The 70,705-nt window shown below is 45.6% G+C and overlaps 4 protein-coding genes and 1 long non-coding RNA gene across 6 annotated transcripts in view; 3 read left to right on the top strand and 2 right to left on the bottom strand.

The window, feature by feature from the left end:
• Positions 1–10,516, top strand: part of LOC113625124 (membrane-spanning 4-domains subfamily A member 12-like) — a 13,456-nt gene extending 2,940 nt beyond the window's left edge. Inside the window, 7 exon segments of the mRNA XM_027115644.1 lie at positions 4,475–4,537; positions 4,539–4,613; positions 5,236–5,292; positions 6,915–7,029; positions 7,180–7,193; positions 10,120–10,230; positions 10,415–10,516. Coding sequence (XP_026971445.1) covers positions 4,475–4,537; positions 4,539–4,613; positions 5,236–5,292; positions 6,915–7,029; positions 7,180–7,193; positions 10,120–10,230; positions 10,415–10,516 — 537 coding nt within the window.
• A 13,178-nt stretch (positions 10,517–23,694) lies between these two features.
• On the top strand, positions 23,695–33,928 carry MS4A13 (membrane spanning 4-domains A13). Its single transcript, XM_027115643.1, has 3 exons — positions 23,695–23,751; positions 25,667–25,807; positions 33,800–33,928. The coding sequence occupies exons 1-3, from the start codon at positions 23,695–23,697 to the stop codon at positions 33,926–33,928; spliced, it is 327 nt and encodes a 108-aa protein (XP_026971444.1).
• A 16,337-nt stretch (positions 33,929–50,265) lies between these two features.
• Positions 50,266–51,759, bottom strand: LOC113624678 (uncharacterized). Its single transcript, XR_003434432.1, has 2 exons — positions 51,536–51,759; positions 50,266–50,625 (listed from the first exon to the last, which is right to left on the bottom strand). It is a non-coding gene; the product is annotated as an uncharacterized LOC113624678 (long non-coding RNA).
• Positions 51,760–51,972: 213 nt separating this feature from the next.
• Positions 51,973–59,953, top strand: CCDC86 (coiled-coil domain containing 86). Its single transcript, XM_027114591.1, has 4 exons — positions 51,973–52,840; positions 57,004–57,133; positions 58,864–58,938; positions 59,102–59,953. Exons 1-4 carry the CDS (start codon positions 52,083–52,085, stop codon positions 59,219–59,221), a joined length of 1,083 nt encoding a protein of 360 aa, XP_026970392.1. The 5' UTR covers positions 51,973–52,082; the 3' UTR covers positions 59,222–59,953.
• Positions 59,819–65,360, bottom strand: PTGDR2 (prostaglandin D2 receptor 2). Of its 2 annotated transcripts, XR_003434431.1 has the most exons (3): positions 65,264–65,360; positions 60,973–62,580; positions 59,819–60,497 (listed from the first exon to the last, which is right to left on the bottom strand). XR_003434431.1 is itself a non-coding variant. In XM_027114590.1 (2 exons), exon 2 carries the CDS (start codon positions 62,570–62,572, stop codon positions 61,352–61,354), a length of 1,221 nt encoding a protein of 406 aa, XP_026970391.1. In that variant the 5' UTR covers positions 62,573–62,580; positions 63,154–63,380; the 3' UTR covers positions 59,819–61,351. The 2 variants fall into 2 exon arrangements, 1 of the variants encoding a protein (XP_026970391.1); XM_027114590.1 differs by lacking the exon at positions 65,264–65,360 and adding an exon at positions 63,154–63,380 and having other exon boundaries at positions 59,819–62,580.
• Positions 65,361–70,705: the final 5,345 nt, after the last annotated feature.

Raw genomic sequence — 70,705 nt, 5'->3', positions numbered from 1 at the left:
AACTTCTCTAGGCAGGAAACACAAGAGAAGTAAAAGACCTACAATAACAAACCCAAAACAATTAAGAAAATGGTCATAGGAACATACATATCGATAATTACCTTAAATGTAAATGCATTAAATGCTCCAACCAAAAGACACAGACTGGCTGAATGGATACAAAAACAAGACCTGTATATATGCTGTCTACAAGACACCCACTTCAGACCTAGGGACACATACAGACTGAAAGTGAGGGGATGGAAAAAGATATTCCATGCAAATGGAAATCAAAGCTGGAGTTAGCAATACTCATATCAGACAAAATAGACTTTAAAATAAAGATTATTACAAGAGACAAAGAAGGACACTACATAATGATCAAGGGATCAATCCAAGAAGAAGATATAACAATTGTAAATATTTATGCACCCAACATAGGAGCACCACAATACATAAGGCGAATGCTAACAGCCATATAAGAGGAAATCGACAGTAACACAATCATAGTAGGGGACTTTAACACCCCAGTTTCACCAAAGGACAGATCATCCAAAATGAAAATAAAAAAGAAAGCAAAAGCTTTAAATGATACATTAAAAAACATGGACTTAATTGACATTTATAGGACATTCCATCCAAAAACAACAGAATACACTTTCTTCTCAAGTGCTCATGGAATATTCTCCAGGATAGATCATATCTTGACTCACAAATCAAGCCTTGGTAAATTAAAAAATATTGAAATCATATCAAGTATCTTTTCCAACCACATTGCTATGAGACTAGATATCAATTACAGGAAAAAATCTGTAAAAAATACAAACACATGGAGGCCAAACAATACACTGCTAGGTAACCAAGTGATCACTGAGGAAATCAAAGAGGAAATCAAAAAATACCTAGAGACAAATGACAAAGAAAACACAACAATCCAAAACCTATGGGATGCAGCAAAAGCATTTCTAAGAGGGAAGTTTATAGCAATACAATCCTACCTCAAGAAACAAGAAACATCTCAAATAAACAACCTAACCTTGCACCTAAAGCAATCAGAGAAAGAAGAAGAACAACAACAACAAAAAGTTAGCAGAAGGAAAGAAATCATAAAGATCAGATCAGAAGTAAATGAAAAAGAAATGAAGGAAACAATACCAAAGATCAATAAAACTAAAAGCTGGTTCTTTGAGAACATAAACAAAGGTGATAAACCATTAGCCAGACTCATCAAGAAAAGAGGGAGAAGACTCAAATCAACAGAATTAGAAAAGAAAAAGGAGAACTAACAACTGACACTGCAGAAATAAAAGGATCATGAGAGATTACTACAAGCAACTCTATGCCAATAAAATGGACAACCTCGAAGAAATGAACAAATTCTTAGAAAAGCACAACCTCCTGAGACTGAACCAGGAAGAAGTAGAAAATATAAACAGACCAATCACAAGCACTGAAATTGACACTGTGATTAAAAATCTTCCAAAAAACAAAAGCCCAGGACCCAATGGCTTTACAGGCGAATTCTATCAAAAATGTAAAGAAAAGCTAACACCTGTCCTTCTCAAACTCTTCCAAAATATAGCAGAGGGAGGAACACTCCCAAACTCATTCTACAAAGCCACCATCACCATGATATCAAAACCAGACAAAGATGCCACAAAGAAGGAAAACTACAGGCCAATATCATTGATGAACAAAAATGCAAAAATCCTCAACAAAATACTAGCAAACAGAATCCAACAGCACATTAAAAGGATCATTTACCCTGATCAAGTGGGGTTCATCCCAGGAATGCAAGGATTCTTCAATATATGCAAATCAATCAATGTGAGAAACCATATTAACAAATTGAAGGAAAAAAAACATATGATCATCTCAATAGATGCAGAAAAAGCTTGTGACAAAATTCAACACCCATTTATGATAAAAACCCTCCAGAACGTAGGCATAGAGGGAACTTAGCTCAACATAATAAAGGCCATATCTGACAAACCAACAGCCAACATCGTTCTCAATGGTGAATGGTGAAAAACTGAAACCATTTCCTCTAAGATCAGGAACAAGACAAGGTTGTCCACTCTCACCATTATTATTCAACATAGTTTTGGAAGTCCTAGCCACGGCAATCAGAGAAGAAAAAGAAATAAAAGGAATACAAATTGGAAAAGAAGAAGTAAAGCTGTCACTGTCTGCAGATGACACGATACTATGCATAGAGAATCCTAAAGATGCTACCAGAAAACTACTAGAGCTAATCAATGGATTTGGTAAAACAGCAGGTTACAAAATTAATGCACAGAAATCTCTTGCATTCCTATACACTAATGATGAAAAATCTGAAAGAGAAATTAAGGAAACATTCCCATTTACCATTGCAACAAAAAGAATAAAATACCTAGGAATAAACCTACCTAGGGGGACAAAAGACCTGTATGCAGAAAACTATAAGACACAGATGAAAGAAATTAAGGATGATACAAACAGATGGAGAGATATACCATATTGATACAAACAGATGGAGAGATATACCATATTCTTGGATTGGAAGAATCAACATTGTGAAAATGACTATACTACCCAAAGCAATTTACAGATTCAATGCAATCCCTATCAAACTACCAATGGCATTTTTCACAGAACTAGAACAAAAAACTTCACAATTTGTATGGAAACACAAAGGACCCCGAAAAGCCAAAGCAATCTTGAGAAAGAAAAACAAAGCTGGAGGAATCAGGTTCCCTGACTTCAGACTATACTACAAAGCTACAGTAATCAAGACAGTATGGTACTGGCACAGAAACAGAAATATAGATCAGTGGAACAGGATAGAAAGCCCAGAGATAAACCCATGCACATATGGTCACCTTATCTTTGATACAGAAGGCAAGAATATAAAACGGAGAAAAGAGAGCCTCTTCAATAAGTGGTGCTGGGAAAACTGGACAGCTACATGTAAAAGAATGAAATTAGAACACTCCCTAACACCATACACAAAAATAAATTCAAAATGAATTACAGACCTAAATGTAAGGCCAGACACTATAAAACTCTTAGAGGAAAACATAGGCAGAACACTCTTTGACATAAATCACAGCAAGATCTTTTTTGACCCACCTCCTAGAGTAATGGAAATAAAAACAAAAATAAACAAATGAGACCTAATGAAACTTAAAACCTTTCGCACAGCAAAGGAAAACATAAACAAGATGAAAAGACAACCCTTAGAATGGGAGAAAATATTTTGCAAATGAAGCAACTGACACAGGACTAATCTCCAAAATTTACAAGCAGCTCATGCACCTCAATATCAAAAAAACAAACAACCCAATCCAAAAAGGGGCAGAAGACCTAAATACACATTTCTCCAAAGAAGACATACAGATTGCCAACAAACACATGTAAGGATGCTCAACATCACTAATCATTATAGAAATGCAAATCAAAACTACAATGAGGTATCACCTCACACTAGTCAGAATGGCCATCATCAAAAAATCTACAAACAATAAGTGCTGGAGAGGTGGGAATGTAAATTGATACAGCCACTATGGAGAACAGTATGGAGGTTCCTTAAAAAACTAAAACTAGAACTACCATACGACCCAGCAATCCCACTACTGGGCATATACCCTGAGAAAACCATAATTCAAAAAGAGTCATGTACCACAGTGTTCATTGCAGTTCTATTTACAATAGCCTGGAGATGTAAGCAATCTAAGTGTCCTTTGACAGATGAATGGATAAAGATATGTGGCACATATATACAATGGAATATTAACCAGCCGTAAAAGGAAACGAAATTGAGTTATTTGTAGTAGGTGGATGGACTTAGAGTCTGTCATACAGAGTGAAGTAATTCAGAAAGAGAAAAACAAATACCGTATGCTAACACATACATATGGAATCTAAAAAAAAAAAAAAAAAAAAAACGTTTTGAAGAACCAAGGGGCAGGACAGGAATAAAGATGCAGACGTAGATAATGGACTTGAGGACACGGGGAGGCGGAAGGGTAAGCTGGGACGAAGTGAGAGAGTGGCATGGACATATATACACTAATAAATGTAAAACAGATAGCTAGTGGGAAGCAGCCGCATAGCACAGGGAGATCAGCCCGGTGCTTTTTGACCACATAGAGGGGTGGGATAGGGAGGGTGGGAGGGAGGGAGACACAAGAGGGAAAAGATACGGGAACATATGTATATGTATAGCTGATTTACTTTGTTACGAAGCAGAAACTAACACACCATTGTAAAGCAATTATACTCCCATAAAGATGTGAAGAAGAAAAAGAAAAAAACAAGGCTTTACGCTGAGGCCCTGGCCCTAGCGTATGTCAAAATCTTAATGGCCCACCTCCTGTAGAGGTATAGCTAAATGACACCATGGATCTTGACACAGTTGACAATAAATAAGGAGCAGCAGCAATGATAGTGATGTTTCAGTGGTGCCTGAAGATGAAGAAGCAATTTTTAAATGTCTGTTTTCTTTTTTCAGGCAATCCAGATCATGACCGGACTGAGGCACATTGACTTCGGAATTATTGGGGGTTTAATGGCCTCTTATTTATAACCAAGAGTTGGGTTTTGCTTCCTTGTCTTTTATTGGCGGATATCCATTCTGGGGCGACCTCTCTGTGAGTAGCCTGCTGCAACAGCTGTCCTTCTCAGCTTATCAAGTATAGCTGTCCCCAGTCTATGTACAACTCATCTTTTAATAAGCCCTGCATCTGATCAGCTGGAGATTTTAGATACTAGATATTAATATTAGATATTAATTAGATAGAGAATTAAATAAAGAAGAGCTTTTGTTCTCCATTTTAACTTGCAGCCTAAACTCACACCCTAAAGTTTACGCTAATCAAGTAACCAGCAAACCAAAGTTTTATTTCCCTATTACATTTTAGATGGAAACGTATGTGCTGGGTGGAAAGTGGCAAAAAGAGGTGATCGGGAACATGATTAAAAATATGCAATTGATCATGAGAAGAGACTGAGCAGTGAGGTCGGAAGTCATCCGAACAAGGAAAACTTACAAGGGAATGAGGTCTTTTTGTGCGAGAAACTAAGGAGAAAAAAGAAAAGGATGTCAAAAGGACATAGAAACCTCGAGAGTTACTCCAAAAAATTGAGAAGTACGAGAGGAATTTTTGAGAGGGAAATATAAATAGGTCAACCTTTCATCATATAAAGAGAAGTATTTCCCAGGAAAAATCAAAGGACCCATCATTTCACAAATAAATTTGTTTCTTTCTACAGTTCATTATTACTGGAGCACTCTCTATTTCGGCATCCAAGCAGTTTTCCCCTTGTCTGGTAAGTTAGAATGTTTCTACTTTTTAATCCCTTTAAAGATTAACTTATTTGGGTAAGAAAACTGAGAAGCCAGATTCAGAACGTGAGAAGGGGAGCATTTTTTTCCCAGAAGTATCTGTGGGTTGCCTCCATGGTACGTATGCCCTCACATGGTCTACACAATTTACCACTCAGAAATGGCAGAGCTCAACATCCCGACTCTTTAATTCACAAGAGTGGAAATTAGTAAAGATGGGGTTGTTTACTTCCAAGGCTCCCTGGTTCAGTGGGGTCACACTGCACGGGGGACACTCCAAACAGAAACAAAGAAGCCAGGGGACACCCTCTTGCCACTTCAGTATCAAAGACTCTACTATGCATTTGCTATTTCTCAGTTCTGCCTTGCCTTGTATTGTTATTTTTTCTTTGTGCATGTCTCCTAGTCTTATTCAGATTTGACTTTTGTTTTATAGTTCTTCAGATCATCATGAAAAACACCTAGCTCAGTACCTAAGAAGAGTCCATAAATCCCTGAGACAGGCCTGTCATTCTTTCTGTCACAGCACTCCACCTTTTGCAATCTCCTGGTCCACTTTTGAAACAGGAGAAAGAAAATGGTTTGCCAAGAACTAGAGACAACTAGAACAGAAGTGGTTTCAAGATTATATTTAATCCAGCACAAGAGGGAAGAACTGGAAAATAGGAACACAGAGTCATGTTACTCATACTTTCCCAGACTAGACTACACTAGACTAAAAATAAAATAAAATAAATCAGTCTAATCTTGACTACTCTTGCTGTAATCCAAAAACAAAATAAAATATCCTCTCACTGCATGATTTAGAGATCCTTCCCTCTAACTATGCTTGTCCAAGCATAGAATCTGTCCATTTGGAGAAGAGAGCTAAAATTATACCTAAAGCGATTCTTCTAGGAGCCCTTTAGAGACCTTCAGAAGACTATCTAAGGCATGCTGAAGCAGCAGCACGTTCCAAAGAACTCCTAACAAGTCAGCTGAGGACTTGGTTTCACAATTATTCTGCTGAATTTCAAAGTCTTCTTGTAGAAACTGGGGAATGTTTTATACTCTGCCCATTTACCCCTACCCTCAAAAGCCTAGCAAGTTCCTCATTCTAAATCTATCTAGTCCTTAGAAAGACAAGGGTTTCATGAATTCCTAAATTTATCAGCACAGATTTTTTGTGTGTATAGACTTTTCCATCTATAAAACTGGATGCTATATAGTACTACCTCCTATAGTGGTTGTAAGAGTTCTACGAAATAATGCAGTTACATGATTTAATACAGTGACTGTCACAGAAAAAATGCTCATTATAAGTTTGTCATTTGATTGTTTTAAAAAGGGAATATAATGTTATTTTGCATGAGGCTTAGACAAATATAATAGATGAGCTTCTGCTTTGTACTATATACATTTTTCTACAGATCTTAGAAATACCCTACATTTAGGCGGCATATAGAATAGTTTTCATGGTAACTCTCCAGAAGGGAAGAGGAAAAAAATCATTTCAATTTTTTTTTCAAGATTTCAAAGATTAAGAACCGTGAGATTTAATTGCTTCTTATTTCATTTAATTTCACTCATCTTACATATGATTTATCTTTCCTGCCATCTCCCTCAGATAAAAGGCAGCCTAGGAATGAACATTGTTAATTCTGTCTCTGCCTTCATGGGGGTGATTCTGTTGCTGGTGGATGTGAGCATTAATGGGCTGCCTAATCAAGACTACTGGGGCAGTGGCTAAGTGTCCCATCACCTACCATGTGCCTCCTCTCTTTCCACTCACTTAGAGTGGATCTATATTTTATTTCTTATTACTGTACAGCAGCTCTAGTAGTAAATCCCTTTTTCTATTCCAGCCCTACTCCTGGTCATGGGATCTCTAGGACTAGAGAATAAAGTGGGAGAGTCACCTCTGTAGATGGACTAGGGCAGAAAGGGCACCCCTTAGTGGTCCATCTCATGGGTAGTCACATAGGGAAGACTCCTAAAGGGTATACAGAAACACTGGGAAAAAAAGCTCCCAGAAATAAAAGAGTAACTGAATTTGTACGCTGAATGAGAATAACCTATACTAGGAGAAAGAGATGCAAAATAAGTGACATACAGATATAGATACATAGATATCAATATTGATATTGATACATATTGAAATATATGTATCCTTGTTAAGGCATAAGGTATAGAAAAGGATTCTTTGAGGTTTTAGGCAGAAAAATCAAATTACTTACAAGCAGGAAAAAAAATCAGCTTGACTCGGTCTCTACTACAACAACATTCAGTGAGGGAAAATCATGGAGCAATATCTATAAAGTTTTGATGAAAAGAAAATGTGACTCAAGAATAACAAGTCCAGGGACTTCCCTGGTGGTGCAGTAGTTAAGAATCCGCCTGCCAGAAGACCTAAACAGACATTTCTCCAAAGAAGACATACAGACTGCCAACAAACACATGAAAGAACGCTCAACATCACCAATCATTAGAGAAATGCAAATCAAAACTACAATGAGATATCATCTCACACCAGTCAGAATGGCCATCATCAAAAACTCTAGAAACAATAAATGCTGGAGAGGGTGTGGAGAAAAAGGAACACTCTTGCACTGCTGGTGGGAATGTGAATTGGTTCAGCCACTATGGAGAACAGTATGGAGGTTCCTTAAGAAACTACAAATAGAACTACCATATGACCCAGCAATGCCACTACTGGGCATATACCCTGAGAAAACCAAAATTCAAAAAGAGTCATGTACCAAAATGTTCATTGCAGCTCTATTTACAATAGCCCGGAGATGGAAACAACCTAAGTGCCCATCATCGGATGAATGGATAAAGAAGATGTGGCACATATATACAATGGAATATTACTCAGCCTTAAAAAGAAACGAAATTGAGCTATTTGTAATGAGGTGGATAGACCTAGAGTCTGTCATACAGAGTGAAGTACGTCAGAAAGAAAAAGACAAATACTGTATGCTAACACATATATATGCTAAATTATGCTAACACATAATTTAAGAAAAAAAAAATGTCATGAAGAACCTAGGGGTAAGACAGGAATAAAGACGCAGACCTACTGGAGAACGGACTTGAGGATATGGGGAGGGGGAAGGGTGAGCTGTGACAGGGCGAGAGAGAGTCATGGACATATACACACTAACAAACGTAGTAAGGTAGATAGCTAGTGGGAAGCAGCCGCATGGCACAGGGATATTGGCTCGGTGCTTTGTGACAGCCTGGAGGGGTGGGATAGGGAGGGTGGGAGGGAGGGAGATGCAAGAGGGAAGACATACGGGAACATATGTATATGTATAACTGATTCACTTTGTTATAAAGCAGAAACTAACACACCATTGTAAAGCAATTATACCCCAATAAAGATATTAAAAAAAAAAAAAAAAGAATCCGCCTGCCAATGCAGGGGATACGGGTTCAAGCCCTAGTCCAGGAAGATCCCACATGCCACGGAGCAACTAAGCCCCGTGCGCCACAACTACTGAGGCTGCGCTCTAGAGCCTGCTAGCCACAACTGCTGAGCCCGCGAGCCACAACTACTGAAGTCCGCACGCCTAGAGCCTGTGCTCCACAACAAGAGAAGCCACTGCAATGAGAAGCCTATTCACTGCAACGAAGAGTAGCCCCCTACTCGCCACAGCTAGAGAAAGACTGCACGCAGCAACAATGACCCAACGCAGCCAAAAATAAATAAATAAAATTGTTTTTTAATTTTAAAAATAAAAAAATAACAAGTCCAATAAAATCCTTGTGATAGTATAAAAGCAACAAGAAGATACTCTCAGTAAAACAACAATAACACACATGGGCACTGCTGCTAAAAAAAAAAAAGAATAGTAATATTCAACCATACACGAGGTAGATTAAATCAATAATGTAGAAACGCAAGGAGAAGCTGTGTAAGGAGATTCGTGAAAAGCACAAAAACTGGAAGGTGAAGAGAGAAGATGAGAGGTAAGACAAGCATGCTAATCTCTCATTTTTCATAATAAACCATCATCTAATACTGCCTCAAACTGAAACCTGTAGGTTTAAAATGATGTCAACTTCTTCATGGATTTTGTAAACTTGACTTCTTTTTCTTCTTTTAAAATCAGGTAATACTTTTATTTCAAAATAGGAAGTAAAAACGATTCCATTATTAAAAAATGGTGTTTCCCTCTATTGCTCTCTCATTCCCTCCCTTGCTTGTTCTCCTTTTTTCTCTCTCTTGCTGTCTCTCCATGCAACCACTTTTCTTTTTTATTTTTTTCTATTTTTTTGTCTGCCCTACACGGCATGCCAGATCTTTGTTCCCCAGCCAGGAATCGAACCTGCGCCCCCTGCAGTGGAAGCGCGGAGTCCCAACCACTGGACCGCCAGGGAAGTCCCTGCATCCACTTTTCTATTTGCCTTTTGCCCATACATACAGTTCTAGAGTAACAGGTCTCAGATGTGAATTTAGCTCATTTCTGGGCAGTGGCATTTGGGATGATTGGTTGTGTTCTATGTTACTTGATTTATTTTTTTATTTTAATGAGCAAGTAAATTTTTATTAGGAAAAAAAGCCACTGCAAAGAAAAAAACTCTACTTCCTTTCTAATGTTTCTAAGTAAAACAGTCTACTGGCAAAAAGGGAAGTCTTCTGGCATTTTAAAGAAATTCCAAAGTTAGTTTACGTTCCCCTGAAATAAGCATGTGATGACAGAGAAATGATCCCAGAGCTAGGTGAGTACAAGCAATAGTACATTTGATGAATCAGAACTTTTTGAAGCCAGGGTGAAGCCCTCCTGATTCAGTCAACATTTCAGTGTGTTTATTCCGGATTTCAGCTTGCTGGGAAAGGAATTTCAGCCATGCTGACCATCTTCTCTCTTTAGGAGTTTTGCATAACTTGTGTCACAGCCCATTTTGCCAGCCAAGCAATCACCAACACCAATGGGGTGAGTTGGGCCTCTTCTCTGGAAGATAATCTGAGTATGTGCTGAAGGAATACAGACTTCAGTGTCAGCTAAGTCCCACTGCGGGCTTACCACAGCGCTCTTGGCCCTCTTCCCTGATGGGACCAGGGAGGTTACTGAACAGGATTATAGTAACAATATTGTTTGCTTGTTTCATTCTTTCCAGTCTGTCCTTGGTATTCCAATTGTGTATGCAAATAGTCCCTTGACAACAGGGTGGTCCTCAGTTCCTCCCAGAAATGATGGCCACCAAGCTCATACCACCTAATACCACCAGGTATTAAAAGAAAAAGGAGGCTCATGCAATCTCATGGGGTAAAACTACCCGCAGAAACTTCTTAAGAAGCGGCCTTGACTCTCCACGATGATTGCTGACCTTTAAAGACTGTGTTTCAGATTTGTTCTTAGTTTATCACGAATGATAACTGCATGGACCTCCCTGCCACTGTTTCTTCCTACATATGCCACTACCACTCACTGGCAAAGGCGAAGGGCCAGAGGACCGGAAATGACTGCAACTCTCTTGAAGTTAGAAAATGTCCTGTTAATGTTACCCTTTCCTCAATAAAATGTTACTAGGAACAGAAGCCTTTTTTGGTATTTTTTTATTCATTTGGTTTGTTATTGGTTGTTAAGTAGGAAATCTGACTAAATGCTGCAAAGCAGACTGATAAAATTTCTCTGATGATGATTTACAGGGTGTCCAGGTAGAAATGTTATATCCTACCACAGAAGGTATATGCCTATTATTAATATGATGCTATTTAAAGCCCTTACGGTAGTTTCATTCTGGAATATCTAAAAACGTATTCATTAATTCATTCATTTGCTCAAAATAGGTATTACTCTACTACTTTGTGACCAAACACTGTGCTATTCAATTACATAAAATTAAGATTTTAGGTACTTTTTATTTGGGGTAATAGAAAGTGGGATAGAGTGGGCTTTATTGAAATGCCAGTGTACGCATGTTTTTTTTTCAGGTACAAGTAACAAATGCTGGGTTTAAGTACAAAGATTTCACCCCAAAAATATAACTTAAACTGTATGAGAAAAACCAAAGTGCATCCTATATTTAGTCTCTTCATTCCTCAGAAGAATACAGGCTATTATTAGACCTCTAGGGTGTCTTCCAATTCTAAACTCTAAGGTTAATAATTCATCATGAAATACATGGGTTCAAGAATTATCTTTCCACTCTTGTACACTGTTGGTAGGAATGTACATTGGTGCAGCCACTGTGGAAAACAGTATAGAGGTTTCTCAAAGAACTAAAAATAGAACTACCATATGACCCAGCAATTCCACTCCTGGGTATATATCCAAAAAAAAACCCCAAAACACTAAATCGAAAAGATACATGCACCCCAATGTTCACAGCAGCATTATTTGCAATAGCCAAGACGTGGAAACAACCTAAGTGTCCATCAACAGATGAGTGGATAAAGAAGATATGGTGCAGATATACAGTGGAATACTATTCAGCCATAAAAAAGAACAGTATTTTGCCATTTGCAGCAACATGGCTGGACTTGGAGAGTATTATGCTAAGTGAAGTAAGTCAGTGAAAGATAAATACTGTATGATGTCACTTATATGTGGAATCTAAAAAATATAACAAAACTAGTAAATATAACCAAAATAAAGCAAACACAGATATAGAGAAAAAACTAGTGGCTACCAGTGGGGGGAGGGGGGTGTGCAATATAGGGGTGAGGGAGTGAGAGGTATAAACTATTGGGTGTAAGATAGGATCAAGGATGTATTGTGCAACATGAAGAATATAGCCAACAATTTTGTAATAACTGTAAATGGAAAATGACCTTTAAAAATGTATAAAAATTAAAACTTTAAAAAAATAATACTTAAGCCAGAAACCAAAAAAAAAAAGAAAAGAATTACCTTTCCAAAATCCATAAATGTATCTTAGACACATACATATCATTGATTCACACCAGGCCTACACAACATTTCAGGAAGCTCTTTTTCCCAGAGTGTGTTTTGCGTTTGTCACATCCCACTAAAAATCAATCAGTCACAATTGTCTCCTTCTCCCAAGGAGCTGGCCAAACCTATCCTGAATTTGGGTGATTGGGAGGGGGCGTGCAGGGAGTCCCTAGGCATCTATGTGCAGGAGTGATTTGAATCAGGGGAAAGATCTGGAGGAAGCTGTAAGTTCAGGTATGTGGAGCTTGAGCTGAAAGACCAGGATGTGAGGTCCAGTTCCCAGCCTGGCCTCTGTGATGGGTTTGATCCCCCTGAAGAAAGGCATATTCTCCTCATTTGTGCACGGACTATAACCAGGTTCCTGCTCTGTAAGGAGGACAGAAGAAAATGCAAGGCTGTCTGAACACCCCCAGGGCTCGGAGCTTGCGGGGAGCTGGGAGATAGCAGCTGGGGTCAAGCGGCCTTCTCCCAGAGAAGCAGCTGCAAAGCCCGAGAAGGCTAAGATGCAGAAGGAAACTGGGTGCCCCACACACGCGGCAGAGGCTCAGCAGAGGCCTGCGGTGCTAGAGAACAATGTGAAAATTCTGGGGACTCCCAGAAATACTTCGGAAGTGGGGATGGGCAGAGAGCTGAGGTGTGCCTGGGCAGGTAGGGGTGCAAGCCAGGCAAGTGTGGCCGTATCGCCAGTGATTCCTCATTCCCACAGGCTGAAGAGGTCTCAGACGGCAGCATTTCCCTAAAACCGGCTGTTTCTGCCTTTCTCCCTTCATTTCGTAATGAAAACAAACAAAGCCTCTCTCTCTCCAAACTATTCTCTACAATCTATCACGTAGAAATGTTGTTCCTCTCCTCAAGCCCACCTCTTCTCCACGCCTCAGTACCCTGACTTCACTCTAAAAATGGGTAGCTGTTTCCTCAATCCTACCAACTCAGCAGTACGCAGCCAGCTTCACTCAATCTCTCTCTCCACGTGTGGTCTTCACCCAGTTTAAGCCTCACTCACAATTTTATTTTTCACAACTCCTCTCACTCCCCCAAATATTTAGCAACACTTTAAAATATGGTATGGGTGGGCTTCCCTGGTGGCGCAGTGGTTGAGAGTCTGCCTGCCGATGCAGGGGACGCGGGTTCGTGCTCCAGTCTGGGAAGATCCCACATGCCGTGGAGCGGCTGGGCCCGTGAGCCATGGCCGCTGAGCCTGCGCGTCTGGAGCCTGTGCTCCGCAGCGGGAGAAGCCACAACAGTGAGAGGCCTGCGTACTGCAAAAAAATAAATAAATAAAATAAAATACGGTACGTGGATCGCTCAAGATGGTGGAGTAAGAGGACATGGAGGTCGCCTCCCACCATAAACGCATCAAAAATACATCTACACGGGCTTCCCGGGTGGCGCAGTGGTTAAGAAACTGCCTGCCAATGTAGAGGACACGGGTTCGAGCCCTGGCCTGGGAAGATCCCACACGCTGCGGAGCAACTAAGCCCGTGCGCCACAACTACTGAGCCTGCGCTCTAGAGCCTGCAAGCCATAACTACTGAGCCCACATGCCACAACTACCGAAGCCCATGCACCTAGAGCCTGTGCTCCGCAACAAGAGAAGCCACAACAATGAGAAGCCCGTGCACCACAACGAAGAGGAGCCCCCGCTCACTGCAACTAAAGAAAGCCCTTGCACAGCAACGAAGACCCAACGCAGCCAAAAATAAATAAATAAATAAATTTATTTAAAAAAAGATACATCTACACGTGAAAAGATGCTCAACATCACTAATCATCAGGGATATACAAATCAAACCCCCAACGAGATCTTTTTGATCTGTCAGAATGGCTGTGATCAAAAAGTCTACAAATAACAAATGTGGCTGAGGATGTGAAGAAAAGGGAACCCTTGTGCACTGTTGATGGGAATGTAAATTGGTGCAGACACTGTGGAAAACAGTATGGAGGTTTCTCAAAAAACTAAAAATAGAACTACCATATGATCCAGCAATTCCACTCCTGGGTATACATCTAGAAAAAAACAAAAACACTCATTTGAAAAGATATATGCACCCAATGTTCACAGCAACATTATTTACTATTGCCAAGATACGGAAACAACCGAAGTGTCCATCAACAAATGGATGGATAAAGAAGATGTTGTATATATACATACAATGGAATACTGCTCAGCCATAAAAAAGACTGAAATTTTGCAATTTGCAGCAACATGGATAGAGGTGGAGGGCATTATGTTACGTGAAATGTCAGACAAAGATAAATACTATATGATATCACTTATGTGTAGAATCTAAAGAATACAACAAACTAGTGAATATAACAAAAAAGAAGCAGACTCTCAGATATAGAGAACAAACTAGTGGTTACCAGTAGCATGGGGAGGAGGGGTTATATAGACGTAGAGGAATGGGAGATACAAACTACTGGGTGTAAGACAGGTTCAAGGATGTACTGTATAACACGGGGAATAAAGCCAATACTTTGTAATAACTGCAAATGGAAAGTAACCTTTAAAAATTGTATAAAAATTAAAAAAAATTTTTTTTGAAAATCTACATGTGGAACAATCCTCACTGAAAACTAACTGGAAACTGGCAGAAGGACCCTTGTACAACCTAGCCTGTAAGACAGGTACAATATGTAATCAGGTAAAGGAAGGGAAGTGATCAGGTCAGGATCTGGGACCCCAGGAGGCAACTCAGAGGAAAAGGGAGATTACATGGGTGGACACCCACCCTGGGGAGTGAGGGTGTGAGCCACTTACTGGGCACCACAGCCCAGAGGTCTGACGTGGGGAAGATGAGCCCCCTTGGCTGGTTGGAGAGCTTCTGGGACTAACAGGAAGGCTGTGGGAAGCCTGGACTCTGCTTGTGAGGAGCCCCAGAGCACTGGCTGGCCCCCGAGGACTGCTCTAGTGCATGTCCAGTGTCCCGCAACTGCCCCCCCCCAGGCAACCCAGCATGAGCGGAGTGAACACTCCAGTCATGCTTACTCCATGTCACAGCTCTGCACTGGACGAGGGCTGCCACTACCAAGGAGAGAGCTTGGTCAGGCACTCGGAGCCGGGGCTGCACCTGAGCAGGGCGAGGGCAACAACTTCTGGCACCTGCAGAGGTGGCATATCGGAGGCAGCTGAGACCTCTGTCTGTGGCCGACCCTCCACAGCCCATACCCTGTCACGAGCAGAGAGCCTGCGTGTCCCCCTCTTGCTTCAGCACCGCTCCACCGTGGGGCGAGGGTCCCAGTGCTGGGAGAGAGAAAGCACACACCTAAAGAGAACAGAGCCGACCCTGCGCTCAGAGCTTCTGCCCCAGCAACTTGGGATCTGACCCCCTCACAGGACATTGTCAGCCACTGAGTAGAGGGGAACCCCACCTCACACACGGCAATGGCTCTAGCCCCTCCATCTCCAGCGTGCCGAGGCTAAATCAGGAAGAAACAGACAATTTGAACAGACCAATCACTAGGAATGAAATTGAGTCTGTAATTTTAAAAACTCCCAGCAAACAAAAGTCTAAAGCCAGATGGCTTCAAAGGAGAATTCTACCAAACATATAAAAAAGTGATAATAAACTATCCTTCTTGAACTGTTCCAAAAAACTGAAGAGGGTACAACACTCCCAAATTCATTTTACAAGGCCACCATTACCGTGATACCAAAAACAAAGACACTATAAAAATAAAATTACAGGTCAATATCTTTGATGAATATAGATTTGAAAATGCTCAACAAAATATTAGCAAACTGACTCCAACAATACATAAAAAAGGATCATACACCATATTCAAGTGGGATGTATTCCAGGGACTCAAGGATTATGGTTCGATATTCGCAAATCAACCAATGCGATACACCACATTAACAAAAGGAAGGATTAAAAGCACCTGATCAAAAAAAGAAGAAAAAACATATGATCATCTCAATAGATGCAGAAAACAGCATTTGACAAAATTCAACACCCCGTCATGCTAACAACTCTCATCAAAGTGGATATAGAGAGAACGTATCTCAACATAATAAAGGCCGTTTATGACAAACCCACAGCTAACATCATACTCAACAGTGAAAAGCTGAAAGCCTTCCCTCTAAATTGAGGAACAAGACAAAGATGCCCACCCTCGCCACTTTATTCAACATAGTATCTGAAGTCCTAGCCACCCACAGCAATCAGACAAGAAAATGGAATAAAAGGCATCCAGGTTGGAAGCGAAGAGGTAGAACTGGCACTATTTGCAGATGACATGATACTATATATAGAAAACCCTAAAGTCTCCACCCAAAAACTATTAGAACAAATAAATGAATTCAGTGAAGTTTCAGGACACAAGAGTAATATACAGAAATCTGCTGCATTTCTTTACACTAACAATTAACTATCCTAAAGAAAAAGTAAAAAAAAAAAAAAAAATCTCGTTCAAAAAGAATAAAATACCTAGAAATAAACTTAACCAAGGAGGTAAAAGACCTATATTTTGAAAACTATGAAACACTGATGAAGGAAATTGAAGATGATACAAAGAAATGAAAAGATACCCCACCGTAGGGCTTCCCAGGTGGCACAGTGTTGAGAGTCCGCCTGCCGATGCAGGGGACACGGGTTCGTGCCCCGGTCCGGGAAGACCCCACATGACGCGGAGCGGCTGAGCCCGTGAGCCATGGCCGCTGAGCCTGCGCGTCCGGAGCTTGTGCTCCGCAACGGGAGAGGCCACAGCAGTGAGAGGCCCGTGTACCGCAAAAAAAAAAAAAAAAAGATATCCCGCCGTGTTCTTGGTTTGGAAGAATTAATATTGTTAAGATATGCATACCACCCACAGCAATCTACAGATTTAATGCAATCCCTATCAAAATACCTGTGACATTTTTCACAGAAATAGAACAAATAATCCTAAATTTTATATGGAACCATAAAAGTGCAGTATGTGCAGTGCAGTACATGCAGACTGGAGCTGAGAACCATCCCTAGACCTTGTGATTTTGCCAACAGAACTCTTCATGCATTCTCATGACCATCCTGGGCAGAGCTCTTCCTGAAGGAGGCCTAGAGAAAGCAAGCGAGGTGCAGATTCTGGAGCTAGACTGCTGGAGTTAGAATCACAGCTCTCCAATTTATAAGCTGTGAACATGAACAAGACCCTTAACCTCCCCAAGCCTCAGTATTCTCAGCTGTTAAAACAATGACTAACAGGGAGTTCCCTGGCGGCCTAGCGGTTAGGATTCAGGGCTTTCACTGCTATGGCCCAGGTTCAATCCCTGGTGGGGGAACGGAGATCCCGCAGGCCGCACGGTGCAGCCAAAAAATACATACATAAATTTTTTAAAATAATAATAATGATGACTAACCATGGTATGTACATCATAGGCATATTGGAAAGTTTAAGTAAGATAAGCCAATGTGTTAAAGTAATTAAACAAGGAGCCCATTAGACTGGGGTGGCTTTGATGCCTCAGTAGCCTACGTCAGCAAACCGAAACCTAGACCAGAGTAAACGTGCTCGAAAACGAAACTTAAGAACAGCTAAGCATAAACATGCAACTAGACTTTCCCAAATAAGGCAACCATTTAAACTACAGCCAATCAAATAATTCCCTTGCTTTCTTCTGTGTCTCCCCTATAAACACCTTTCCCCTAGCTCCTGTCGGCAGAGTGCTTCTATCCACTTTTGGTTTGGTGCTGTCAGCTTCGAATCAATGTTTGCTCAAACAAACTGTTCCCAATTTTAATGTATTTTAGCTTATCTTTAAACACCTGTTAGCCATGTACCATTGCCTGGACATAGTAAATGTGGGGGAAAAAAAGAAAACGAATTTTTAGACTACAGTTGACCTCTAAACAACACGGTCTGAACTGCATGGCTCCATTTATACACAGATTTGTTTTCCGATACATAAATACACAATCCGGCACTATACAGTCTGTGGTTGGTTAAATCCATGGATGCCAAACCATGGAAATGGGGGGCTGACTACAACGTTATAGGTGGATTTTTGACTGCGTGGGGGTCCCTCACCTTGTTCAAGGGTGGAATATATAAAAACTGAAATCTACTACATAGGTACATATGTGCGTGTATGTGTATACATACACATATATTTAATTTATATAAATATTTATACGTATTGCACTTCTACAATAAACTCAATTGCTTCAGTGCCCCAGCATTACAGAGATTTATTTCCATTTTTCTTACTAGAACAGTCTGATGTTTGCAGAGAGGAAGCATCTGTTTTCTCCTGAGTATAAGTAAAATGAAATTCCTTGTAGCCATTTGGACAAGATATTTTATCAGGGCTTACAGAGTCCTTGCAATGATCCCCAACAATGGTTTTAACAGCATTATATCAGGCATGGTGGTCTCACCACATTTCCTCATAATGTCTTTTGTATCCTGAGAACCAATTCAAGGCAAATTAACAACATAATCTGCATGGAGAAAAACTTAAGACAACAAAGATAAAAAGTCAAATGGGATGTCAAACCATGACTATCTCTTCATTGTTGAAGGATGCAAAATTATTGAGGACCAAAGGATAAAAATTAAAAATAAATGAATTCTGAATTTCTAAATCCAGGTTACCGGGACAGAGAAAAGTAAGGTTGGCCTACCAATCTGTGATATTATCAGAGGAATTAAGAAGTACCAAGGAACTTGGACTGTCTCGCAGTTTGACTCGCTCATCTCTTCTCACCTATGTTCATACTGAATACATGTGAATGAATATGTATTCATAGTCACTGAATAAATATTAATATATATTTGAACCCCCATCCAAGTAAATCATCAAATCCAAGATAATTTCCAGAGACTGTTGGCTAAACCTTAAATAAAAGGAAAAGATACTTCACTTGTCTCACAATCTATCAATCAATCATGGCAGCAAGTTACAATAGGGCACCATCTCATCAGAACTGACTCTCATTTCTACTAAATCCATAGTCCTGAGGTTGAAGACACATTCAAGGGAGTTCTTCTTTCTTTAGCACACAGAATGCTTAATATTGTCAGAACCCTCTCTGCTCTTAGACAGGTAACCCTCAGTGATATACCGACCAATACAAAATGTAAAGGTTTTAGGAGACCCTGGCATACTTTTTTCTTGTAATTGAGGAGGCTTTAGAGTCACGAGGTAAGGAAGCTAGCCATGGGGCTAAAGATAAAGTTATTGAGTTTATAACTGATTTTCAGGCTATAAAATAATCATAAAAGATCTTGGCAGCTTTAAGACATACCTGTAATTGTGCTTTGGCCAAGGGTATTAGCGGCACTTAGGCAACTTCTTTATAAAAGAAAAGTCAGTTCCTCTTTCTGAATGTTTTGATCACTGGCTATCTTTCACTAAATATTTACATCCCAAACCTGACTTTTAACTTCCAAAATGCCAAGATAAATTTTCCTGGAATAAATTACATTTCACAAGGTTCAGGAGCTGCAGGAACATGTGCTCTCCAGGTACTTTAATGCCGAAGTCATAATGGTTGCATAACAGGGTGATCTCTACTTTCAGCTAATTCAAGATTACAACGTTGGCTTGAGTTCGCTGTTTTCCCACCTTCCCAGATCTGCCTCTTGTCTATCCTCTAGCTGCTGCTACCCCTACTTCTTTACACATCTCTTCCTAAACACTGTTTTAACTACTGTCCACATCCAACAGAAAGCTAATGCCAGGTATAACCTGAAAGCTAAACTCACCTCAGCAGGTAGATCAAAAGGTCATTCCGGTGTCTTGCTAAATAGTCTCTTCATTAATTTCCTTCTTTGACTACTTAACGTTTAAAAAGAGTCAATGACTCAGCTACTTGCCTTTTTCAATATGTAAACCTTCTAAAGTGCATTTGTGGCCAACATTTTTCTTGAGAACGGTGAAGGACTGACTTTTCATCAGAGACCCTGGTCGCTCTGCAGCAGACATATATATAAGAAACGCACCAGAAAGGCAAACACGAGAAACGGTGGTTCGGAGCAGCCATTCCTAGGGACACCCAGCGCTAGTCTGCTCGGCTCTGAGAAAATGGCCCGCCAGACTCTAGTGAGTCTGCGCACGTGCACTCCCCTCCCCCAACACGCCGCTCGCTCGCATGCGCGCAAGGATCCCACAGCAGCTGCGTAGTTGGAGGCCTGCGCCACCCGAGGAGCCTCGGGGCCGGCTGGGTCCTTGGTGCCTTGCGCTCTCCCTGATGATGGCTGGGCAGGGTCTCGGGACCTGGGCCTGAGGGCGCCGCCAGCAGAGATCCGCGTCCTCAGCCGGGCCTGGGCACTGGTGGGAGGACCCAGTCTGGACGAACGCTCAGGGGCAGCGCTATCGCTTTCGGTCGCAGCAAGGACCCCCCCCCCCCACCCTTAGCCAGGACCTGGACCTCGGAGGGCGAAAGGACCTTGAACAAGTAAAATGAGGGGTAATGATGTCGCTTTGCTTTCGGGGTTTGTTAAGTGTTAAAAGCCCCGGCGAGGCATGGAGACCAAATTCAATGTCTCTCCACCCTCACCCGCCTTTTCTTGTCTCTTCCTTCCGTCCCTTTGCAGGGGCTGGACTCACCCACCCACCTGCCCGACCAGTCTTTTTGGTTTGTTTGTTTGTTTTAATTTTACTATAGTTGATTTACAATATTGTGTTGAGTTTCGGGTGTACAGTCATTGTTTTCCATTATAGGTTATTATAAGATACTGAATTTAGTTCCATGTGCTGTAAAGTAAACCCTTGTTGCTCATCTATTTTATGTATAGGCTTATCTGTTAATCCCATACTCTTAATTTATCTCTCCCCCTCTCCTTTCCCCTTTGGTAACCAAGAGTTCATTTCCTATATCTGTGAGTCTGTTTCTGTTTTGTAAATAAGTTGATTTGTATTATTTTTTTAGATTCCCCTTAGAAGTGATATCATATAATATTTGTATTCGACTTACTTCATTTAGTATGATAATCTCTAGGTCCATCCATGTTGCTGCAAATGCATTATTTCATTCTTTTTTTATGGCTGAGTAATATTCCATAGTGCATATATATGTGTGTGTGTGTGTGTGTGTGTCTGTGTGTATACACACATCACATCTTCTTTATCCATTCCTCTGTTGATGTACACTTAGATTGCTTCCATGTCTTGACTATTGTAAATAGAGCTGCTGTGAACATTGGGTTGCATGCATCTTTACGAGTTAGAGTTTTCTCCAGATATATGCCCAGGAATGGGATTGCTGGATCCTATGGTAATTCTATTTTTCGTTTGTGAAGGAACCTCCAGACTGTTCTCCATAGTGGCTGCACCAATTTACATTCCCACCAACAGTGTAACAGGGTTCCCTTTTCTCCACACCCTCTCCAGCATTTATTATTTGTAGATTTTTTGGTGATGGCCATTCTGACTGGTATGAGGTAATATCTCGTAGCTTATTTCATAAAGTCTGAGTCTCTTGGTTGCAGTGCAAGACTGGCCCTGGACACACAGAAATGAATTCCTAGACTTCTGGGGGCTCACACTGACTTGGAAGCCAGTCCTGAAAATCAAAAGTTAAGACTACACCCTGATAGGAAGTATGCACAGAATGTTAGGGGGTCAGCGAGAGGAGTATCTAACAGACTTACGAGGCAGAGGAGGCTTCCCAAAGAAGGTTGCTGTGGGCCCTGTTAGGGCTGAAACTGAGGGAGTGGCCAGGATGAGGCCGATAAGGTGGGCAGGGAGCAGTTCATGAAGGGCTTTATGGGCCCTGCCGAAGAATTTGCACTTTTTTCTGAAGACAATGAGTTGCACCCCTGCTGAAGATGCTAAAGATGGAGAAGCGGTTTCTAGACATGCGCTCTGTGTGATTCCAGAATTTCTATGTAACGCAAGTTTAGGGGAGTGAGGATAGGGTTGGGGCTATCCTGCAGCTGCTTTTTGGTTTAGTGACGGGATCACCAGAAAACAAATAAATGATTAATTTCATTTTTATACTCTACTTTTAGTTTTTAACTGGGTAGTAGAGTAACCCAATGCAGAATTTTTTTTTAACTTCTAACCATCATTTATTGCAGGAATATATTGTAGCATTTATTAGTTTCTTCCTACTGTCAATGAAATTGACGATTTTAAACACACACACACACACTTTTTTTCTTAGTATTTTAATGAATACTTCATTTGAGGTAGTTTTGGTGGGAGCCTGATGGAGAGTATAGTGATGCTAATGTTCTACTTCCCAAGCACTCATGGTGCTTCCACCATAAACTATGAATGTGAAAAGACTTTTTCTATATACACAAAAGGGCTTACTATTTTTATTATTTTCCTCTTATCTGAAAAGTGACAAATAATAGCAATCTAGATATGATTTTCTTCATTACTCTCTATATGAATTCTGTAATTCTGTGTCTTTTAAACCTGACAGAGTGGTTAATCTTGGTTGCCTATTAATCCTGGTTGCCTTTCTTTGGTATTTCTCAAAGGTGATATTTGAATATATAAAGCTTACTAGTTATAATTCAGTTATTAACATATTATGTTCTCTATTTGCTTTCACCAGCTCTTGTATTCTTACCTAGCCTTTTCTGTTTCTATACTTTATAGAATTAAGAGACATTCAGGAAATCAATTTTAGAAACCAAAGGCTCATTAAAATAATCAAATCATGAGATTTTAAGGGTGCAGCGAATGACAGATCATTTAGTCAAACTCCTCTTTCGTTTCTGGAAGGTCCAAGGCTCAAGTTTTGAGATCATCCGCTAGATGATCACCTGGATGGCTAAATGGTGTAACTCATGTTATTGACCTAAGTATGCCGGGTTAGAAGATGTTAAACAGTGTAATTTCAGATCCAAAAGTGGATAAAATCCCAGAAGGGGTTACAATTATGAGCCAAGTTTTTAATGTTCACATAAGTAAGAAGGTGATTTAAACATCAGGGGAAAATGCAGGAATAGCAGGAGAAAAAAAAACAAAACAGGAAGAACCTTTAGGATTGTGGAAGCAACTTTGATAAGTTGTCTCATGGAGGAAAAAGTTCATCTTATAGAAAGAAGAACTAGGTAGCAAGTATGTGTCCGAAAAAAATCACAAGCCCATGATGAATTTAAGTCCAAGAATTTGGTTTTAAAAATGCAAACATGGCATTATGAGTTACACTGAATTGATTATGAACTGCAAATGAACTGTGAGCAGCTGTACTGAAAATCCTCTAACACTATTCCTTAGGTGTTCTTTATACTTTATCATCCAGAGACACTGTTCACTACGCAGAGAAAATATCTGTAATATACCAATATTTTTTAGTCATAGAGGGAGGCTTTTCAGTTATGGAGACTGTTATTCAGAACAGGTGGATACAAATGGCCTCTAACCATTAAGCCATGGAAAAGCGATTGCTTCAGAGTTTGGGGAGGTGGTTGCAAAACCGTCATTACTTGTTAGGTGGGGAGGATAGCTTTCTTTTGAGCAAAGCGTGTATATGTGTTTTGTACTGTTTTGTAGATGTTTGCTAATAAAAATATCGCCAAAGATTAGAGACATAATCATCTAGAGGCAGTGCTGGTAGTATGGCTCTATGTGCGTGTTGTTCAAAAGTCTCTACAGCAGATTCTCTTGTTTTAGGGGTAAGACTTCGCTTTAACTAAATTCAGGATGATGCACTATTTCTATTTAATAAGGAATATTCTTGAATCTGGAGAGCAGCAGATTTGGTTAAGTCAAAAGGGTAAACGTTTTTGGGTTTTTAAAAAAATATTGATAGCCTTCTACAAATGTGATCTCATTGCCCTTTATAAACAGATATGTGCTTAGATATGTGTACTGACTCAATCAAAATACACAGAGCAATGGATAAATCAAAAAGGTAATAAAAGAAAAAAAGATTTTTTTAACTGTGAGAGAGATGTATCGCTGATCTTTTTAATTACTATATTGATGCCTATGCAGTAGGACTATTATCATTAATTTGTCTTTTCTATTAAAGTAGAGACAGAGTTTATCTAGCTCTCTTAATAAACACCAAGGAATTTCAAAGGTCACTTCTGAGGGGGAAAAAAATTTTTCCCACTGGATGTGAACTTCTCCTTTGAATTTGGCTACTGTATAGACCAGTTATCTAAGTCTCCTACCTGACTTGTTCAGCAGAGATTCTTAACGTCTTTCAAGTCACAGACTTCCTTGGGCATAGGAAGAAAGCTCTGCATCTCTTCCCCAGACTCATATACATATCATAATCCTTTGTACTCATTTATGTGTGTGGAAAGGGAAGCATATGACCTCCTAGAACCCATTCATTGGCTCTAGGTTAAGAATACTTTTTAAATGAGGAAAGTCATTTTGTCCTTCTCCAGATACTAGCAGCCTTGCTTTCTTGTAAGAGCCCTTTACAAGATTTGGCTACTTAGGTATTTTTTAGTTTTATATAGAAAAGCTGCAGTCCATATAAAAGTAGACACTATTTCTCAAGCCCACTCACTCCTTTTATAGTTAACAGAAAGTCATGTGGAATTAATGTTCTTGGTACTGATGTGCTTGTTCAAGAGGTATTTACTGGGTGCCTGCTGTATGCTGGGCACCATGTTAGAGGCTGGTGACAACAGTGGAACAACTAAAGTCCAGGCTCTCAAGGATTTTGAGATCTAGTAAAGGATTTTCTCCCAATCAGATCCAAAGAAACTTTGAAAATAATTTCATTCTTCCAAATTTGATTCAGAGGAAACCTTAAAATCTGAATCTAAATGCATAAGTTTGTTACTCCCAAAAAGTGGGTTTTCTATGAAAAAAAATTTCTCTAAAACATACCTTTAATATGAGCCAATTGCATTTATGTGTTTCATAGATTACTTGCTTTACAAAGAACTGGAACCATTAAAGTTAAAACATTAACTAGCTTCCTATTAAAGTTTATGAAAGTGAAGATAATGTATCCTCTGACATTTTTAAAGAGTAATTAAAAATGTGATTCATAGTTGAAATATCAGTTTACATATAAATTCAGAAATTTACTGGTACATATTTACTGGGACGATAATTGTCTTTTTACAAATTAAAGTTGAGTAATAATTCTCCCCTACCAATAGGAAGACCTTGTGCGAGTAAGTCTACTTTGGGTATTCTTTGTATCTCTGTGTTGACTCTACCTCACCTCAGCATGCTTGTGAAAAAAGGTCCATACCAAATGTGCCTTGAAGGAAAAGAAGTAACCTCAGTATTCTCCTGTCACGTCATTACTTGTTAGGTGGGGAGGATAGCCAGTAGTAGAGTCAGAGTGTCAACTTTTCTATGGGAGGATTCACCAGAATTACTATTGAACAGTCTGATGCTGCAAGTATGACTGATTCCCATTTGGTAAACCTCAGTACTTCCTGATAAGGGCCCTCTTTTTGGACTAACCCATCCAGAAATGTCATAGTTAAGTGCATTTCTATTTTACTTTCATCTTTTGTAAAAAAAATGTTGAATGTTTCTCATAGTCAGCACTTTTTGGAATTCTGTTATCACTTACATGGTTTCGATACTAATAGCATTCTCTTCTCATAGGCTATCCAGATTATGATTGGCGTCTTTAGTGTTTTCATGTGGCATCTCCTATTGATTTTGTATATAGGACAAATTAAAGGAGTCTTTGGGACATATGAACCTATAACTTACAAAACAGGATGTTCTGTATGGGGAATTATTGTAAGTAGAATATATTTATATTATTTAATCATTCAGTAAATAATATTCGTGCCACTAGTGGGACATAGGGAACAGTTTCTAAACAAAATTTTCAGGAGAGCTAAGTAACTAAATCCCATGTTGGTGATTTATTCAAAATCAGATTTCTTTTTTCAACAAGTATTTTTTAAACACCTTTAATTTACCAGTACTATTACAAGAGATGTAGATATAGGAGTGAACACACAATGACAACCATAGGTTGGATTGTCCTTAGATGTGTGAAAGACAGAATCTTAAGCATAATCTCCATTAGCATGGTTAATTTTCGTATTTAGGGTCTTTACCTTAGGTTCCTCACACAGTGAGTCTATACTCACAAATTTTCTAAATTTGTCATCACCTGCACTCTTCTGTGGTTTCTTACAGCCATAAGGTAGTAGGAAAGTCTGCAGAGTATGACATCCTGAAAGCCAAGTGAACAAAGAAATAGAGAAAGATCAACTATATTAAATCATGTTATGTTGTCAAATAAGACAAGGGCTGAGAATCGACCATTGGGTTTAGCAATATGGAGGCCAGTAGTAAGCATGACAAATAGTATCATCGGAAGGTGGGGCAAAAGCCTGATTGGAATTGATTTAAAAAATAATGAGAGAGACCCAGCGGTCCAGTGGTTAAAACTCTGCCTTCCAATGCATGAGGCGTGGGTTTGATCCCTGTTCAGGGAACTAAGATCCCACATGCCGTGGGGGAGGCCAAAAACTTAAAAAATGAAATAAAATTAAAAAATAAAAAATAATGAGAGGAGAGGAATTAGTCAGCAAATACAGACAACTCCTTTAAGGGCTTTGGTGTAATGTGGTATAGAGGAATGAGGTAGTAGTTGAGGGAAACTTGGGTCAGGGCAGGGTTTGCTTGTTTGTTTCAGTAGGTTGTTTCATGTTTTTTGCTGAAGGGACTGAACCAGAAGAGATAAAATTGATGATATATGAGATAAATGGGGGGAGGAAGGGATTATTAGAATCATGGACTTGGGTAGGCAAGAAATGAAGCATTTTAATACACAAATAGCTAGGAGTATGGACAGTTGATCTCTAGCAGTGGTTCTCAATTAGAAGTGATTTTTCCCCTCAGAGGACATTTGGTGATGACATTTTTGGTTTTCACAGCTGTGGGTGTACATCCAGTAAGCAGAGGCCAAGGATGCAGCTAAACATCCTCTAATGCACAAGACAGCCCCCAACAAAAAATTATCCACCTTTAATGTAAATAGTGGCCAGGCAGGTTAACAGGAGGGAAGGTAGGGGACCAGAGAGAAAGGACAAATTTTATAGGTAGGTAGTCGGGTGTTGGGAGCTTGTGGAACTTTCTTCTGATGACCTCAAATATCTCAGTAATTTAGGAAGCAAGATCATGATCTGAGAGTGTGAATGGAGAATGGATTGGTTGTTTGAGGAGAGAGAAGAGAATAGGAAGTAGTCATCTAGGAAAAGCAAGAGAGAGTATATGGATTGTGGAAAAGTAGCATGACTTTCATGCAGCATTAAGGACTCACTTAAGCTTTTAGAACATGACTGTCTAGTGAGATGGGTCAAGATGGTTATGTACATCTTTCTCAGGCCATGTTCAGCTGATGGACACAGTCATGTAGTAAGAAGGACAACTGCATTTAATCAAGATTTTGGTTTAACCATACAACTGTGATCAAACAAGAAAGGTGCAAAGGAGTTGAGAGTGTATAAAAATGAGCGTTTTTAATAGCTGACCATGGGATTGAAGCTGGTGAAGAAAAGAATATAACAGAAGTAAGGGGCTCAGATTATAGCTCCAGAGGGGGGTCAAAGGATTGTTAGAGTTGCAATACTGCAGGTTGTAAGCTAGAAAGATGGGAGGTGGTGGACAGCGTGAGATCATTAAAATTGAGATTTGAAAAGTGTTGCACCTATTCACAGAAATAAGTACAAGAGGATGAACATGGGAGTGAGTGACTGAGATAAGATAGAGTCAAAGGATTAGAGGAGAGAAATTCAAAGAACTACAAGCCCAGGTTATAAGAAAGATCATGTAAGTAATACTCTGAAATTACCAAGGATTAAGAGGTGTGAGAGAAAAGGTTAGAAAAGAATTAAAATCACCTAGAAATAGAAGAGTGACCAAGGGGTCAGTAGATGACTTCAACCAGAAGGGATAGTGGGTGATAGAATCTGGTGACATCTGATTCAAAGCTGGAGGAGAAAGAATGGTTGGAAGTAACAGCCTTCCGATGATACTATTTGTCATGCTTACTACTGGCCTCCATATTGCAGTACAGTACTTTGAGTTTGAGATGATGATGACAGAAGCATATCCAAGTAGAAAAGTCATTAGAACATTAGAACAACAGGCTTGGAGTTTGGGAGAGACAGAGCAGTTAACTAATAGATATGTGATAGCATCTTCTCCGTTACACATAAAGAAACTAAAGAACGGGGAAGTTAAGAAACTTGTCCAAGGGGTCACACAGTTAGTGAATATGAAAGGTAGTATCTGAACAAAGGCAGTCTAGCTCTGGATTTATGGTATGAGAAGTATTTTTCAGAGGCATGAACAGCCAGCACAGAAACTACATTTATTTTCAGGCTTAGTACCAAATCATCATCCTCATATGTATTTGAAAGTACCTTTCCAATAGCAACAAAAGGGATCTGCTATATTTATCCCAGAAATCACAATCACCTTATACTTCCGAGTGAAATGTGTCTCTTTTTGAATTTATTCATTCTTCCATCTGATACTATAGCAGTTTCTGTGTGAGCTTTTTACACACGTAAATTTAAGTAAGTTTGTAATTAATAATGGCTGTTTTAATGATGAGAATCGCTTGATAAAATCTCCTGGTAGCCCTCTTATCATTGGAGACAGAATAGCTAAATCTCGTCGACTGAAGAGTTTGGATAGTGAGCTGTGCCAGAGACTCTAGCGAAGAGGATGAGGATGAAGCGTTGCAAGAATTGAGACAAGACGGCTGAGTGATGAAGGTCAAGAATGAAAGCTAGGAAAGCGAAGCAGAAGACACAGGCACATAGGAATGCCTGCGGAAGTCAAACGGTGAAAGAGGCTTATTTATTCTTCTGTTTCCCTTTTCCTTGACTCTCACATTAGGAGCTCCTTCCATGACCATATCTGCACTTACTAAAGATAACAATGCAGGTGAGGGCAGCGTGCCCTCTGGGCTTTTCCACAATCTGGGCAGAGGGCCGATCTCCATGTGCTTCCTCTCTGCTGCTTCAGGTTTTCCTGGGTTCTTAGCTGAGAGAACCGCATAAGGACTGGGCACTTTTCTTGGTGCTGTGACTTGGCTCAAGACTGGACCTCACTACAGGCCTCTACCATAACTACACATCTTAAAGACAGTTTCCAAGATCTTTTAGGTATCTTAAAATCTTAAACTTGGAGGAGACAGGATGGCAGAATAGAAAACGTGAGCTCATCTCTTCTCACAAGCACACCAAAACCACAACTAACTGCTGAACACCCATCGATAAAAAAGAGTGGAACCTACCAAAGAAGATATTCTGCATCAAAAGACATAAAGAAGAAACCACAACGAGACAGCAGGAGGGGCACACTCGTGATATAGTCAAATCCCATACCACCCAGGTGGGTGGCCCACAAACTGGAGAATAAATATATCACAGAAGTTCTCCCACAGCAGTGAGAGCTCTAAGCCCCACATCAGGCTCCCCAGCCTCGGGGTCTGGCATCAGGAGGAGGAGCCCCCAGAGCATTTGGCTTTCAAGGCCAGTGGGGCCTGATTGCAAGAGCTCCACAGGACTAAGGAAAACAGAGACTCCACTCTTGGAGGGCACACACAAGGCCTTGTATGCACCAGGACCCAGGTTAAAAGCAGTGACTTCATAGGAGCCTGGGCCAGACCTACCTGCTGGTCTTAGAGGGTCTCTTCGGTAAGCAGGGAGTGTCTGTGGCTCACTCTGGGGTCATAAAAGCGGGTGGCAGACATATCAGGGAGTATTCATCTGCATGAGCACTCCTCAAGGCAACATCTTGCTTTGGTCATTAGCGCCAAGGCCTGGCCCCACTGAACAGCCTGTAGGCTCCAGTGTTGGCATGCCTCAGGCCAAACAACTAACTAGGCGGGGGCCACAGCCCCACCCACCTGCAGACAGGCTGCCTAAAGACATCCTGAGCCTACAGCCACGTCTAGACATGCCCCTTGACACAGTCCTGCCCACCAGAGGACCAAGACCCAGCTCCACCCCGCCAGTGGGCAGGCACTGGCCCCTCCTGCCAGGAAGCCTGTACAAGCCTCTAAACCAGCTTATTAACACACTAGGTGGCAGACACCAGAAGCAAGAAAACTATGATTCTGCAGCCTGCAGAAATGACTCCACAACACAGATCAGAAACTACGCTGGGACCAGCTGGCCCCTGGCCCTTGGATGATGAGAGGGGAGTGTACTGCTGGGATACATAGGACATCCCCTACAGAGGGCCGCTTCTCCAAGGTCGATAAATGTAGCTAACCTACCATGTACATAAAAATACAAATAGAAATTTAAACAAAATGAGACAGCAAAGGAGTGTGTTCCAGAGAAAGAAACAAGATAAAACCCCAGAAGAACAACTAAGTGAAGTGGAGATAAGCAGTCAGTCACACAAGAAGTAGTTCAGAATAATGATTGTAAGTATGACCCAAGAACTCAGGGAAAGTATGTACAGAGGGAAAAGTTACAAGAAGTTTTTAACAAAGAAAATATAAGGAACAACAAACAGAGTTGAAGAATATAATAACTGAAATGAAAAACTTACTAGAGGAATCAAAAGCAGAATAAATGAGGCGAAAGAACGGTTCAGTGAGCTGGGAGACAGAGTGGTTGGTGGAAATCACTGCCATGGAAAAGAATAAAGAAAAAAGAATGAAAAGAAATGACAGTTTAAGAGACCTCTGGGACAACATCAAATGCACCAACATTTGCATTATAGGGGTCCCAGAAGGAAAAGAGAAAGAGAAAGGGCCAGAGAAAATATTTGAAGAGATAATAGCTGAAAACTTCCCTAAAGGGGGAAGGGAAGCAGTCACCCAAGTCCAGGAAGCGCAGAGAGTCCCAAGGAGGAACATGCCAAGACACATAGTAATCAATTGACAAAAAGTAAAGATAAGAGAAAATATTAAAAGCAACAGGGGGAAAGCAGCAAATAACATACAAGGGAATTCCTGTAAAGCTATCAGCTGATTTTTCAGGAGAAACTCAGCAGGACAGGAGGGAGTGGCATGATGTATTTAAAGTGATGAAAGGGAAAAACCTACAACCAGGAATACCCTACCCAGCAAGGCTCTTGTTCACATCTGATGGATAAATCAAAAGCTTTACACACAAGCAGAAGCTAAAAGAATTCAACACCACCAAACGTGTTTTACAACAAAGGCTAAAGGAATTTGTCTAGGCAGAAAAGAAAAGGCCACAACTAGAAACAAGAAAATTACAAAATGGGAAAGCTCACTGGTAAAGGCAAACATACAGTAAAAGTAGGAAATCATCCACACACAAATATGATATCAAAACTAGTAATTGTGAGAGAAAGAAAGTACAAATAGAGGATATTTTAAATGCACTGGAAATTAAGAGGTGAGCAATTTAAAACAATCGTGGATATATACATAGACTGCTATACCAAAAATGTATAATACATATACACACAAAAAAGAAAAAGGAATCCAAACATAATGCTAAAGAAGAGAACAAAAGAGGAAAGAAAACAAAAAAAGACCTACAAAAACAAATCCAAAACAATTAACAAAATGGCAATAAGAACAAACATATCAATAAGTACCTTAAATGTAAGCAGATTAAATGGTCCAACCAAAAGAAATAGACTGGCTGAATGGATACAAAAACAAGACCTGTATATATGTTGTCTACAAGAGACCCACTTCAGATCTAGAGACACATACAGACTGAAAGTGAGGGGATGGAAAAAAGGGATTCCATGCAAATGGAACTCAAAAGAAAGCTGGAGTAGCAATACTTATATCAGACAAAATAGACTTATACTAAAGACAGTTACAAGGAACAAAGAAGGACACTACGTAATGATCCAGGGATCAATCCAAGAAGAAGATACAACAATTATAAATATATAATACATGCACCCAACATAGGAGCGCCTCAGTATGTATAAGGCAAATGTTAACAGACATAAAAGGAAAAATTGACAGTAGCACAATAATAGTGGGGGACTTTAACACCCCACTTACATCAATGGACAGATCACCCAGACAGAAAACCAATAAGGAAACAGGCCAGACACATGGACATTAAATGACACATTAGGCCAGACAGACTTAACTAATATTTATAGATCATTCCATCCAAAAGTAGTAGAATACACATTCTTTTCGAGTGCACGTGGAACATTCTCCAGGAGAGATCACATGCTGGGCCACAAAGCAGGCCTCGGTGAACTTAAGAAAATTGAAATCATATCAACCATCTTCTCTAATCACAAGGCTATGAGATTAGAAATAAACTACAAGAAAAAAACTGCAAAAAACACAAACATGGAGGCTAAACAATATGCTACTAAACCAACAGATCACTGAAGAAATGCGAGGAAATAAAAAAAAATCCTAGAGACAAATGAAAACAAAAACATGACGATCCAAAAAACCTATAGGACGCAGCAAAAGCAGTCCTAAGAGGAAAGTTTATAGTGAAACAAACTTACCTCAGGAAACAAAAATCTCAAACAACTAACCTTATGCCTAAAGCAACTAGAGAAAGAAGAACAAACAAAACCCAAAGTTAGTAGAAGGAAAGAAATCATAAACATTAGAGCAGAAATAAATGAAATAGAGACTAAGAAAACAATAGAAAAGATCAATGAAATGAAAAGCTGATTCTTTGAAAAGATAAACAAAATTGATAAACCTTTAGCCAGACACAAGAAAAAAGAGGAGAGGCCCCAGATCAATAAAATTAGAAAATTGGAGAAGTTAAAACTGACACCACAGACATACAAAGGCCCATAAGAGACTACTACAGGCAACTAAGTGCCAATAAAATGGACAACCAAGAAGAAATGGGCAAATTCTTAGAAAGGTACAATCTCCAAAGATTGAACCAAGAAGAAATAGAAAATATGAACAGACCAATTACAAATACTGAAATTAATCTGTGATTTTAAAACTTACGATAAGCAAAAGTCCAAGACCATATGGCTTCACAGGTGAATTCTACGAAACATTTGGAGAAGAGTTAACACCTAATCCTCTGGAACTATTCCAAAAAATTGCCGAGGAAGGAACACTTCCAAACTCACTCTTTGAGGCCATGATCACCCTGATACCAAAACCAGATAAAGATACCACACAAAAAAAGAAAATTACAGGCCAATATTACTGATGAACATAGACACAAAACTCCTGAACAAAATACTAGCAAACTGAATCCAACAATACATTAAAAGGATCATACACCATGATCAAGTGGGATTTATCCCAGGGATACAAGGATTTTTCAATATCCACAAATCAATCAGTGTGATACATTATATTAACAAATTAAAGAGTAAAAACTATACGATCATCTCAATAGATACAAATGAACTTATTTACAAAACAGAAATAAACTCACAGACAGAGAAAACAAACTTATGGTACCAAAGGGGAAAGGGAGGGGGTGAAGGATAAATTAGGAGTTTGGGATTGATGTATACACACTACTAAATATAAAGTAGATAACCAACAAGGACCTACTGTGTAGCATGGGTAACTGCACTTAATATTCTGTAGTAACCTATAAGGGAAAAGAATCTGAAAAAGAATATATATATATATTTATATATATATATATATATATATACACACACACATATATGCATATATAACTGAAGCACTGTGCTGTATACCTGAAACTAAGACAACATTGTAAATTATACTTCAATAAAAAAATTGTTCTAATTTTTACAAAAGATGATAATGCAAGATGTCTCCCTATTTTCTGGTTTCAGAAACTTGGGAGAGAAATTTCACGTGTTTTACTGGGCCTCTACCCCTTGGAATTGTGTATTGCTTTCACATACACGATCTTCGGCTGTGTTGGTTTGGTAAGTTTTGATGTAACCCTCTGGCAAATCTAGAGATGTAGATTTCTAGTAAGCACACTCTAGGAGGAGATGAAGTGTTCTGATGCAATATGTTTGGAACTAATAAAAATAGAATTTGTGATAGTATTTACTTTTTAAATTTTTTCTTTTTTGTTTATAAAATTACAAAAGTAACATGTGAAACTGAATATTAAAATGTAAAAAAATTGTAGAGTAAAATGTTGTTCTCCTCTTAATATAGTCCCCATCATGCTCACATATCAAAATCTATACAAAAAGGCATGCACACACATACACACACTTTTCTTTCTTACTAATTGTGTGATCATCTTAGTTTGTTACATGCTTTTTTCCTCAGCTGTCATAAACATCTTTCCATTGTAAGCATATGTAAACAATGCCTTTTAATAGCATCATGGTTTTCCTTAGTATTTATTTTAACATTTCCTTTATTGCTGCTGCATATTTAACTTCTTTCCAGTTTAAGTTACAAACAGTGATGCAGTGAACATCCCACTACATATATCTTTGCATACAAGGCTAGTAATGTCTGTAGGTGGTTGCTTCCTAGAAGTGTAATTGCAAGTTTAATAACATCCCAAAATGCTGTGTTAATTCACAATCCCACAAAAGTTGATGAGACGTTTCCTCTCAACCTTAAAAAAGCGAGATATCTAACACTCATTCATTCTTTCACAAATACTTATGGAGGGCCTGTTATTTACTAGGCAGTGTAATAGGCACTCAGGTTGCAGTGATTAACAAAACAACATCCCAGCCATCAAGCAGCCTGCACTCCAATGGGAGAGAAAGACAATAAACAAACAAATATATAATAATTTCAGGAAGCGGAAAAGTGTTGTAGAGTAAAACAAAACACAGTAAGGAGGTAAGGCAAAGATTATGTTACATAGGATGGTAAGGGAAGACCCTCTGAGCAGAGACTAACTGAAGTGCATAAGTAACAATGAGACTACATGAAAAAGGATTTTCTAAGAAAAGGGAATGGTGGGGCTTCCAGAATGGCTGGGTGAGGACATGGCAGATTTCCCTAAAAAGAAATTATAAAACTGGATAGGGCTTCCCTGGTGGCGCAGTGGTTGAGAGTCCGCCTGCCGATGCAGGGGACACGGGTTTGTGCCCCGGTCTGGGAAGATCCCACGTGCCGCGCAGCAGCTGGGCCCGTGAGCCATGGCCGCTGAGCCTGAGCGTCCGGAGCCTGCGCATCCGCAACGGGAGAGGCCACAACGGTGAGAGGCCCGTGTACCTCAAAAAAAAAAAAAAAAAAAAACTGGACAAAATTGTCAATAAACGACCTTTTAAAGATTCTGGAAATTTACCAAAGAATATAACAAATTGAGAAGTGTTTGTTTAGGAAAAGTTACTGAACCTTGGGTAAGAACAGTGGATGTCTGTGACATTTTAGCTTGGAGCGGCTCTAGTTCCTTCCAGCTTGCCCCCTCAGCCCCAGGTTCCTTTTTGCAGAAGTTTACCTGGGTGAGTCAGACTGTGAGGACCACTGCTGGAGAGGGCTTATTTTATTTGGAGCAGAGCAAAGAAAGTTTTATGACCAGGGGTATTAAAACAATAATGATCTCCTTTGCAGACAATCTGGAAAAGCCAATATAACACCTAGCCTAACTAAGATTGCGATATTTGTTGAGGCAAGAAATTGGCAACCAGCCAGAAACTTAACAGGGAGATTCTGAGAAAAAGGTAGCCAAAGTGGGCCTTGATAGTACCCTATTTATCCCTTGTGGCCTGGAATATTACAAATTTGGATGAGAGTGGGCATGCACTAAGGAGACTGGAGAGGGCCCCAGTGAGCTCTCACTCCTGGCTGAATAAGAGGCCTCGCAAACACAAAATAAAAGCTGTGACAGATTTACAAATGGCCTAAACTTTGAATACCTTCCTTAAGCTCTACTGATTCATTGACAAAGTGTGGTAGTCTGACTAGCTTAAGATGTATATTACTTTGCTGGGGCTGCCATAACAAACTACCACAGACTGGATGGTTTAAACAACAGAAACTTATTTTCTCACAGTTCTGGAAGCTGGAATAATTCTAAGATCAAGGTGTTGGCAAGTGTTGGTTTCTTCAGAGGCCTCTTTCCTTGCCTCTTGGATGACTTTCTTCTCTCTGTGTCATCACATGGTCTTCCCTCTGTGTGTGTCTGTGTCCTAATCCCCTCTTCTTATAAGGACATCAATCATATTGGATTGTGGCCCACCCTGATGACTTCATTATGACTTCATTACTGCTTTAAAGACCCTGTCTCCAAATACAGTCACATTCTGAGGCACTGGAGGTTAGGACTTTAACATGAACTTGAGAGGAAACACAGTTCAGCCCATAACAAGGTGTTTAAGCATGACCTCTAAGCAGTCATTGGCTGACCACTTATTCTGACCCAGGGGAGAACCCTAGGAGACCAGGGTTAAAAATAAAAACAATAATTAAAAACTAGAAAAAAGTAAGCAGACATATCAGAGGCCAACACACTGCAGGGGACACAGACTCCACTAGAATTAGTACAGGCAGGTCACAAAGGAAAGCAATAACAACCACTCCAGAGGGAAGCTGAGGCAATCAGAATCCAGTCACTAAAATATGTTATCTAAAATATTCATTTTTCAACAACAACATTTGACATGCAAAGGACAGGCAATAGTGTCCCGTACACTTGAAAAAAAAAGTCATCAATAGATACAGTTTTTTTGAGGTGACAGGAGAACAAATGTTGGACTTCACAAAGAAAGACTTCAAAGAATTAAAGGAAAACATGTTTAAAGAATTAATGGATGACGCAGTGACTCATCAAATAAGAGAGTCAATGTCTATTACCTTGATTGTGGCAATGGTATCACTGTTTGTATATATCAAATAGTACACATGAAATATAGGCAGTTCCTTGTATATCAATTATGCCTCAACGAAGCTGTTAATCTTTTAATAAATAAGAATATCAATAAAAGAGAGTGAAATTATTTAAAAGCACCAAATGGAAATTCTAGAATTTAAAAATGCAGTTACTGAAACGAAAAACCCACTAGAGGAGCTCAAGAGCAAATCTGAGCTGACAGAAAGCAAAATCAGCAAACATGATAGACTAATATAGATCATCCAGTCTGAAGAACAGAAAACAAAAATGGGCAGAGCCTCTGAGATTTGGGGGACACCATCTAGTGCACCAACATATGCATAATGAGAATACCAGAAGGTGGGGGGGACAAGGAAAAAACTTGAAGAAGTAATGGCCCAAAATTTCCCAAATTTGAAGAAAAATTCTATTCTATCCATCTAAGAAGCTCAGTGAGCTCCAGTTAGAATAAACACAAAACGACTCACTCCTAGATGCCTCAGAGCCAAATGGATAAAAGAAAATCTCGAAAGCAGCAGGAGAAAAATGACTTCATGTGCAGTGTCACCACAATAACAGCTGACTCATCAGAAACAATGGAGGCCTAAAGGTAGGAGGATGTTATGTTCAAGTACTGGAGGAAAAAAACAGTCAAGCATGAGTTCTATATCCTTTAAAACTATCCTTCAAAAATGAAGGTGAAATAAAGACATACACAAAGATTACAAAGGCACAGAGGAAGGGGAAGGAATACAGCTACATGTGAACAAAGTTTCTGTATTTTACTGGAATTAAATTAGCATTCCTCTGAAGCAGATTGTGATAAGTTAAAATGCATATTGTAATCCCTGACCAGTGACTAAGAAAATTCCCAAAATTATAGCAAAATAAAATTAACAAAGTTAAGATAATACACAGAAAGTATTTAATTTAAAAAAAAAACAAGGAAGAACATAAAAGACATGAGACATACAGAAAATAGCAAAGCATCAGACGTAAATCCAGCCATTTCAAAAATAACATTAAAATAAAACTACAATGAGATGTTAAGTACCTAACAGAATGACTAAATTTCAAAGTACAGTTCTAAGTGATGGTAATGACTATGGATAAAAGAAATTTCTCACACACTCCTAATTGGCATATAAATTACTGCAACAACTTTGAAAATCTTTGGGGCATTATTTACTGAAGGTTAAGCTGTGCATACCCGATCAGTAATTTCAGTCCTTGTTATATACCCAACAGAAATGTGTGTACACATGTAGCAAGATATACTTCCAGGGAAAAAAATAAACATATATATCAGTATTATTCATAATGGTCCCAAAGTGGAAATGCATTCAGTGAGAGGTGAATATATTGAGAAAACAATTCTACATAGAAATTAAAATGAGCAATAACTACACTTAACAGCATAGATCAATCTCATATATATAATGTTGAATATTGAAAGGCAAATTCAAAAGAATGCATACTTTTTTATTCCATTCATAGGAAGTTTGAAATCAGGCAAAACTAAAGCTAAACTATAATGTTTAGGGAGGGATGGAAGCTGTTGGTAAAATTAGAAAGAAAAGACAGGATTGATTACCTAAAAGTCAAAACGGCATTACTTTCAAGGGAAGGAATGGGTAATAATTGGGAATGTCACGACAAGGTGACTTTTGGGGTGCCGGCATCTGTTCATGTTGCAGAAGACCATAAATATTTTATTATAAAAGTCTGGGAGGAAAAAAAAAGTCTGGGAGGGGGCTTCCCTGGTGGCGCAGTGGTTGAGAGTCCGCCTGCCGATGCAGGGTACACGGGTTCGTGCCCCGGTCCGGGAAGATCCCACATGCTGCGGAGCGGCTGGGCCCGTGAGCCATGGCCGCTGAGCCTGCGCGTCCGGAGCCTGTGCTCCGCAACGGGAGAGGCCACAACAGTGAGAGGCCTGCGTACCAAAAAAAAAAAAAAAAAAAAAAAAAAAAAAAGCCTGGGAGTGTACCAAAAGTTACAGGTGGTTCAACAGCAAGTAAGAGAGTGGGTTGAGGTAGAGATGGAACAGAAAGAGGACAAATGGCACTTTAACGTTTTATTCTATAAACATCAGTATTGCTTATATTTTTAAAAAACTAAGTACTTACTACATGTATGATTTTAGGAATCATAATGTGATTTATAAGAAGTTAATTTTTTTTTCAGTGTCACAAAAATGAAGATGATCATACAACTGTTACAGAGGAAGCTGAGAGTGCTTTTTAAAAACCTTAGAGGGGCTTCCCTGGTGGCGCGGTGGTTGGGAGTCCGCCTGCCGATGCAGGGGACGCAAGTTCGTGCCCCGGTCCGGGAAGATCCCACATGCCGCGAAGCGGCTGGGCCCATGAGCCATGGCCACTGGGCCCGCGTGTCCGGAGCCTGTGCTCGGAAACGGGAGAGTCCACAACAGTGAGAGGCCCGTGTACCGCAAAAAAAAAAAAAAAAAAAACCTTAGGAATGTGAGAATTTTCCCGGTGCTCTTACCTGATGTGAGCCCTGATGATATATCTGTGTAACAAGGCTGCTACGAAGTCCACAGATTTTGTGCAAGAGAAAATACAAAACAAGTTGAATTTTTCTGTTCAGCATTTCAGAAAATTCTTCACACATATTTTTGTAGGCTCCAATTGGAAAGCTTTTCCCTAATTAAATATGGTATTATTACAAGGAAGAATTTATTTTCCTGGTACTCTGAAGAGCTGTCACCTCTTCCTAATGGAGCTTTTGTAAGAGACCATAAAAAAAAAGATTTGTGACTGTCTCTAGAGTACAAGCTACACAGGCTTGGAGCATGATATTGTATAATTCTCAGGAGAATTTTAAATAATTTATGCCTCTACACGTAAAGAGTACATTTCAGTCTGAGTTCTTCTACCTGAGCTAGCTACCTGAGCAAAGTAGGAATCAAAAGTCATCCAATTCAGTCCCTTCATTGACTGCTCCTCTCATTAAAGTTCCTTTCTGCCCTGAAAGTCTCTGCTGTTCTTTCTTCCCTTTCATTCCCCCTTATTTCTTCTCATTGCTTGGATCACCTGTTCAATTGCTTTTCAAAGCAAACAGGCTGCTTTTCCATACTAAGGAAAATGTCCCAAGGATCTGTTGTGAATTCAGATTCATCCTTTCTTCATATGTAGAAAAGAACTTCAGAAAGCCTTGCTCAGCAATACGACTCATGCCAGTGAATGTGTGTAGCTCTCCTTTAAATGTGCTGCTGTTTCTTATTTGTTCATTTTCTGCCTTGTCTCTCAAGAGGTTTCATCAATTGTTATCTAATAATACAAATTAAGTTTTTGTGGTTCTAAGAATGTTAAGCTTAGCTTACATACATTACTTGAGTGTCCACAGTGTGCCAATGAATATATTAAACTTTGACGTATCGAAAAGTAATAAGGTGCTTCATCACGAAGAGTTCTTATTTTAAGGGAGGAAACAAACAGGTAACAAATCAGTACTGCAGTGTGATACGTGTATTAACAGAAGTATGAGAAAAGTAGCACAGAAAAGATAATGAGCCTTCTATTGGGAAATAAGGAATAAAGTTTTACGAAGAATGTGACCTCTGAGCAGGGGATTAATCATAGTTTACCAGGCAGATTGCAAGGTGGGCGGACATTTGGAATAGAAAGATTAGCTCATGCAAAAACAGAAATGTGAAAAAGATCGTAGTATATTCCAGTAGCTAAAATAAATATATATCATTAAAACATAATAACAGGGAGGAATAGGTTAAGAGTGAGAGTTGGAGAAGTAGGAAGAGACCAGGTGATAGAGTCAGATCATCAAAGACGATGACTAAAGTGTTGAACTGCACCTCACAGACGGGGAGACCACTGAAGAGCTTTTTTTTTTTTTTTTTAATAAATTTATTTATTTTTGGCTGTGTTGGGTCTTCGTTGCTGCGCGCAGCCCTTCTCTAGTTGCAGTGAGCGGGGGCTACTCTTCGTTGTGGGGCGCAGGCTTCTCATTGCAGTGGCTTCTCTTGTTGTAGAGCACGGGCTCTAGGCACGTGGGCTTCAGTAGTTGTGGCTCGTGGGCCCTAGAGCACGGGCTCAGTAGTTGGGGCGCACGGGCTTAGTTGCTCCATGGCATGTGGGATCTTCCCAGACCACGGCTAGAACCCGTGTCCCCTGCATTGGCAGGCGGACTCTTAACCACGGCACCACCAGGGAAGTCCCCCCCGAAGAGCTTTTAAGGAGGGAAATGATAAGCTTGGATTTATACTTGAAAAAGTATTAAATAGACGGAAATGCATTAGAAAGGACAAATTTGATAAGAACAACTAGAGTGTGTGTGTGAGAGTAATGGATAACTACAGCAGCGACTCAGGCAAGCAGTGAAAAAAGGGTAAGTTTTAGTTTTGTTGACTGATTAAACATAAAGTATGAAGGGAAAAAGAAGAATCTAAAATGATCCCCCCATTTCTCAATTGGGTGACACCTGCAATGATACAAAATCTAGAAGACACAACAGGATTGAATAAAGTGATAAATTCCATTCAGAATAAGTTGAGTTTGAGATAACTATGAGATATTCAAGTAGAGATGTCGGGCTTCCCTGGTGGCACAGTGGTTGAGAGTCCGCCTGCCGATGCAGGGGACATGGGTTCGTGCCCCGGTCTGGGAAGATCCCACATGCCGCGGAGCGGCTGGGCCCGTGAGCCATGGCCGCTGAGCCTGCGCATCCGGAGCCTGTGCTCTGCAACGGGAGAGGCCACAGCAGTGACAGGCCCGCGTACCACACACACACAAAAAAATTAAGAGCCAGCCTCTGAAATTGAATGAAAAAGGAAAATAGATTAATGCTACACACACACACACACACACACACACACACACATATAGAAGTTCTAATGTCTGATAACGGTATCTCCCTACTTACCAGACAATGAGACTCATTCAAAAATAGAGATTTAGGCAAAATGACTTCATATTGCAATGGCAACTTGAGCTGTGCTAACCAAAGGAAGAAAGCATGGCATATTTGTAGGACGGCAAGTAGTTTGATGAAGATGAACCATGGTGTCTGTTGGAGAGAAGGTGGGAAGCGAGGCTACACAGTAGACAAGGGGAGAATATGATACAATTTGAATGACACTCTAAGGCATTGGAATTTCAGCCTGTCTGTGGTGGCCCACTGTGGAAACACAGTAAGAAGCATCATCAGGCTTTTGGTTAGTTCCTTGTAGCTGGAATGTGGAGGATCTGAGGTGGCTGTTACTCTAAACATGGGTTATCTAGGTTAGACAATAACTGCAGTTTTCTAGAGGAGAGATGATGCATATTCCAACTCGAATAGTGGGAGATGAAGACAAGGAGGAAACGCTGGCCATGTACGTGGAAGAGAAAATCAACAGGATTTGGAGATTGGTTATATTTGCAAGTGACACCAGTGCTGGGGTTTGGGAGTTAGCTGGAATAGAGGGAAAAGAAAAGCTTTACAGGAAAATGATGAATTTACATTGGATTGTTCTTTATCTGAGGTGCTTTTGGACAATCTACGTAGAAACATTTATTAGGAAGTTGGAAGTATGAGACTAGGAATTTAGTAGAGAATTCTAACCTGGTAATTCAGCTTTTATTTTTATTTTTCTATTTTTTTAACATCTTTATTGGGGTATAATTGCTTTACAATGGTGTGTTAGTTTCTGCTTTATAACAAAGTGAATCAGTTATACATATACATATGATCCCATATCTCTTCCCTCTTGCAGTAATTCAGCTTTGAAGGTAGTGCACTCCATATATACAAATGGCATTTCCAGTCCAAAAAGCTCAGATCCAGCAATCAAATGTCCACCAGAAACCAGGTATAAAATATTACAAAGGAATGGCCAGATGGTGTCTTAGAGAACCCAGGCCCCACCTAACGGCCTTAAAATCAGAGTTAAAAAAAACCAAATCACAATATTAGTCAAATAACAAAACCTCTTAAAGTTTGTAAACTAAACTGTTTAGTCCAAGGGTCTTTCTAATTGTGATTCCTTACAAGAGGGAAAATAGAAGGGACCCTAGGGAAGAATATCATTTAAGACCAAAATATAAGGCCATGGAAAGGAGTCCACAAGGAGTCCACAGAGAACTAGGAGAGAGTCAAATGTTGGAAACTAAAGGAAAAGACAGACATGGTGAAAAAGCAAGTTGTTTTAGCCATAATTACTTAAATGAGCCTTAATCGTTTATTTTTAATTTCTATAATTTACAGTAACACTTAAGCATAGATTCTAATACTACCCAGCCACATATGTTCTAAATTTGACTAAAAAAGTAAATATTCCTATCTTATCATATATATAATCAATCTTTATCGCTTGCGCTCATTTAGCACCTATGTAGGCATCCACCCTTGTTTTAGACCCTGGGTGTAAACAAAGACAGACAAGACCCCGACTCTAACGGAGCTGAAGGAGAGGATAAATGATACATACGTTTGTTTGTTTGTTAATGAGTTAGCAAGAGAATTTTGGAAGGGTGGCATTAGAAAATGCATTTTGGGAAATGAACAGGATGATGGGAAGAGAGGTGGGGTAGGCAGTTGGCACTATTTTAGATAGGAAGTAAATGCTTTTCTAAGAAGGTGATTTTTCAAGCCATTTTCCGAGTCAGAAGACAAGTGCTCTGAGCAGAGGAAATAGAACAAAATCCTGAGAAGGGAAAAGGATTGGCTGGTTTGAGAGGATGGTGTGTCTAGAACTCATTGATTAAAAAAGGAAGGTGATTAAGGATGAAGCTGGAAAGATAGGCAGAACCAGCTCACCTAGTGCCTTTTTGGCCTTGTTGTTAAGATTTTATGTAAGTGTAGAGAAAAGGCATCAAGAAAATGAGCTGAAAGAGGGAAGAGGTTTATAGGAGAGTGAAAAGATCTAGAAGAGCTCTAGCCAATAGAAATATGAGCTATGTGTGTAATTTAAAATTTTCTAGTAGCCACACAAGAAAGTAAACAAACAGATGAAATTAATTTTAATAATATATTCCCTTAACCAAATATCTCAAAACTATTTAGATATTTTACATTCTTTTTATATCAAGTCTTGAAAATTTGGTGTGCATTTTACACTTAAATGCACACCATTTTACACTTAAAATACATGTCAGTTCAGACGAACTACATTTCAGAGGCTTAACTGCCACATGTGGCTAGCGGCTGCTGGTTTGGGCAGTATGGGTCTTGAAGTTTCAGCAGAATTCACAGAAAATGTATTCAGCATTCACCCTACCCGAGGACTCTTGGTTCCAGAGAACCAAGTGCTTAGAAAAGTATTGCCCTCAAAACAAAGCAAGGTTTTTCAGGCCAAGGAGGCACAGAATGTTTCTTGTGAAGAGGTTAAAGACGTAAAGGCGACTGTGCCCAATAAAAGGCAGATTTCAGAGGACACAGTCCCACTGTATCCTCACTTCCGTTGATGACTTCAGTTTTTCCCTCTCTTCTGGATCACTCCCACAAGTGTGTAAAGCATGTTAATATTTCTCCTGTTTAAAACAAAACAAAAACCTCTTGACTACTTCTCCCTCTACCTATGACTCCATTTCTTTCCTTTCCTTAAAAACAAAACTCAAAAATAATTTTCCATATTGACTATTCGCAAATATCTATTTGTTTCAGAAAGAATTTAATAACATAAATTAAGAGTGTGGGGCTTCCCTGGTGGCGCAGTGGTTAAGAATCTGCCTGCCAATGCAGGGGACACGGGTTCGAGCCCTGATCCAGGAAGATCCCACATACCGTGGAGCAACTAAGTCCATGAGCCACAACTACTGAGCCTGTGTTCTAGAGCCCACAAGCCACAGCTACTGAAGCTCGCACACCTAGAGCCCGTGCTCCACAACAAGAGAAGCCATGGCAATGTGACGCCCGCGCACTGCAACAAAGAGTAGCCCCCGCTCACCACAACTACAGAAAGCCCGCGCGCAGCAATGAAGACCCAATGCAGCCAAAAATAAATAAATAAATTTATAAAAAAAAAAAAAGGAATGTAGTAACATACAAAACAGAAAAAAAAAATCCTGTCCATGGGGAACTGACATTCTAGTCGTGGGAAATAAACACTAGACAAGTAAACAAGTAAAATGTATTACTATGCTGAGACTAAAGAACAAGGAATCTGCTTCTGCCATCAGTCTGCCTCTAATAAAGTCATGGGGCTACAACTGGGTGTCGTCCTTGCCAATCACACCTGCCCCGGGAGAAGGTGCAAACGAGGCCACCTTGAGGTAGACTCCTGATTATGAGAAAATATCTCCTGGTTCCAGTTACTATTGCTGTGTAAGAAACACCCCAAAACTTCATGGTGTAAAAAACCATTTCATTATGCTCACAGACTCTGTGGCACAGAACTTGGACATGGCATAGTGGAGAGAGGTTGTCTCTGCTCCATGATTTCTGGGACCTCTCCTAAGAAGACTCAAAGTTGGCAGTGGTCTGACAGGTGGAAGCTAGAATCATCTGGAAGTATCTTTGCTCATGCCTGTCAGACAATGTGGGTTGTCAGCTGGGACATCAGTTGGGCTGTCAGCTGGAACACCTTCACTGGACTCTCTGTGTGGTCTCTCCACATGGGATGATTTGGGCTTCCTCACTGCATGGCAATTAAGCTCCAAGAGTGAGCACCCCATCATAGCCAGGCAGAAGCACGTGGCATTCTTATGATCTAGGCTTAGAAGTCCCAGAGCAACAGTTCTGCCATACTCTTTTGGCCAAGGCAATCACAAAGGTCCTACTACTCAAGGGAAACAGTGTCAAGGTCACACTGGAAGAAGAACACATGTATGGGAGATACCATTGCAGCCAACTTTTTTTTTTTAATAGTTATTTATTTGGCTGCACTGGGTCTTAGTTGTGGCTCGAGGGATCTTTGTTGCCACGTGCAGAATCTTTTAGTTGTGGCTGTGGGATCTGGTTCCCTGACAAGGGATCAAACCCGGGCCGCCTGCGTTGGGAGCATGGAGTCTTAACTGCTGGACTACCAGGGAAGTCCCACAGCCAGCTTTTAAAAATGTAATCTCCTACACCTTCTGTGTCTGATTTCTAAGAACAAAAATGTGGGGTATCTAGATCTACCCACAGTCATCTCACAGGCAGAGAACTAAAACAACTCAAGCAGAGAGTGATAATATCTGAGTGTTGTGTAATATGTTATTTTGAAGAGAAAATAAAGGAGCAGCAGAATAACCAAGTAAGCAAAGTTATAATCAATAACTTTGATAAGTCCTGCTCTGTGTGGAAGGCATACAGTTTCTTAACAACATGAAATTTCTGCCTCGGGACTTATTTTTAAAGAATGGAAAATTAGGCCTAGGCTAAAGAAAGGATTTCTTTTTTATTTAGGTCAAGTGCCTAAAACACAGAGGCAGAGTGGTATAGGTGAAGGTATACCTGCTTTGGAGGCAGAGTCGTGGATTTGAATTCTCTCTCTGCCTGTCTCCAACTGCCCGTCCCTGAACACTTTCCTTCACCTCTAAAAACCAGGGCAGTAGGATTAATTTCCTCATAAGGTTGCCTGAGATTAAATGAGATAATACCTGCAAACGCCCTCCATGCTTGGTAGCCACTGTGGACAGAATCTCTATCGTTTAAACTGCCAGTGGAATTGGTATATTTTTGTGTTTCTCTAATCCACAGCAATAAAATGTCTTCTCATCAAATTTGCTATAATTTTTATGTCCTTAAAATTTACCAGAGACACTATGCTTTTAAATCTGTAAGCATATGAAGGGGTCTTTAGGGGGAAATGATCTGTTCCTTTCTATAACGATCCTTCGGTAGAGCAAGCCTTAGGGTGTGGGGTCCAGAAGAATGAGCCTGGCTGATCCACTGGGCTCCAGGAGCATGAGGTTTTTTTGGGTTTTTTTCCCTTTGCGGTACAGGGGCCTCTCACTGTTGTGGCCTCTCCCGTTGCGGAGCACAGGCTCCGGACGCGCAGGCTCAGCGGCCATGGCTCACGGGCCCAGCCGCTCCGCGACATGTGGGATCCTCCCGGACCGGGGCAGGAACCCGCGTCTCCTGCATCGGCAGGCGGACTCTCAACCACTGTGCCACCAGGGAAGCCCGGAGCATGAGGTTTTGGACGCAGCGTGAGAGGTATGGAGAAGCAAGACTACTGACTGAAGGGAAACCTCAACTTACAGCTCAGTCTGATACAGGGCTGGTTTTTGTTCACTGCTAGAGTGTGCAGAGGGGGAGAGGGAGCAGAGGTTCCCTTGCCAAAGGGCCAGCAGATTCCCATCCTCAAATCAGGGGCCTCGTTGGTCTGTGCTTCAGAAAAGGGGCCTCATAATTTGCGCCTTGGTCACCAAGGCAAGGTCTCCAGGGGTTGCCATGGAGATGAGGCTGCCATATTGGATGGAGGGGACCACCCTCGCTGGAGCAGATATGGCAGGAGGGGCCAGAGCTGCAGAGGAACCAGATGTTAGAGGAAATGAGAGGAGAGGGTTAACTGAACAGCGAGGAAGGGAGGGGAAGCGAGTCACCGTGAAACTCTGCAGTTATCCTGTGTGTGGGGGTGTGTGGGGAGGTGTGTCTGTCTGTCAAGCTCACCTTCCATCCATAAGAATGAAGCCCCCAGCTGTCACCCACAGACACGTGTCCAGGGTCTGTATCTCTGCCATCGAAATCCAGCCCCATGAAAACTGAGATGTTTCACAGCCAGGGGATGGTGGCCAGATTTTGAGTTGAGAAGTCCTGAGTTCAGACCCTGCCACTTAACATTAACGTGACTCTCAGCAAGGCACGTAACCTCTCTGTGATGCTATTTCCTCACCTGTGAAATAGGGATGATGATTCTTGCTCAGCTTCCTTCAAAGGGTAGTTCTGAGATTCAAGTGTTTCACACAAGTGCCCCAAGACAATGTAAGTGCCATGGAGGCAGGGACCAGAACTGCCCTGCCCCCTGCTCTACTCCTAGTGCCTCTCAGAGTAAATATTCAGTCAGTATTTGGTGAATGAGTAAGCAGTAGGATGATGGGGAACTCAGCCCCAGCCCCGTCCACGAAGGTGAGACAGGAAATCTCTCACTCCCTCCAGCAGGACACAGCTCCCCTAAGTGTGGTCCACGTACCAACAGCAGCATCACCGGGGAGCTTGTAGAAATGCAGAATCCCAGGCCCGCCCCAGACCTACTGAATCATCATGTCTGGAGTTTGGGTCCAGAAATCTGGCTTTTAACATGTCTTCTATGTGATTCTGATGCCCACCCAAGTTTGAGAAGCATTGCTATTGGACACATTGGGGTGAGGGTGAGATACGGCATGAGTTGCCATGCCCCCCTTCTTGGGGTATCTTCCTTCCACCTGGCACAGGTGTTTATTCCCCAGCCCATCCCTGCGCTCCCTTCCTGGGCAGCGGACCAGACTGTGGAATCTGGCGAGGGCCCGGGGGTGTGGGAGGGCAGAGGGAGGTCTTGTCGCACCGGCAGTAGCACATCCACCCCTTCCTGTTTCAGCAAAACCTGCAGATGCTGCGAGGGGATCAGGAGATAAGCTTTGCGGGTTCACGAGAGCTTTGCAAAGGGGTCCCTTCGCAATCAAGTCAGCTTCTCTGCACCCTGGCAATGCCCAGGGGTCCCAGGTGCCACTCCTGCCCGTCCTTCCCCCTGGCCCCTCCGCTGAGGTCTCTGCCCCCTCCTCTTGAGGATCTGAAACTCCTTGCGAGCTGCTGGGAATGCGCAGAAAAGATGAACCTCCAAGATAAGAAAGAGCCCATGATAAGAACAGACATGATAACCTCGCTCTTTTGCAGGTTCTCAGGAAAGCCTGATTCACGGTGCCCAGAGCAGCTGTTCACACGCCCACAGGAGGAGGGGGCAGCAAAGATTGAAGGAGGAGAACTGGGTCTCCAGAGAGGTCAAAGCAAAATGTAGCATGGCCAAATGACACATTCCGCACTTGTCTAGAAAAGCCAACAGCTCACGTCCAGGATCCCGGGATCAGCAGCTGGAACCAGACAGTGTTTCAATTGGCAGCTCACTGTTGAGAAGAGAGGGTGGGTGCCTGGCCATACTGAGAGGGACCATGGAGCAGGGAGGTGACAAATCCACTCGGCTCTCTGTGGGACAGTCAACCCTGGGTGCCTGCAGGAGCTTTGGACACCACAGTCTGAAGGCTGTAGAGAACCAGTGTCTTCCCCAGAGACTGACTGCTGTGGGAGAGACAGCTGGAGGAGCAGATGGTCAGCCAGGATAAAAGACAATTCTGGGGAAGCTGCAGGAAAACTGTCTTCGAATACTTGAGAACCCTGAGTGGAACAGACAGCAGCCTGGACCCACGTGACCCAGTGAAGGGCAGGCATGGGCAGATCAAGTGCAGTGACGCCTCCGCCTCGTCGGGGCCTCATCGGGGCCGTGCTCTCACACCAGCCACACTCAGCGATGTCCCAGTCGCCAGATCCACCCTCCCAGACCGAGGAAGTCCTTACACATCCTCAGCCCCCGTCTCCTAGTCCTGAGCACAGTGCACGTGAGAGTGAGCGCTTGGGTTTAGAGTCAGGAAGCCCCGAGTTCCAGCCCTGACCTTGCACCTTGCACCCTCTCCTTGGGTCACCCTGTGCCAGAGCACAGCCTGTCCCAGCCTTGGATTTCCTTGTTGGTGAACCGCACATGTTCCTCCCTGCCCGTTCACTTATACAGCAAACACTCATCCGGCATGTGCTGCAACCCCCCTCCTGCACCGACGTCCCAGGGGATTAATGAGCACCCAGGGGAGGCCCGGCACTGAGCAAGTGCTCAAGGAGTGCGTCTGGTGACTGCCAGGACCCATTCCCCAGCCATCCCTGATCTTGGTGCTGAGCAGAGGATACAGGGATACAGGTGCCTGACATCTCAAACCCTCTCAACCACAGCACCTGTGGCTGGATGGAGGCTCAGTGGCTCTGAGAAGAACACCTGATCTGTATCTTCCGTCATCTGTGGGCACACAGTTTCCTTCAGTCAGCAGATCTCAGGTTACATAAGCAAGCCCGGTATTGCTGATTCAGCACACTCCGCCCCGCGCGTGCGCACACAGAGCCTCGGCAGGCCCCTGAGGCGACCTGGCACCGAGCATCTCCCAGTGCGCAGACCAACGGTTGAGGGAGGCCCACGGGAGGGACAGTTGCAAGGCAACTAAGCTTGTCAGCACCGGAAATGTAGTCCTTGTTCGTCGATGTAGAGCTGTGTGACTTTAGGCAAACAGCTTAGCTTTCCTGTGCCTTGGTTTTCTTACACGGATAACAGGGAGATTTACTCTTAAGTGTTGTGGCTCTGCAGTCAGAAGCCCACATGTGGATCCCGCCTCCACCGTTTCTCTGCTGTGTGACCTTTACAAGTGTCCCAGCCTCTCTGTGCCTCAGTTTTCTTTATCTGTGAAATTGGAGTAATAACAACAGCACCTGCCACACAGGGTGGTTGTGAGGATTAAGTGGGTTTGTACATATAGAGCACTTGAAAGAATGCCTGGTCCAATAAATGCTTGTCCCAGTGTTTTTGGCTGGGTTCCTCCACAGCTGACTCTGACACAAGGATTTAAATGCAAATAGTCTATTCAGAAAATGACCCCAGCAAGGGGACTTCCCTGGCGGTCCAGTGGTTAAGACTCCTCACTCCCAATGCAGGGGGCACGGGTTCCATTGCCTGGTCGGGGAACTAAGATCCCACACGCCACACGGCGCCGCCAAAAAAGAAAGAAAGAAAACGAGCCCAGCAAGCACCTATAAGGGAGTGGGAAGCTGAGACAGGAACAGGGGAGAAGCCAAAAGGAGGTGCATGAATGACCAGGTTGCCTTCGTAGAAACTGGGGCTCAATCCTGCTGGGGCCTCTGGGAGACTGCAGAAGACCCACCCCCCTCAGCATCCTTTCCCCCGAGGGCAGGAGGCTGGGATGCCTGCAGTAGAAAGACAAAGAGCATATGAGAACAGAGTTCCAATAGCAACCGTCACACCAACCTTTTCTGGAAAATTCAGGAATGTCCCCTGGGCCCCTGCACACCATTTATAATGACAATGACGAACTGAGCCTGGGTGGAAGCGATGGTTCTGGGCCAGAGATCGCTTGATGCCTCCACTGACTAGGGGTCTCCTCACCTGAGCTGAAGGATGTCTGTAAAGCATCCCCTGCTCTTACATCACCTGGCAGGGACCTGAGATCACCCTCTGAAGTATTTTAAGCGGAACCAGGATACGATCCAATTGGCATTAGAGAGTGATCCCTCCAGCTGAGGACGGGTGCTCAGGAAGCCAGGAGAGCTGAGGGGACCCAGGGTAGGGCAGGGCAGTGAGGTGGTGTGCCGTCTCCACAGCCCTGGTAATGCATGCCAGGTGTGGATCTGAGTGGCAGGCCATTTAGGCGTCCAGGCTGGGGCAGGGGATTTAAGGAACTGAGAATTGGGGGGTTGGAAGAGCTGGCCAAGGAGGGGTCTGAGCTGCTTCTGCAGCGGGGAGCTGCACTGCTGCGCTGGGGCACTGAGACAAAGCCTCACTGCAAGGATTTCCTTGGTCCAGGAGCAAGGGGCCCAAGGCCGCTGAGCCTGAAGATGGAGTCTCTGAGAGCGGCCAGGAAGGCAGGGACTGACACAGGATTACAGCACAAGGGTGCAACTAATTCTGACAACCTCTAAGGTTATTGTAGAAGCCTGCCATCGCCTTACCCTTGGGGAGGTGATTTCAACAGGCTAAACTCATCGGGGTGCATTTTGGATGCTGTGTGGCACCAGCCAAGGGGTGAGAGGTGTTAAGGAATCCTCAATCCACTTTTCCGTCCTCCAGGAACCTTGCCTGGGTTTTCCTCCTCCTCACCTCCTCTTGATCAGCAGTCAGGACACACTGGGGCCCATCTGATACGCTGATACTCTCACTCCTGCTGCTGTGTCCTGTCCGCAGTGACTCAGCAGGTGGGGCTGTGCTCAGCGCTGAAGCTGAGTTAGCAGTAAAGAAGTGAGTTAGCAGCAAAGTTTCCATCCAGCCTTGCCTACAGGCTCCCTGGATCTTTTTCCAATCCTCTTCTCTCCCGAAAATGGGACCCCTTCTACCTTTTTCCGCCTGCACACTCTCTTTCCCCCCCGGGAGACTGGGCTCGCAGGCAAGGTGAATACGGATCTCAAGCTCGGACTCATTCTTCAATCACAGGTAAATGAGCCAAAGCGCTTTGCGCATGCGCCTAGTAAACCCAACGCCCGCTCTCCCCGGACTCCTCCCTGAGCCTCTTCGCCCATCACCAACATGGCCTCCGAGGCAACAGCCCCTCCTGCCCGGCGCAGACGTAGCGGGGTTATAACGTCATAGGACGGCGCCGGTAGTCCCAGAGACTGCACGTGGGCTCGCGTTTAGAAACTCTGCCCGGGCCATGGATACGCCGCTGAGGCGCAGCCGGCGGCTGGAAGGACTAAAGCCTGAATCCCCCGAGAACCCCACCTCAGTTCTGCGGGCGAGACGGGCCCTTGTGGAGTTCGAGTCGAACCCAGAAGAAAGGAGGGAGCCCGGGTCTCCTCGGAGAGTGCGGCCACCTGGCCTGGAGTCTCCCAGACATCAGCCGGAGACAAGCCCTGAATCACCCAGTTTACGGGAGGGGGCAGGCTTGGGGTCCCCCCGAGAGCAGCCAGAGCCGGGCCCAGGGTCGCCCCAGCGTCAGCGAGACCCAGGCCTGGAGTCGCCCCAAAGACAGCCGGAATCGAGTCTTGAATTCTCCCGACTTCAGCCACAGCCAAGTGGGGAGTCACCGAAGTTTTTCCAGGACCGAGAAGAAGCGGATTCGGAGTCGCCCAAGAGTAAGGAGGAGCCGACCCAGGGGTCCCCCCGACATCAGTTGCAGCCGAGTCCAGGGTCACTAGAACCTTACCCCGGTCAGCAAGCGCCGGGTCCCGAGCCCTCTCAGCCACTGCAGGAGCTGACACCCCAGTCGCCCGGCTCCCCACGGGATCAGCGTGAGCCGAGCAAGCCACCGCCGCCCGGGCAGCCGGAGAGAGACGGCCTCGGGCCAAAGAAGCGAGAAGGTTCTTCAGCCCAGGCCGCAGCGTCCAAGAAACCGAAGAAGGAGGAGATTCCTAAGATCCCGAAGGGGAAGCCCAAGTCTGGGCGGGTGTGGAAGGACCGCTCAAAGAAGAGGTGAGGTGGGGGACAGCTAGGCAGGGGTGGGGTTCTGTGTGGTGCTGCAGCCGGGGTGCAGCCAGGAGATAGCCCGTAGGTTGGGGAGATCTCACATCACTGGGGGAGTCACACAAAGAGGTAATTATAACCAGAATGTGGTGAAATGCACTGGGATCTCAGGGAGGGGTGCCCTTAAAGGACCCCTGGATAGCACCTCATCTGTGTGTTCATTCAACACGCATTTATCCTTGTCTCTGCCCTCTCTGGGAAGGGGGCAGAAGCAAGTACACCAGCAGTGAGGTCTTCATCCACCATTATCTGTTACAGTTGTTTGCCTTTTTGATAAAAGGCACTACCAAGCGCTGAGTATACAGGACGCTGCTAAGCACTGTGGTGCGGATTGGCCCGGGGAAGGGCCTTTCAAGCAGGGAGCAGCCTGCCTCTTGGCATTTAATCAGCCATCAGCTCAATGAAGCAGCTGGCACGGGGATTATCCTCATTTCACATATGAGGGCACTGAGGCTCAGGGCGGCTAAATGTGTGGTGAGGCAGGACCTGAACACAGATCCGATTCCAGAGTCTGCGTGAAAGCCCTTTACCCGTGCTCTGTAGAACCGCCTTGCATTGAATTGCAACCTCTTTTTTTTTTAACTTTTATTTTATATTGGAGCATGGTTGATTAACAATGTTGTGTTAGTTTCAGGTGCAAAGTGATTCAGTTATACATATACATGTATCTGTTCTTTTTCAAATTCTTTTCCCATTTAGGTTGTTACATACTATTGAGCAGAGTTCCCTGTGCTCTACAGTAGGTCCTTGTTGGTTATCTGTTTTAAATACAGCAGTGTGTACGTGTCCATCCCAAACTCCCTAACTATCCCTTCTAAAGGGTAGGCGTGAGGTCTTGTCTTTCTGTGCCGCGGGCAGTAAGTGCTCAATTAAATGCTTGTTGAGTGAAGGAACAAAGAGGCGCAACTGAAGAAGGAAATGTTTAGGCTGCCAGGAAGGAGAGGTGGGGTCCAGTTCGTGTTTTAGCTACTGGGAACCACTGGGTAGACAGGAATTCGTGGCTGTGAGGGCCCATAGGGGAAGGCAGTGATTTTTATGGAAGAAGCGGACACTTACTAAGGGATGACTGTGCTTTGTGCTAGGCCTTTTGCAGATGTCATTTTGCTGACCCCCTAAACCCCAAGGCGGTGGGCATTATGCCCCTCCCCCAAGCCCCTCCCCCCTTAAACAGAGAAGAAACTGAAACTGAGGGAGTGATTTCCTACAAGTCACCAATCAGAGACTTTGAAGATGGAGCGACTGTTGGACTTGGAGAAGTGGGTGGTGGCGCTGCCCCTCCACCTCGGTCCCAGCAGGTCCCAGAGAATGGTGGGGCCACTGATGGCCATGTGGGACCAGATGAAGAGGTTGGTTCCGGTGGGGAGAGGATGGTGAGCAAGTTGAGTATGGGAGCCTGGAGTCCTGGTACTCAGGAGGTGGACGGCGGGGAGAGGAGCTCACTGAGCATGAGGAGGCTGCTCCGACACACAGGCCAGGAGAAGAGAGGGTCAGCAGAGGACACCAAGAAGCAAGAGAAAGGGCGTTTTGTCCCAGCTTCCTGCCTGAGCTGAAATGCTTCCCAGCTTCCTGGTGTTTGCTTGGAGCTGCGCTCCAGACGTCTTCTTCTCCCCTGCCATCTCTGCCATCACTAAGAATCTCCCACACTGACCTCCCCTCTGTGTGTTCCCTGTAGGTGATGCTCCCTCCCAGCTCAGGGCCTTTGCACATGCTGTTCCTTCTGTTGAAAGGCTCCTCCCCTGGCCATTCCCTGCTCGTCTTCCAGGGCTCCACTTAAACATGCACCCCCTGGGAAAAGCCCTCTTTGTGCAACCCAACCAGGGTTAAGTCCTCAAGCTATGTGTTGTCATTGTACCTTATATCTTTTGTAACACCCATTTGCACAAATGCTTGTTTACGTGTGTGATTCTTGTCGGCTGCCAGCTTCCCCTCTAGACCAGAGGCTCCAGGAGAGTGAGGATTTACCTACAATAGCTAGATTCTCCCCAGAGCCCAGCACATGGTAGGCACTGAGTCAAACAAGTAGATGAATGAGAACAGAAGGTAGTTCATTCGTTCAACCAGTTTATATTTCATTGAGCTAGGATCTGGGGGTAAACATGGCTATAAACAAAACATTCTAGTTGTGAGAAATGGGTAACCAACACGTAATATATACATATATCAGTAATTAGGGCAATACAGGAAAATAACAAAGCAAGAGGTGCAGGGCGTTGCCACAGTGATTACAGATGGCTTCACTGCCACAGGGATGTGAGCAGAGGCCTGAATGAACATACTGGGAAAGAGTACCCAGGCAAGGGGGACAGAAAGTCCAGAGGCCTCGTCACTGGGCACAAGAGGAGCGGTAGGAGGTCAGAGTGGTCACAGGGCCAGGTCACGTGGGCCCACGTGGGCCCTTGCAGGGACCTGAGTGAGCGTGAGAGCCATGGGAGGTGTTGAGCAAAAGAGTGATGCGATCTGACCTCTGCAAGGACCGGTCTGGCCTGTGGAGAACAGACCTTTAGGAGGGCAGAGGGGAGACCAGGGAGACCAGTAAGGAAGCTGCTGCAGTAGAATTAAAGCACCTTCAGAAGCGGCACCAGGCCTGTGGATAAGGGCCAGAGGGGCTGTTGAATGGATGTTTGGGACCTTTGAGGAAGCAGCTTCAGCAGTTGGTGAGTGAGGCCCGAGAAGGCAGGGGCAGCACCTGCTGCACGAGGTGCCCCAGCAAAGGGGGGATGCGGGGGGGAGGGAGCCGAGGCTGGGAAGCACACGCCCACCCACCCACCCCGCCCCACCCCCCGTGCCCAGGCCTAATGCCACCTTCTGCCCAGTGCTCCCTGGGTGCACCGTCTCCCTTCTCTGAAGGGTGGATTCACTGAGCACCTACTATATGCAGAGCACTGTGCTGAGCGCTTCTCGGGCCGTGAGCCATTAATCCTCCCACCACCCTTTGTGATGGGAACGGTTCTTGTCTCCACGTAAGGGGAGGGGGAGAAGAAGCAGTGGGGTGTGTGCTGGGGGCAGGCAGGCAGAACTGGGGAGCGGGGGCGGGGGGTAGGCAGAACCAGACTGAGGACGGACAGGCGTGGGGTCAGGGTCCAGGCTGTATGTGCAGACTCCTGTGGAGCAAGAAAGGGGAAAGATGAACCAGAAGAGCCATATTGACCTTCCCCAGGGGCGGGAGTGGGCTCGGCCTGGTGCCCACTGCAGCCCACTGCTGTGACCGCTTGGGGCATGGTAGAGTGGACGTGGGTAAACAGGAGCTCTTTTGAAAGTCAAGAAATTATCGAGGGAGGCGGAAAGGCCACTACGAAAGGAAGTGCTGAGGGGGAAAGAAGGCCCGTGGGACACCCGAACAGGCTTCAAATCGTTCAAGGAGAAAGCTTCTGGAAAAGGGGCGGCACGGCTGCATGAACCCCCAAGCCCCATCACCAGTCTCAGCAGCCCTCAGCCTTTTCCTGGTCTAGTGCCCTCTTGCTCCTTGACGTCTTTCCATCTTCCTGGAATGTTTTACAGCACGTCCTAGATTTATCATCCACCCCTAGATCCTGGCGGTGTGCGTTCTTACAGAGGTAACCTCGCTTCTGTGACCGTGTCACTATCACTCTTTAGAAAATCAAGACTTCCCTGTTGTTCCCTAGCACCCACTCCATTTTCACATTTCCCCTGCTGGGACAGAGGTTCTGAATCACTGCAGGGGACCGTGACCATCTGCGCTGTTCTGAGATGAAATGGGCGCCCCAGTAGGGAGTGAGCCCCCTCTGCAGAGGCGTCCACGCCCAGCCCTCAGTGCTCGGCCGGAGCAGCGGAGCTTGGCGCTGGAGGCCGTGCAGCCCGGACTCTGGTCACAGACCGCTGCTCAGGAGCAAGGTGACCTTGGGCAATTACTTAACGTCTCTGAGTCTTTGTTTGCTCCTCTATAAACTGGAGGGAACAGGAGTTCCTACCTCAGGTACGTAACCAGGGCTTAAGAAATGGCAGTGGGCGTGATCAGGACCCTTTCCTGCTCCAAGTTTCTACAGACCTGGAGGGTCGACTGCCGGGCAAGCAGGCAGGTAGGGAAGGAGGCCCAGAGGGAGGGCACCGGGGCATCCCGCGGACTCCAAGAGCACCCAGTCTCCCCCATTCAGGTTCTCCCAGATGGTTCAGGACAAGCCCCTGCGCACATCCTGGCAGCAGAAGATGAAGGACCGGCAGGAGAGAAAGCAGGCCAAGGACTTCGCCCGGCACCTGCAGGAGGAGAAGGAAAGGCGCCGGCAGGTGAGGGGTCGGCCAGGCTGGGGTGGGAGGGGCTTGGTCAAGAGCCGTTCTCCAGGACTTCCCTGGTGGCGCAGTGGTTGAGAGTCCGCCTGCCGATGCCCCGGTCCCGGGGGATCCCACATGCTGCGGAGTGGCTGGGCCTGTGAGCCATGGCCGCTGAGCCTGCACGTCCGGAGCCTGTGCTCCGCAACGGGAGAGGCCGCAACAGTGAGAGGCCCGCGTACTGCAAAAAAAAAAAAGCCGTTCTCCAGCCTCGGGGCCCCGGGGAAGGGTGGGAAGAGCATACAGATTGGATGCCTCATCCAAGTGTTGCTGGCATTCCCCAAGACACAGCTGCTACACATCAGTGGAGGGGACGGCCTGTGCGTTCCTCCAGCGCTCCCTCACGCTTATCCCAGGGACACAGGTGCCCTGTTAGAGGTTCACGCCCAACCTCTCTAGCCTCCAGGAAGCCCCAGCAGGCAGACAGGGAGGTGGCGGTGGAGATCCACCAGGAGCGGACTTCTCAGTGGGATGTCACTCGCCTTGTGGTCCCCAGGCCACCGGAGGAGTCAGACACCTTGCCCCCAGCCTGCAGTCCCTGCCTGGCCATGGGGGGGGGGGTCAGCCACTTGGTCATCTGTCCCCTGCTTTGAGTTGCCCCAGCTCAGCCTATGGCCGAGGACCTGCAGACTGTGTGGCCTCCGCCTCATGCTGAGGCCTTATCTAGCTTCCTGTGTGGCCGTGGCTCCCTCTTGGGAAAGAGAGAACCTTCTTGTCACCGTCCCCTTTAGAGGTGCCCCTGCCCAGCCCCCAGTCCAGACCTTCCCCTGCATCTCCGGGAGCTCAAGTGTCACTTCTCCTTTCTCCCTCCGGGCCCAAGCCACCCCTACCCTGTGTTGCCAAAGACGAGGGAGGCCCCTGGCCATGCACAGCCTTGGGGCCACCGTCCCTGCCCTGCCCCACCAGGGACAGCAGTCAGCGTCGCCATTCCCAAGGAAGACTCCGTCTACACTCATCTTCTAAGTGTTCCCAGTGGGCCGGTACTATTCCAAGCCCTGTATGTGTGTTCATTCGTTTAGTCCTCAAAAGAATCTTATGTAATTATCGTCACTTTAAAGATGGGAGGTTGAGGCACAGAGCTTAAACCACTTGGCCACGGTCACACGTTTAGGAAGTAGCAGAGTCAGGATTCAAACCGGGACCAGACGCTCCGGAGCCTCTTCTCTGCAGCCTCCGCCCTTCCCAGCCCTGCGCCAGGGTGAACCTAGGAGGCCAGCCCTCACCCCAGCCCTTCATTCTAGGGGCTCGTGGGCTTCAGGGGGAGAGGGGAGACTCTGAGAGGACGGGAATGAGGGAAAGGGCCAGCCACCCCTTCTCCCCGGGCAGTTGATGAGGGGCGTGGTAAGAGGAACCACTGTCTACATGGGCCTGAGTTTCCAGGTGGGGTGCGACCTGTGTCTTACCCCGCCCCTCCCCCTCCAACCGCAGTGTCCTCAGCCGCCTGACCAGGCGCCCCCCTTCTCAGGTGAAGTCAGGAACTTCCGACCGGAGTGGGCCTCTGGGTGCTGGTCCCAGGGGCACAGGGATGGTTCCTTGCTGCCTCTCCACGCCCCAGCACCAGGAACAACCTGGAGCCGGGATAAGTGGGCCTTTTGCCCTCCTCCCTGGGAATTCTGTCAGCTCTCACTGCCTGGGAGACCAGGGCCGCCTCGGCTCCCAGACCCAATCCCCTTCCCCTGTGTGTCCAGGAGAAGAAGCAGCGCCGCGCCGAGAACCTGAAACGCCGCCTGGAGAACGAGCGGAAGGCGGAGATCGTCCAAGTGGTGAGCGTTGCCCTGCTTGCGGGACGGGACGCGGCCAGCCTGAATGTCGTGTTCCAGACACCCTGGCACCCCTGCTTTACGGCCCCCGCAGTGGCCTCCCTTTCCCCGGGGAGCAGGGCGGAGACTCCAGCCATAATAACGCCCTCCCTTCAACCTCCCCCAGATCCGAAACCCCGCCAAGCTCAGGCGAGCGAAGAAGCAGCAGCTGCGCTCCATTGAGAAGCGCGACACGCTGGCCCAGCTGCAGGAGCAGCCGCCACGGCGGCCAGCGGCCAAGGTCTGAGCTCAGCGTGGCCGGGGCCTCCTGTGGCCGAGCACCGTGTCACACGTGGCGGCCACGCGCCTCCGCTGACCCAGCACTCCAGCTCCATGGCTCCACCCGAGACGGGGCTCCGAGCCTTCAAAAGGGCTCCCAGGCAGGGCTTTGTGGCACAGACCCAGAGGTAGCCTGGGACCTGGCAGAGACTGGAGGAGGGAGGAGGGTCAGCTCGCTCCTCCGCCCCTCCCCTCCCCCTTCCCCCCTCCTCTCCAAGTGCCTTCAAACCACGAAGAGTAATTTCTGGTTCCTCAGGGAGCTGGTGACTGGCGGGTGACTCCCCAAAATATGTATGTTCTGTCTCAGAGTCCTGGGTCTAACCCAGGCCAGGAGGCCGGAAGTCAGGAATCCACCTCCCCCTGACACACCTCCCCAAAGGCTGCTCTGGCTCCCTCTGCACCCCACTGACCCTGCCACCCAGCAGACTGAATCCAGCTCCGCCCCACTTTTCAACACTTAAGGTTAAAATGGGGAGGTTGCAGGGGGCAGGGTCTCTCTAGCTCCCCCTTTCCTGTACCAGACTCTGCAGAAGCCCGAGAGATCTGATTAACTCATGCCATCCAGTCTACAGCAGAAATATTTATTGAAGGCCTGCTGTGTACAGGCACAATTCTAGGTGCCAGGGAATAGAGACAAAAGTCCCTGCCCTCAAGGATCTTTCATTCTGGTGGAGAAAACATAACAAACAAGTAAAGTGTACTGTGTGTCGGTTGGCGCCGAGTGCTCTGTGAAGCAGGGGAGCAGGTGGGAGGGGGCACGGGCGAGGTCGAGACAGGATGTCCGCTCAGCCAGCTGTCTGTCGACCGCTCCGTTTGCCAAGCGCTTGCTGTGGGCCGGGCCCTGCCTGGCACTGAGAGTAAACGCTGGGAGCCCAGCTGCGAGTGGTGGCACAGGGAACACTGGACCAAGATCCCAGGAGAGTTTCTCCCCTGGCTCGTCCACTGACGTTCCATCCACCAAACGTGTACCGCGCCAACTGCACCAGGCCCCGGGGTGCTGAGCTAAACAGACATGGTAGAGTGGAGATGCTACGGTAAGTTACCCCTCGCGCCTACGAATTGGGGGTCAGTGCTGCAGCCCTGTGCGGTCGGGAGGGAGGTGGGTGCTGCACAGATCTAGGGATTACCAGCATTGCTCAGAAGGCGTCCCAGGGAACTGTAGGCTGGCACATGTGTCAGATGAGCGAGGAAATATCACCGGCTGTGGTCACGGAGGTTGCAGGGTTCATCCAAACACTAAAGACCTTCAATAAGGATGTCCATTGCACTCTGATTAGCACAGGTTTCCCAAACTTTTGACCACTTCGGGCAATGCTGGGTCGGACAGGTAGAGATGGGGGCTCCCATGCAGCTGCTATCTGAAGGACCTTAGGTATGTGGGGGGTGCCTTTTCACGTACTAATAGTAATTGAACAGGTAATGCCTAATGGCTGGTATGCAGTCCCTGCACCTTGGGCAGGTTACCTAACCTCCCTGCACCTCAGTTTGCACATGGTAAAAAGTGGGGCTAATAGAACCTGCCCCTGGGGATTGTGGGATAAAGCGTGTAGTTAAGTAATGCGCAACTAAATGACCGAAGCGAGAAGGTTAGACCGGAAGTGCTTCCCAAACGTTTCCTCTCTCGCTTTCTACTCCAAAACTACATCACTGGTTTAATGTAAAAATCCACCCCACCCATCATCTGCTAAAAACAGCTTCAGGGAGATGCGTCCTGTGTACCTTGGGCCGTCCACTACCCTAGTCTGAGATGTCAGCGTTTTAACCTCCCATTACTCAGAGTGTGGTCCCATCGCCTCCTGGGAGCTTGTTAGAAATGCAGATCGTCCGCACACCCGCCCGGCGGCCCGTTCAAGCAGACAGGATCCCTGGGTGACTCTCGCATAAGAAAGTTTGAGAAGCACGGCTTTAGCTCACTTCGTTTCTGAAAAGGATACACTGAGTCACGTGGGGCGCTTTAACATGCAGATTCCTTAGCCTCCGACTAAACGTCCGGGCCCTGGGGAAGCCGCTGCGCGCGATCGCTCCCTGCTCTTGCTTCCCGGGGGCGGGGGGGTGGGGGGAGAATGGTCCGAGCCTGGCGATCCCCGGCCCGTGCCTCCTACGCCGAGGTGGTGCGCGGCGCCCGGTTCAGGGGGCCCCGCTCGTCCTGGGATTGGGCCCGGTCCCTCTGCGGGGGCGCCGCGCGGCTACCCCGCAGCCAGCCGAGCAGGCCTGCGGGTCCGAGCGGGGACAGGCCGCGGCCGCGCAGCGAGAAGGAGGAGGCCGAGGTGTTGGTGGAGGAGGTGCGGCGGCGGCGGCGGCTGCTGCCGCCCCCGCCGCCCAGCTCGCTGTCGTCCACCAGCACGCTCTCCAGCACGCTCCGCAGCGAGCGCCGCAGCTTGCGCAGCACGTCGGGGCAGGTGAACACGTAGAGCAGCGGGTTGACCACGCTGTTGACGAAGGCCAGGCTGCTGACGAACGGCAGCCCGCGCCACACGAGCGGCCGCAGTGCGGGGTCCGCGTGCGCCCGCGCCTCCAGCACGCTGAACACGTGGTAGGGCCCCCAGCAGAGCGCAAAGGCCGCCACCACGGCCGCCACCAGGCGCACGAAGCGGCCGGGCCGCCGGCGGCCGCGGTGGCGCAAATGCGCGCTCACGGCCACGTGGCTCGAGGCGATGATGGCCAGCGGCACAGCGAAGGCCAGCAGGAACTTGCTGACGGCCAGGGCCATCTGGCGCGAGTTGCACGTGGCATCGCGGTCGGGCCCGGGATTCAGGAGCAGCACGTTGTAGTAGCACATGATGCGCCCGTCCACCCGCGGGATGGTGTCCCGGAAGATGAAGTAGGGCACGGTGTTGAGCACGGCCAGGGCCCAGAGCGCCAGGCATACCCTGTGAGCCACGGCCACCGTGCGGTGGTTCTGCGCCCACACGGGCCGCAGCACCTGCAGGCAGCGGTCCAGACTGATGGCGCTGAGCAGGAAGCCGCTGGCGAACATGTTGAGGAAGAAGATGGAGGAGTGCAGCTTGCAGAAGGTGGTGCCCAGCTCCCAGGAGTGGCCCACGGCCAGGAAGTAGGTGAAGAAAGGCAGGGAGGCGGTGGCCAGCAGGTCGGACAGTGCCAGGTGCAGCACCCAGGTGGTGACCACGGTCTGGCGCATGCAGCAGCCCACCACGAAGAGGATGAGCCCGTTCTCCACGAGGCCCAGCAGCGAGGCCAGCCCGTGCAGCAGCACCGACGCGTGGTCCATGTAGCGGATGCTGGAGTTGCTGTGGCTTTGGAGGTGACTCATCTGCTCCAGGAGGGGACAGAGGGGCTTCATCGTGACGTTGGCCGACATCGTGGGCTCTGCGGCGGAGAGAAAGAGGCACTGCGGTGAGCAATGCCAGGAAACGGGCAACCCTGGCCAGGAGATGGGACTCTGACCCATGACAGGTATAGGTGAGGCCCCTGGGGATCAATGAAGTTGAGCAAGGGCAGTAAGGTGGGGGATGACATCTCAGCCCCACCACCTGCTCACTGTGCAACCTTGGGCAATACACTTAACCTTTCTGAGCCTGTTTGCTCCTCCGTAACATGGATGGCTGTCATACAGGGTCTAGGTCATAGGGTTGTTGGTTGTTGAATTAAATGAATGAATAATATATATAAGCATTTCAAGCAAGAGTAATCGTGCAGGAAGCACTGCATCAATGGCGCTGTGATTATCATTAAGCAGATGGCCTCAGATCACTTGGAGAAATAGGAACCAAGGTCAGGCCACGAAGGGCTCCTTTTCCCAATCCCCAGAGCACTGGGGTGTGAGCGAGGCCCCCCTGAAGGGCAGGAGGATTCAGCTGGGCTGGAGGATGGGAATGGAAGGCGGAGTCCGTGCATTTAAGGGATGACCCACCCACACACCCACCCACGGCACCCCCGGACCTTGCCTCTCTGCAGATCGTCCTGTGGCCCTTCGCTCCCAGAGCGGTGGCTGGTTGCGTGTGTTGACTGCAAGCAGTGGAGCCAGCCCCTCCTTTGGTAGTTTAAGAGGAAATAAGATAAGAGCAGGGAGAGAGCTGGGCAGAAGGAACTACCAGATTTGGGCTCCGGAGTCCCAGTAGGGCCAAAAGACCTCTCCCCTGCTCAGGGGCAGCCACAGGAAACCCAGCCCTGTTCATACTCATTCAACAGCTATTTATTGAGCGACTACTCAGCTAAGCGCTGGAGAAGCCAGCCCCTGGCCAGATGTGCAGACTCACAGCCTCATCAAGAACCTGAGGCTGGAACTTGCCTGGTGGCGCAGTGGTTAAGAATCCGCCTGCCAATGCAGGGGACATGGGTTCGAGCCCTGGTCCGGGAAGATCCCACACTCCGCAGAGCAACTAAACCCATGCGCCACAGCTACTGAGCCTGCGCACCACAACTACTGAAGCCCGCGCACCTAGAGTCTGTGCTGCGCAACAAGAGAAGCCACCGCAATGTGAAGCCCGCGCACCACAACGAAGAGGAGCCCCGGCTCGCCGCAACTAGAGAAAGCCCGCACACAGCAACGAAGACCCAACGCAGCCCAAAATACATAAATAAATTTATTTTTTAAAAAAATAATAAATAACCTGAGACCATCTGATGTGGAGCCAGTGGAGATCAGTGAGGGCAGAGGAGGTCAGGGTGGGAGGCTGCCTGCAGGAGGTGGGGACCGACAGATAGCAGGGGGTGGGAACTCGGATTGTCCTGGGCCCCCCATGACATGCCAGGGACTGTGGTAGATCCTTTACGTAGGTACTCTCTTGCTACAGCTCTAGAAGAAAACTGCTGGTACTTCTCTCCATCCCGTTTTGCAGATGAGGAAACTGAAACTCAAGTGTTTAAATCACTTACCCAAAGCTTCCCGAACAACACAGGCATGTGGAGGAAGGATAGTTTAGCACTCAGCCTGTTCTCTTTCCTCTACCTCTGCTCTAAGCACGAGATGACGGAGAAAGAAGAGAAGGAAAGTGGGGTGGGGGGGGAGGTGTTCTTCAGTATTCGTCTTTCCACGGGAGGCACTGTTGGCCAGGATGAGAAAATCCACACCCTTCTCCAGGGACCGCGGTCCTTCGTAGGGTGAGGGTGCCGGATATCAAACTAGAATTTCCTTGACAGGTGAGCTGCTTGGAGCTGGGGACATGCAGGTGGGGGGAGGCGAGCTGTTGTCCCCGTGCTCCCTGAAAATGCTCGTATTTCCCAAGCTCTAGAGTCTGCAGAGCAATTACATTCACAATGACCCTGTGAGACCGCATTTTTTAGAAGAGGAAACAAAGGTTCAGAGAAGCACAGCAACTTGCCCAGGGTCCCTCAGCTGCAGTGGAAGAGAGAGAACCCCACTCCCAGCAAACACACAGGAGCCATCCCCTCTCTGGGCTGAAACGTTCCCTTGAGCCCCATCTAAGTCCCATGGGGATGCTCAGACTGTGCCCTGGGGACTGAGTATGCTGCCCGCATACCCAGCTGGGAGGTAAGCTACTTCCCCTTGCCGGCCCCCACTTGGCCGTCTGTGCCCAGAGCCACAGTGTCACCTCCCCGGCTGAGTGAGGTGTCCTCGTTCACAAAGCACCCAGTATGGGCTTCCTGGCTGACAGAGTCCGGCCTCCAGCCTCCCCGGGTTCTCAGGGAGCCCAGCAGCGAAGGTCCTGTTTTGACAGAGGGCTGGGGTCAGAGAATGCCAGCTTTTGGTGTCAGAGACCTGGCTTCGAATCCCAGCTCCTCGGCTTCCTGGCTGGGTGCACTTGGGTCGTTTACCTTAGGACTGCTCATGTAACCCTCCCCCCAGATCGCTCCTGAGTCTGGAAAGAGAAGCTTTAATGGTTGACCACTGCACCTGGCATCTAGTTATTCCCTAGGAAAATGTAGTCCTTTCCTCCTCAGAGCAGCAAGTCCCCTGCAGTCTTTGGTAAACCCAACCCTCTGCCATCCTAGCTGGTAACAGCCCTCTCCTTTGATAAAACTGTGCCTTCTCTTCTGGGTCCAGAGAGGGCACTGAGGCTGCCCAGCCCTGGGGCCACCGTCTCCTTACCTGGGCACAGAGGGAGCACAGGATTCCAGCCCCAGAGGCAGTCAGCTTCTGCAGGCAGCGGGCAGGCAGAGGCAGGGGAGGGAGGCTGAGGGAGGAAATAGATGTCAGCCCCAGAGTGTGTGTGTGTGTGTATTTAGGGGTGGGGTGGGGGGAGGCGGGGACAGCTAGAGAGTGAGTTGTCACACTGGTGTTCAAGTAACATCCATGTCCATTGATGCGGACTGGGTGTAACTGCCGGCAGCCCAGCTCATCCTACCTCCCTTTATGAAGGAGATTTTGCAAAAGCTCAAGGTCAAGTACGAGTGCACATGGGGACATAGGTGTGAGCCAGAAAGTGTGAGCCCTAGTGTGCATGGGGGGTGCTTTTGAGAGCGACAGGTGTGTAGGAGAAGTGAGGAGGAGGGCGTCCTGTCCGTCTGTCCACTGTCCTGGACTGCCCACCCCTGACCCCATCACCCTCAGGAAAGAAACTGGTGCGGCTCCTCCCATGTGCCCGGGCAGCATGGGGGGCCCGTCTGCGAGGGTCCCCAGGGGCTCTATGGCCAGGAAGGCAGGGCGGGGCCGTGGTAAGAACACAGGCCTGGCTGTCCATGCTGCCCGCATGCCCAGCTGGGAGGTAAGCCACTTCCCCTTGCCGGACCCCACTTGGCCATCTGTGACCAGAGCGACAGTGTCACCTCCCAGGCTGAGTGAGGTGTCCTCATTCACAAAGCATCCAGCACACAGTAGGTACTCATAAAAATCAGGTTTCTTCCCGCTTGGGGAAAAATGGGTATAGGCTGCAGGGCAAAGGCAATACAGCTTTTATTTTAAATGGGCTGCGAATTCCCTGGAAGTCCAGTGGTTAGAGCTCCACGAGCTCACTGCCAAGGGCCCAGGTTTGATCCCTGGTCAGAGAACTAAAAATCCCACAAGCCATGTGGTGCAGCCAGTAATAATCATAATAAAATGGGCTGGGCTCAGAGCCCATGGGTGAGATGATTGAACTGTACACATTTGCATTGACCTGTTCCCTAAGTCTTCACTCCTGTTCGCTGACCAAGATTCCTGGGACCTTTCCTCCAACCTCAGCATCCCAGCCACCAGGATACTCAAAACATGTTAAGAACTCAGTACCCCCAGATCAGGGCCAGGGCACCCCCATAGGATTGACTCCACAAAACTCTTCCATTTTGGTACAGACTTAATACAGGGCCTGGCACTGGATACATCTGCTGACAGACTGCAATCCTGAGTGAAGAATGTGACGGGGAAACTATGGCTCCCTGTCATCCAAGTCGGAGGATCAGTGAGAGCCTTGATTAAACTAATCAGTAGCACTAGGGTAACGTCCCCTTTCCTCTTAGTGACAGAGGGTCTCCGTCTTCTGAAGACAAGTGCCTACAGCCCTCCCTAGGTAGATGTTTCCATTCCACTCGGGGGAAAGTACCTTCATCCCCATCCACCCCCCTCCACACCCAACCTGCTGAGGCCTGCTAAGGCCATGCAGGCAGTGGAGTGTGGCAGGTGACCTTGGGCAAGTAACTTCACAGCAATAAAATAGGAATTTTTTTTAAGGTGCTCCTTCTGCACGGTCCCTGCCCCAAAGTGGTGCACAGGCTGCTCTTTGGACTTAGAAAGAATCCCCGCTTGGGAATTCCCTGGCAGTCCAGTGGTTAAGACTCCATGTTCCCAACGCAGGGGGCATGGGTTTGATCCCTGGTGGGGGAACAAAGATCCCGCATGCCACGTGGTGCGGCCCAAAAAAAAACAACAAAAAGAATCCCTCCTTTCCTCCTATAACAGACCTTAGCTCTAGGGCATCAGGCTTGGGGTGGGGTCCAGCCCTCCTCCTGGCTCTCAGCCCACCCTCACCCCCTCCACCAGGTACCCTTGAGCAGTGAACACTGCACAAGCCCTGATGGCAGCCCTGCTCACCTGCAACGCTCACTCCTCTGCCCCTTCCCCCAACCCTCATTTCCAATCCTGTAATCACTGTGGTGACTGTCTCCCAACCATCCCCAAGGACAATTTATGAAAAGTTACTAAAACAAAGGAAGAAAGTACTCCAGGCGAGCAGCGCGCTAAGGCTTTTTCTAAACAATGAGGCAGGGATGTTGCTCCTGTAGGGCCCCTGGCTGCACTCCCACGTGTAAACTGCCTCCCACACAAGTCCCTCAGGCTCCACATGGGGGCGGCCTGGGCGGGAAGGAGTTGGAGTTGGGGTAGGAGGTGGCACGGGGAGGATGTTCCGCACCAGACACTTGAGAGAAAAAGTCTCATGAGCCGTGGGGACTCTAGGCTGGGGCTCCCTGGCTGAAAGCAGAGGACAGGCGCCTCCAGGAGAAGATGCGATCAGAGAACCCTGCAGAGCCCCTTGCACTGTAGGCAGGAGGACAGCCAGGCTGCCAGATGGGCCCGTGTGGCGCTCGGAGTCCGGGGGAGAGTGACGTGATCAGGGCCTTGGCAAATAGACCAGCCAGTCCCACTTTGAATGTGCCTCAGAATCTACTGGAGGGCTTGTGACGTCCAGACTGCTGGGTCCCCCACCCCTAGTGCGTGCGATCCAGAGGGTCTGGGGGTGCGGCCTGGGCATCTGCATTCCTGGCAAGTTCCCCAGAGCATGCTGATGCTGCTGGTTTGGTTGGGATGGAGAACTCGGGTTCCTTGCATCTGGTGCACTCGGAGCGGGGAGCGGCAGCTGGGTCCTGGTGGCACTGGGGGGGGGGGAGGGGGGCTGTCCAGTGACCCCCCCCAGGACCTGGAGAAAGATGCAGCCACCCCAGAGCACAGGCCATAGGCCCTGAAGCACAGCCTTCTCCATGGCTTGCAACTTGACATCAGAGCCTGAAAGAGCCAAAGTCAGGTCTGTCTCCCCATCAACCACACGTACTGCCCTGGAGGAGACGAACCAGGGTTCTGCTGCCTGTGGGAACTGTCCAGGTTCTCAAAGAGCCTTCAAGTCCTCTCGGGATCCAGCACACCGCCCACCAGTCCCTGCCCCATTCCTCTCGGCTCACCTCCAAGCCTCTGCACTCGCGGCTGCTGCTGCCTGGAATGCCTCTTCCCTCCCCCACTCATCTTGCAAGACCCCTTTCTTTCTTTTTTTTTTTTTCTAACATCTTTATTGGAGTAGAATTGCTTTACGATGGTGTGTTAGTTTCTGCTTTATAACAGAGTGAATCAGCTATACATATACATGTATCCCCCTATCTCCTCCCTCTTGCATCTCCCTCCCTATCCCACCCCTCTAGGTGGTCACAGAGCACGGAGCTGATCTCCCTGTGCTATGTGGCTGCTTCCCACTAGCTATCTGTTTTACGTTTGGTAGTGTATATATGTCCATGCCACTCTCTCACTTCACCCCAGCTTACCCTTCCCCCACCCCGTGTCCTCAAGTCCATTCTCTATGGCAAGACCCCTTTCTGTGATCATCAGTGTCTCTGGGCTCCCAAGAGAATGATCATGGCATCAAGTGTGTTTAACGAACAGTCAAGGGAATGGGCCAACTACTCCCCAGCCATGGGGCCAAGCCCAGGAGGGCTTTCTCCCTCCGGCCCTGCCTTAGGAAGCAGGCTTTCATGTTCATTTCTGTCCTCTTTAAAGTCAATAAAACAGGAAGTGAGATGCACAACAGGAAGCAGGTGAGGCATGCCCTGGAACCCTCCAGCTTCCCGTACGTGGGAGGCCCTTACGTGGGAGTTGGCCACACAAAGCAGAGGGGCAGGACCCCACATGACACCTTGCACCGGGTGGAGCACCCTAATGCCACCATCACCCACAGGTGGAGGCTTAGCTCCTCACATGGCCAATAAGCCCCTCAGTGATCTGGCCCTGCCTGTGCCTCCACCTTCATTTCTGCTTCTCCCTAGTCACCTCCTATCATCAGTCAGCATTCGTCACTGCAGCCCCACACCCTGTACATACCAGGCTGTTTCTGTCCCCTTGTGCTGTTTGCTCCCTGCTCTAGAATACCACTTCCTCCCTTGGCCTCTCTGTGAACTCCTATTCATCCTTCAAAATGCTGCTCAGAGGTTACCTCCTCTGGGAAGACTTTGCTGAGCCTTTCAGACCCTACCTCCCACACCCCTGCCTCTGCACCTCTGCCCTCCATGGTAACTTTCACACAACTGTTCCCCACCCTTATCACGAGCAACTGGAGGACAGAGACAGTTCCTATTTTATCTCCTCACCACCAAAGCCAAGCAGAGGGCCTGACATGTGGGAGGGCTCTCAGTGAACGTTTGCTGCACAGTGTGAGTCTCTAGTATTGGAGATTAGGCCCAAAAAGAACCCCCAGTTCCTCACGGTGACCAATCCGGGTCCACTGTTACTCATGGCCTGATGCAATTCTCCCAGACTCTGTTTTCACCTGTGGTGGGTACAACCCTGGGGACTAGTAACTCTCTGTTATTATTAACTAATAACTTTTCTCAGACCCACATGTATACCAGTTAATCCTCACCAAAAAATATATACATATATATTTTTTATATGCATTACATATATATGCTGCACCCAGATAATCCAGGATGGTAGGGACTGTTATCTTACTCACTCCCAGAGAAGAAAACAGAGAGGTTGAGTGGCCCAGGCAAGGCCACTCAGCCAGTGGGCAGAAGAGCTGGAACTCAGAAGCACGTGCTCCAGGGACTTCCCTGGCAGTCCAGTGGTTAGGACTCCATGCTTCCACTGCAGGGGGCATGGGTTTGATACCTGGTCAGGGAACTAAGATCCCGCATGCCACGTGGTGCAGCCTAAACAAATAAATAAATAAGTAAAAAATAAATAAACCAGGAAAAAAAAAAAGAAGAAGAAGAAGGTGCTCCAGCACCAGAACCCAGCACTTCCCAGATGACTGGACTCTCTGAGGTTCATTGTCATCAGCTCTGCAGGATAAGTAGGGCTGACTTTCTGCTGTTAAACATGGTCCACGAGCTCCGGGAAGCATCTCTGCAGCCAGCAGGATCCACAGGTGTTACCAAGTCCAAGTTCGTACTGTTTGCCACGGGACAGGCCAGTAAACTGAGAGACCAATTGTTGGGGCAAGGCCTAGCGACTTATTCAGAAAGCCAGGAGACCAAGAAGATGGTGGACTTGTGTCCCAAAGGATCATCTTGCCTGAGTTAGAACTCAGGCTTCTTTTATACCAAAAGGTGTGTGTGTGGGGGGCGGGTAAAGTCAAACACTTCCTGGTTCCAGCCAGACTCCAGAGGGGATGTGTTAATTTCTTCTTTCCTACAGCCATTCACAGGTGGGCTCGGTCAGGATGTTTCCTGTGAGCTAAACAAAGGGATTTTAGCTTAACACTCATTACCTGGGTGGCAGGGTTCCCAGAGATGGGCCATTATGTATAATTGAAGCTTATAGGCAAAATCTCTTTAGTGATTAACTTGTAGCAAAAGCAATAGAATACAAAGGTTAAAGTAGAAGAAACAGATCCAATATGGAGTCAGATTTGTT

This window comes from Aethalodelphis obliquidens, unplaced genomic scaffold, assembly GCF_003676395.1.
Source record: "Aethalodelphis obliquidens isolate GAN/ISIS:26980383/991018 unplaced genomic scaffold, ASM367639v1 scaffold14, whole genome shotgun sequence".
NCBI lineage: Eukaryota > Metazoa > Chordata > Mammalia > Artiodactyla > Delphinidae > Aethalodelphis > Aethalodelphis obliquidens.
This window is presented reverse-complemented; position numbering and strand designations above follow the sequence as displayed.

Excerpts from the sequence above, each read along its gene's own strand:
- PTGDR2 (XM_027114590.1), bottom strand. The coding sequence starts at position 62,572 with ATGTCGGCCAACGTCACGATGAAGCCCCTCTGTCCCCTCCTGGAGCAG.
- MS4A13 (XM_027115643.1), top strand. The coding sequence starts at position 23,695 with ATGGCTCTATGTGCGTGTTGTTCAAAAGTCTCTACAGCAGATTCTCTT. Across the intron at positions 23,752-25,666 it reads CAGATTCTCTTGTTTTAGGG|GCTATCCAGATTATGATTGG; the intron begins GTAAGACTTCGC and ends CTCTTCTCATAG. Across the intron at positions 25,808-33,799 it reads GTTCTGTATGGGGAATTATT|AAACTTGGGAGAGAAATTTC; the intron begins GTAAGTAGAATA and ends TTCTGGTTTCAG.
- CCDC86 (XM_027114591.1), top strand. The coding sequence starts at position 52,083 with ATGGATACGCCGCTGAGGCGCAGCCGGCGGCTGGAAGGACTAAAGCCT. Across the intron at positions 57,134-58,863 it reads AGAAGGAAAGGCGCCGGCAG|GAGAAGAAGCAGCGCCGCGC; the intron begins GTGAGGGGTCGG and ends CTGTGTGTCCAG. Across the intron at positions 58,939-59,101 it reads AGGCGGAGATCGTCCAAGTG|ATCCGAAACCCCGCCAAGCT; the intron begins GTGAGCGTTGCC and ends AACCTCCCCCAG.